Here is a 72,089-nt window from a genome sequence, read left to right as displayed (position 1 = left end):
TTACGAAGAAATTAAAAGTTGATTTTGAGTAGGAAATTCATGTTATTATTCAGTTCAAAATCTCTTGTCGTCGCGAATTCTGTCTAGGACTTTGAAGCTTAAATATATATAGAACGATAATTATGCCTGTTGCTCTGTATGGTTGCGAAACGTGATCGCTTACTCTGAAGGAAGAACGTAGACTGAAAGTATTTGAGAACAAGATCCTGAGACGTCGGACCTAAGAGGAACGAGAATGGGAAATGGCGGAAACTTCATAACGAGGAACAACTTATACGATTTATCAAACATTGTTAGAGTCATCAAATCTAGGAGGTTCTGGTGGGCAGGTCATGTAGCCAGGATGGAAGAAAGTAGGAACGGCTTCAAAGTCTTAACTGGAAGACCAATCGGAAAACGACCAGGCGCACATGGGAGGACAATATTAAGATGGATCTCGCAGAAATAGGAATAGAGAGTAGAAATTGGATCCAGTTGGCTAAGGATAGAAGTCAGTGGAGAGCGTTTGTGAATGCGACATTGAACCTTCAGGTTCCATAGGCAATAGAGTTAGTTAGTTAGTTAGGTTGTGCCAGTTGTCACTTAACTAAATTTTTATACTTGATGTTGGTTCGCCAGTTACTTTCCCTTTGGTCCTTTGTTACTATGTTCACAACTTCATAATTGATTTATTATACTGAGGTCTGAATTATGAGTGTATTTCACCTATGAAAACAGAGATTAACTTCTGAAACTGAAGTAAGGACTTCAAAGCTTAAGTCCTCATTTTGAATATTCTAGACTAAAACCAACTGATGCTTAATAGTCTGGGGACAAATGGTGTTCCGTAGGATATATTATGAAACAAGTGTGAAAGATATCTCATTCTCTTCGTCTTTATGTACAGAATAAGAATTTACATGGTGATAACCTTGCATTTTGTGCAGAGAGTAGATATTCAATAGAAACAAAATGGTGGAAAGTAACTTTCCGATGCTCCTGCGTCTAAATTTAAACCATAATATCTCACTCACTTATTCCTCTTTTCATGTTGTTTTCTTGGGACTAAGTAAAGTGGTAGTGTCCCAGGTCCTTCCACCTAGCGGTGAAATATACATAGAAGACATTCTGTCCATACCTGTTTTTGTCCACATCTGAGCCTTGCCGATGTCAATCATCTTCAGCCTTAGTAGAGCTGATGCCCATTACCGTAATATGTCTCTTCGTCTGACCTCTATCCCTAAAGACCTATCCGGCATGGAAAGCCCGAAGATAAATAAGAAGAAAACCAAATTGTTAATGTACACAAGAGCAGGGCATGAAGAGCCAAACGTATGGCTAGATGGAGAGAAAATCGAAGACGTTAAGACGTTCCCCTATTTAGGAGGTTTAATATTCTCGGACGGAAGAAGTGAAAAAGACGTAATTTCCAGAATAGTGCAGGCTAAACAAGCATTCAAGAGGAAGAGAGGACTACTAGCATCAAGAAATGTATCGTTGGACGTTCGTAAACGATTTATTAAGACCATGGTATGGATCATGGCGTTTTACGAATCAGAGACGTGGATATTGAGAAAAGCTGAAATATCCAAGCTGGAAGCATTTGAAATGTGGTGTTGGTTCGGAATGCCGACAACATCACATCATGTACCGAAAGGAAAAGGAATGAAGACCTACTAAAAGAAGCTAACGAAGAACAACAGATCATGAAAATAATAGGAAAAATAAGAAACACCATGCTTGGTCATCTTATTCGGCACTTCGATTGAATCACCGTGCTGATAGAGAGAAAGGCAGAAGGAAAACCAGGAAGACCAAGGACAAAATATTTAGATGCCTTATAAAAAGGCCTTATGAAAACATAAAATATCTCTTCCAAGGGAAGAAAAGTTTTAAAATTTCCATGTTGTCCACCAACCTATAGTTGAGATGAACAAGATCTCACTACCTAATTAAGCTATGAAGATATTTTTTATGTTGATGTATTTCTGAACGATGTAGCTCTTCAGTGATGTGCATTTCGCTTATGTCGGGGGTTTTGAGGGGGGAGGGGGAGGGTAAATTTGTATTTTCCCCCTGTTTTTGCCCTTTCCGCATTTAAAGTTGGTACTATAACCGCAAAAGGTATGGAAGAGTACAAACTAGTATAAAAATGGAAACCTGTGTTGTATTAGCTTTCCAACGATGTGTAATTCTTGATGCTGGAATAATTAGAGGCAGTGCTACGGGCAGCAATATGAAGGTCTGCGATTTTTTTGATTTCTTTGGCGTATATATGTTAAAGGTATAAAGGGACAAATAAATATGTCAATCACTATCTGGTCATTCTCACATCTACTGTTCATTAATAAAGTAAATGATGCATCGAACCGTAATTTTTAATGTGATTAAAGTAAGAACTGCTTTATAATGCTAACCACACGTATTACTTAAAGAAAATGTTCTAAGAAAAGAAAATTGTTAGAAAGAAACTAGAACATAATTGTAATTAATAACATAGCATATTCATTTGTTTCCCTTAATGACCATGTTAAGTTCTAGTTTCAAAATTCAAAATAGGGAAGTATTTTTCCTACCTCAGGGGCACTGTCTCCATCAACCTCTCTTCTGTTATTACATACTGTTTCATTACCTCTGCACTCACATCATTTTGTACACCTTAATTCATGTCTTTTACAAGAACAACCATTAGAATATCTTCTTTGTTTACAGCTACACATAATAAGTTCAAGTATACAGTAGTTTCAGGCACTGAAGGCATTCTACACTAAAGGAAGATAGTTAAATCGGTTCATATTTATCTTCTACTTTTTTCCATGTTCAGTTGTATCTGGGATTGCAGGATGCTGTTGAAAGTCCTGTTGGCATTCATGAGTTTGAAAATTGGCCCAAATTTCCTCTTGCATTGCAGGTCAAAATTTCCTCTTGTTGGGGGAGGTTCTCATCTTCTAGAAGTCTCTTAGTGTATGATCATCATCTTGCTTCAGCTATATCGGTATTTTTTGTGTTTCGTATTGGCGACGCATTTTTCAGTTCAGATCGTTATTGTAAGAACATGCAATGTTTTTCCTAATTTGCCAGAGCTACCAAAACGTCTTCCGTTGTATTTCGAAGGCTTTCCAGCAAATTATCTTTCCTTTGTTGACAAAAGATCCAGTAGTATCACATCCTGAAAGTGCATGAAGTCCAGGAAGTACTACAACTTTCATAGCTCCAAGTTTGTCATATAAGAGTTTTAGAAGTACAATCATTTCATTCCTTCACCAAGATTGATACCTGTGTTAACGGGGAGAATAGGATATTTTCTTAGCACAAGTACAAGGACGTCTGTATCAGGCGAATGTATATGAACTCCATTAGCTCCTTGCTTTCTTAAAAAATGCTACATAAAGAATTATTTTTTGTATCTGCTTCTTCTTGTGTTGTTTCTAACTCTTTCACATCCTTATGAGTTGCTGCTGCCTTATTTTGCCAACTCACTACAATATTCATCTTTTGTTCTTCACCGAGTTCAAAAAGTGTAATTGCAAACAAATTAATAAGTTAATTCTTGTTTCGGTCGTGAGACAAGAGTTTGTCTTTAATGTCGTTGATTTCAGTGGACTTACTTGCTTTTTAACCTTATCTTCGTGTCGCTTCTTTGCTACTCGAGTAAACTCAGGATCTGCTTTAAAAAATCTGGTTCTTGCTGTTTCATTTTGAAAAATTCCAGTGAGAACATCTTGCATTTTTATTCTTCTGTTTATATGTTCCAAAGTCTCATCTGCTCCAAGGCATATAAAAACAATACAGCTTTTATTTACCACTCAACTACTCTTTTTTAATTTATCATATGTAAATTTATCAGTTTTCTTTAAGTAATCAATTTCAAACAAGAACAGTGACATCATAATTTTATAGTTATGTCGATCCATACAAAAAAAAAAAAAAAAAAGTTATTTTGTGATGCAAGTGCTAAAATGCAATTTCCAGATCTTCCTGCTTTCATAAAGTGTAACATCGTTTGAAACATATCCATATATATGCGTGCAAACTTAAACGTTTGTGAAGGTGTTTCTCTATTTTCTGAAAAGGCTTTGAGCTTTTTCTGGAATTTTCTTTTCTTTTAAAATTGCGATAACATTGTAAATTTTCAGTTTATTGTCTATCTCTGAGGAAACTAGCAATTCATTGACAGATTGATTAACTTCTTCAACCACACAAGGATATTCATTTCCAACTCGTTCAGAAACAATATTGATAGTTCCAACAATGTGTTTCTATATGATTTCCTTGAAGGATCTGTTTTGTGGTTGCAGGTCCATATAAATCCCTTTCCACTCAAAGTTCTAGAATTCCACAGTATGTTCCTATGGTTCGCAGTTGAGCAGTAATTGTATGTAGTTCTCCAGGTTTTAAAAGCTACTTTCCAATTTCAACATCGTTAGCCATTTCAAGCTGCTTAAGTGGCTTTTATATAAAGTCATGTCAACAGTTACCACAACTTTCATATTTACATCATCGTTCACAAATTTGGTAAGCTTTTCAAAACGTTTCATGAATGTTAGTTGTACTGACCGGTCTGTTGGTGCTATAGGAATTAACGACAAGTAAGAGACCTTTGTAATGGGTTTTGTCTCTCCTATGCTGGACATGAACCCCGCCCAAGTAGGAGAAGGCACTGAATTTGAAATATCTGTATCAGTAGCCAAGCAAAATCACAAAGCTCTGATTCATAGATAAATAAATGGCCGTCGCTATCTACAATGTAACCCTGATTTTTTTTCCTGGATTGCTTATAATCCAGTTTGTAGGTTTAGAACACGACATAATATCAAAAATGGCTTCCTTTGCATGTTTCAAAGATTTGTCAGTACAGAGTGTTAGAGCAAGCGACTCAATACTATCATTTTCTTCTTGTTTTTGATATACAACCATCATTCCTCCATGCAAAGTATTTTTCCATCGATGGTATCTTCCAAGAAATCAACGTTATCAGTAGCACAGTGAATGAAACGTTTTAGAACATTATTATTATTATTATTATTATTATTATTATTATTATTATTATTATTATTATTATTATTATTATTATTGATGTTGTTGTTATTGTTATTTCATCGATACAATACACACTGTGAAAAAGTCCATAATCGATACTATCTTGAATCATCTCTTAAGATGCTTCTCCAGTGCAAGAAATGACATTCCTAACACTACATCTAATTATTCCAGCATCATGAATGATATATCGTTTGAAAGTTAATGCAACACAAATATTCATTTTTTATACCTATTTGTATCTTTCAATACCTTTTGGGGTTTATAGCGCACCTTTGAATGTGGAAAGGTCAAAAATAGGGAAAAAGACAAATTTACCCTCCCTCTTTCCCCTCAAAACCTCCGATATAAGTAAAATGCTCATCTCTGGAAAGTTACATCCTTCAAAAATACATAACAAAAAAATTATCTTCCTCGTTTAATTACGTAGTGAGATATAAGAGTTTAAATGTTGCACGCAGGGACGTCGGCGGTTACTTTCCGCCATTTTGTTTTCATTGAATATCTGCTCTCTGCACAGAGTGCCTGGTTATCACCATGCAACTTATTATTCTGTAGATCTCTACATAAAGACGAAGACATTGAGACATCTCTCACACTTGTTCCATAAAATATCTCACTGGACATCTTACTTTGACCATTCTCTCCAGACTATAACTCGGAGATGGCTAAAAGTAGACGTCTATCTGGATTTGAACTAATGTGCTTTTAACTCTTAAATCTTCCTTGACTTTGAAAATTTCCTCTAACTTTAGTACGAGAAGTTTTTACACATAATTCAATGTTAAGCCTCTAACTTACATTTACAACAATTTAGACATTCAACGTGATCTGTACAGACTTTCCAGGTTACGAAATCTTGGTATGTGGAAAGATTAAAATGTCCACATGCTTATTTATGTAAAGATGTAATTTCGTTACATAAAGTTGCAATATTAACATCTACTACCTCATCCTCACACATGTTATATACAGTAAATGTTATTATTTTACAAAACTGACACAGAATAAAATTTAGTTTACAGACTGCCTTTGGTGCATGATATTCAAGTGAGAAAACATTAAAATTTGAACACATTATGGGATTCCATTATAAACTGTGGGTATACGACTCATATAGCCTCGACCCTGAAAAGAGTTGCTAAACTTCGACGACCAAGGCTAAGGGAGCCAATAATAATGATGGTAATTAACAAAACGGTTGAAGGAAGAAAGTGGGAGGAAACGGGCTAATCCCTTGAAAACTCACACACACCATGTTTATCCACCACAATACCCACTTGGTGAGAGATGGGATCGAACTAGGGACCTCATGCACCAGAGGTGAGTATTCAATGAGCCACCGAATATGATGATAACCATTATTATTATTATTATTATTATTATTATTATTATTATTATTATTATTATTATTATTATTATTATTATTATTATTATTATTATTATTATTATTATTAACTAGTCCTCTTCTTCCCTTTATTTCACACAGTCCTCGTTTAGTAAAATGCTGCTTATTGGCATCGCTTTGTCCTGATAGAAAATTGTTGATGGTAGAAATTACTTTGTAACGAAATTCGAACAACACTCGGTCTTCCCTTCCCCTAAACATATAGCTACAACAAATGATAGAAAGCGGGCGATGAAGTATTACCACTCCCGTATATTACCTCTTCAAAAGCAACCCTGGGTAGATTTCAGAGGCAAACAAGTAATAGAGAAAGGAAGCCGATGAAAAAGGTGCTTTGCAGGAGGTCGATGCGGAGTCTCTGCTGTACTCAAAAAGGATGAGAGCAGAGGAGGGAGCGTAGACAAAAATATCACATGCGGCTCACTGTATCAAGTATTAGTGTTTATGAAACTCTGTAACTTTGAAAAGAGAGACCCGATAATTGATAATGATAGGGCCTGCGGTTCCCCCTGTGTAATAGCATAGGCGTTTGTCCTGTTAGATTGGCACGTGGGGGTTAATGTACGCATTTACAAGGCACCCTGTGTCGATTTCACAATGCAGAACTGTCGCCATCTTGGAAGTCAAGCAACCAATGACGACAGTCGGTAGCAAATTAGATCAAGGTCTAGTGTTGTTTCTCCCTTTTTTCTTTCTTTTTCGATGGAGACTAACTTCGCTTCTGTTTTCTGACTCCCTGCTGTCAATGCATAATCCGAGTGGACTTTTGAACCAGCTTCTCTGAGAGGGATGATCCCATCTGCCTCTCATGATCTATGCTGTAGCTACCTACCTACCTAAGCTCTTTTTTTTTTTTTTTATCTCTCTCTCTTCTGTCAACAATCATGTAGGATCCTCACACAACAGCATATGAAGTGCACTCGACCGAAGTCAAGTTTTAAATCCCCTTCCGAAATACACGTGAAAGAGGAGAAAGAGAGATGTAGTCGAAATTGACGAACAGTTTCTCACAATCGCATGTTACATCAGCTTCCTTTTTTTACCACGTTACAACAATAGTTACCAGATATCTTCTACCATTAGTTGGAATGAAGGAGAGAGGAAGTGGTGAATGGAAATGAGATAATGCAATTAATGTATAGGAAATAAGAGAGCACTTACACTGTTTTCAATAATACAAGAGGTTTTTGTCATGGAAACAATGTAGTTAAAAAAAAAAAAAGGTTTGGATTGAAAAGCGGAAACAGATCGAACGATCACGTTTTCTGTGACCAAATAACTGTTGACTGTCAGTTTATCTATTGCTCTCTCTCTCTCTCTCTCTCTCTCTCTCTATATATATATATATATATATATATATATATATATATATATATATATATACTTATTTTCTCTTTTTTAATTAGGTATATCCACACGTGTCTTCAAGGAGTACGACAAGTTATCATTCACGACGAAATTTTTGAAGTATTTCACTAATAATATGAAATACATCAATGATATCTTCAGCAAAAACAATATCAACTTCATTATCTCTTGCTGTGATATTCCTACCGAAAAAAATCGAGAAATTGAGTTGATTAGATCTCAAATCTGCTATATTTACTTTACAGGCTACACATTATTATTATTATTATTATTTTGTTTAGTTTATCGTCCTACGATTATGCACTGAGGCTAAGGGAGGAAGTAACGATGGTAATGAATACAAACGGTGGAAAGAAATAGAACTCCGAGAAAACTCTCACACATGGTGTTTGTCTATCACAAACCCATTTGGTACAAGCTGGAATCAAACAAATAACCTCACGCACCAGAGGTAAGCATTGTAGTCTACCACAGAATTATACCTTTGCGTATACAATTCTGTGGGATATTTAGATACCGATATTTACATACAGTATATCTCAATACTGATATCAAAACCTGATACTCTTCTATTGTGTTATATATCGATCTTTTATATATTTCGATATTTCGATATCCGCTATTTCAAATGTTCTTCCTGACGTTGCAATAGGCCTATTCAATATTTCGATAATTTTTCGATATTTTCGAAATTTCCATATATTGATATCCAAAGTTCAATATTTCGGTATTTAACACTTTTCAATTATTTGAATATTAGTTGCTTCTCGATCTTTCACTATGTTATATTTAAAAAGTAGTATCTTGATATTTCGACATTCGTTATTCAATACTTTTCAATCTTTCGACAACCATTACTTTCTTTTATATAAAAAAATCAATATTTTGATTTTTCGAAATTTTGATTTTTTTAATATTCAAATTTCTATAGTTTGGTATTTAATATTTTTCAATATTCTGGTATTCGATATTTCGATATCCGATATTTAGAAGGCCAATATTTTGATGTTACCTATACTGATATTTTTTATTTTGTATTTCGATATTTTTATATTCAATATTTCCATATTCTCTGGTCAATATGTTTCAATATCATAATTTGATATTCATTATTTTAGGAATGTCAAAATTTTTCGAAACTTCTATAATTTGATGACTAATATTTTGATATATTTTGATATTTAATATTCAATGTTTTTAATATTTCGATATTCGATATTTTGATATCCGAAATTGAAAACATTGTTATTTTGTTGTTTGGTTTTTAAAAATTTCAGTATATTGATGTTCAGTAATTTGATATATATTTTAATATTTTGATATTCAATATTTTGATATTTGATATTTTGATATTTTGGTACTTTGATATTCACATTTTGGATATTTTTAAATATATGGAGATATTTTCTATATATCAGTATTTGATGTTTCTATATTTTCGATATTTTAATATATCGATCAAATTTGGATATGTTTTCAATATTGAATTTCGAAATCCAAATTCTAATAACGCACGGTTGTAATTACAATTTATAATAGCACCCATGTGGTAGTAGTAATAGCAATCATGTGTATTTTTACTGCACATGATTCCTGGCTCAATTCTTCACAGGTGAAAGATTTTTCGGTGTTGAATCATCATCGTGAGGATATTAGGATTCTACCTCGTAGAAGAAGAAGATGCGAACAAACGTAGAAGATGCGAATATAGAAAGTGAGAAATAATAGAGCGGGAAGTCGATATGTTGAATATGGATCACACAGTAGAACATATGCCACTTGACTTCCCATAACTTCTGGTGATGCGTAGTGTCAGGGAGGTTAATTTATCAATATTATAGCATATATAACTAACTAACTAATTAACTCTATGGCCTATGGAACCCGGAGGTTCAATGCTGCGTTCACAAAAGCTCTCCACTGACTTCTATCCTTAGCTAACTGCATCCAGTTTCTACTTTGTATTCCAATCTCTGCGAGATCCATCTTAATATTGTCCTCCCATCTGCGCCTAGATCTTCCTAATGGTCGTTTTCCGATTGGTCTTCCAGTCAAGACTTTGAAAGCGTTTCTACTTTCTTCCATTCTAGCTACATGACACGCCCACCTAAGCCTCCTAGACTTGACGACCCTAACAATGTTGGGTAAACCATATAAATTATGTAGTTCCTCGTTATGAAGTTTCCGCCATTCCCCATTCCCGTTCCTCTTGGATCCGAATATTCGTCTCAGGATCTTGTTCTCAAATATTTTCAGTCTATGTTCTTCCCTCAAAGTAAGTGACCATGTTTCGCAGCCATACAGAACAACAGGCATGATTATCGTTTTATATATTTTAAGCTTCAAATTCCTCGACAGACATACATACATATAGTATACATATAGTAAAGAGATTTAATCAAATAATAGCTGGCTTACTTCCGAGTTTGATTCCCAACGGGAGCATTTATCCGAGTTGACCTATCATTATTAGATAATTGGAGAATTCGCTTGAATCAACAAGCAGTGAACTCAGGTTTAAATAAATAATAATTTTGGAAGTTGATACGCTGACTACAATTCAAACCTTTAAACAAGTGCTATCTAGTTGCAGCAATAATGAACTGTACTACCTAAGAGTTTGAGTTAAGTTAAAAATTGAAAGTTAACTAAAACTTAGAAACAACAGTTGTCCTAAAAGCTTGTATCAACGATAGGCGTGGTTTGTAGAATGAACAACTTTTGACAGACTGTAGTTAAATCACTACACAAGGTGAGCAAATGTAAAAACGGAAGAGGTAACAGAGTTAAGTTTTTCATTTTCTGAGCGGAGAAATCGTCTCCAAGCAGACGCGCATCCAGAATTTTTGTTGTTGGGAGGGGTTCAATATTACAAGCCACTAAGTCGGGATATTATTGTGCACCCGAAAAGACGACAAGTAATTGTAAAATACTTCCATCTATATTTTCAGAAAAAAAAAGATAGAATTAAATTGTTTTTTTAAAAAGAAAAATGGTACAGATAAAGTATAATATCAAATTTTCATACTACATTAATAATTTACTTGTTAAACAAGTATAGTGTTATTAAGAAAGTATACAAACGTATGTTGAGGTAATGAATGAAGTTTATGGGTAGTCTGGACTTGGTGGTCTTCCCACGTGGGTGAGCCTCTGTCTCCTAGTATGGTCTGATTTTATCTTGGTCTACAAGGCATTATAAATTGGTCATTACTGCCCTAAATTATCCAATATTTCAACGAATGCAAAGCTACAAACACTGTATTTCAAAAGCACCACTACACAACACAAAACTTTTGTTTCCGTGAATATAGTGAACACTTAATATTTCATAACAATTTATGAAATAAGAATTGTATAAGGCTTTCATCACTAATCTACTGGATTGAGGGTATTCTTTTGCTGCACATAGTTCCGGGTTAGATTTCCAGTTGGAGAGCACTGGGCCATTATAATCATGTAGATTCTACCTTGAACTATATACCCATTGTAGACTCCTCGTGAATAAGAACTTGAACATACAATAACAACAAGAATTGCTAAAATTAATTTAATTTTGGTAATTAAGCACGCCAATTATAAGCGCATTCCAAAGTAAAATAAATAAAATACAAATTTCTCAGTTCAAATATGTACTCAATTCTAACTGAAATGTAATCAGTCTGCATAGAAATGAAACCTTCCAATGGGAATTATTGCAATACATGAACAAATGATTATTTCTTTCAACGCTAGATATCTCTGCTATATTTCTTTCAGTACCTCTACTACATTGTCCCTGCTATTGTATTTGATTCCACCGGTGTCATTGGTGATATTGTCGCTACCTCGACTAGCAATATAGTGGTTTTCAAAACTTAAGGACGAGATAAATAAAGTAACATAAAACATTGTGTAGTCGATGGAAGTGAATGCCGAGTATTGACTCGGCAGCATGTTGTCAGAGGACTCACATATATACACAGAGTAAAAGACGTTGTGTAGCGTGATGTCAACGTGACCGTAGCACCAAATGGAGTACGCTTCCCCAACATCAAGCATTTGAATGAAAGGGACGGGACAGTGTGTGTCAAGTCAGAGAGCTGTTATGGTGAATTGTGGTGGTATTACTCACAACATGGCTTGGAAACAACATTTGGGTGATTTCACTCGGGGAAAAATCGTCAGGAAACCGGAATAAAGACAAAGTGTGACGAATTTGGCCCTGGAGTTTATACTGCCCACAGCATTGCTTCACGTGTATGAGTAGTATCCCGAACCACAGACTATGCTGTGCGAAGGAGAGGTGGTCAACCACGTTCAACTACAGCGTAAAACGACAGTTACATTGTGAAGTAGCAAGAAGGAATCGACGTCAAATAGTGGACACAAAATTGCAAATACATCTAATAGGTCACCAAGTCGCCCAATTGCACCCTCTATAATGGTAAGTTGACTGCATGGGGGTGGTCTCTTTGCCCGACGGCTATTACATTGTATTCCGTTTACACCCACACATATGCAGCACCATTTGCGGTATTTGAATCGCGTTCTCTTCTCCGATGAGAGCAGATTCAGTCTGATTAGTGATTCTGGAGGTGCACTCATCTACTGAGAGGTGGCAACACACAATATACTTAGGAACATTGTCGAACATGAGCTTTACAGGGCTGGTTTTCTTGTATTTGGAGACATAACATTACATGAGCGTATTGACTTCCGAATTGTTGAACGCAGTATACTCATCACTCAATGTTATTGTGACACTGTACGCCCTCTTCATGTGGGTCTCTTCTGAATTACAGTCTTTCCAATTTATTTTTTATGGATGATAATGCGCGACTACATCGAACATCACAGGTTGCGGAGCTCTTGGAAAGAGAAAATATTTGATGAATGAACAGGCCTGCCTGTTACTCCTGGCTTAAATTCCAACGAATATATTTGGTATGGTATGGGAGAGTCTTACACCAAGCAAAATCCGGCAGTTGCCAATAGCGCCGCTGGAAACTTTATACCACACCAGTCCAACCACAACCGATAAGCATGGAACAATAATTCATAGTCCAGCTGCTGCTCGTCTCTGACAAAGGTGCAGGATGATATGAGGTATTGTGGTGAGTTCGTTAGTTGCGAAAGGGCATAACATACCGATCCTACCTAGATGTGGTCAGACTTAAGTCTTTAGTGGATCAAGAGCTTGATAAGGCGTGTGGTCCATTTATTTCAACATGGAGTGACTATCACACTTGAGTGCCTCACATGCCTGGATATTGCACGATTTAACCAGTCATCATACGCTGACCCACAATGAGGCCCCTTTGAAAATGTGTAAGGTGCTGTAACGATGTCTCCGGAATCATTCCGAAGCTCATAAGATTTGTCCTTGCAGCGGGGAGAGAACCGATGAAGTCTGCCTTTCTAGTTACAAAATGAACTTCCTGTCACTGTTGCCAAATGAGGGCATGTTTTAAATAGCTTTCAAACGGAACAAACTAAATTTTTATTAGTACATTCCAATATTGCTCTAGCAAGAAAAACTAAAAGTGAACATATAGTGTTAATAATAACACAAATCTAGAAGAATTTTAAAATGTTTAACCCTGCACGTACACACTTATTTTCTTACTCACAAAGTACATACTGGGGTTTGTAGGACTCCAGTCATATTTCTCCAAATTATGAGTTTCTTTTTATTTAATGAACTCATACATTTTTACACAATATCTATCAACAATGCTCCAACATTTTACTGAAAATAGTATTTTTAATGCCATTCTTGTAATTACTGTATTATTTTGAAAAAAAATGAGGGAAATTTATAAAATAATTCTTCCTTTAAAATACATACTGGGGTCTGTGGGACCCCAACAGCAGTAAATGTTATGACCTTTCTGACAATTATTAAACTAAACTTTGTGATACTTTGTTGTAAGTAATATATGTAAATAGAACATTTTAGACACAACTAGAGTTTCTAAACTGTTTCCAAACCCATTTTATCAAAATGTTTTTCAAAAAAAGTTACTCACTTAAAGTACACACTGGGGTATGCTGGACCCCAATCAACGCAAGAGCAAAAATAACGTCTATTTCCAACAATGAGTCTCACTAAACTAGCTAGACTGCTATTAATCCGCAAAGAGAGTGTTGCAAACTTAATTTACATTGATGACCCAAATTGCAAAAATAAATAGAATTGTTATAGTACTAAAATAAATATGCCTTGGGGTCCCACAGACCCCAGTGTGTACGTGTAGGGTTAAAATAAATTGTTTTAATAAAACTTTCAAAAGACTATATCATATGGCAAGAAAGGAACGAGTTTAGTTCTAATGTAAATAATGCTATGGAGTTTTCTTTAAAAACGCAAAGAAAATTGAATAACGCAAGACACGACGTTGCAGTTGAAACTCTTCTCCCTGCTAAAAGAATACCAATGGGGGCTGTCAAAGCACCCGAGCTGTCCCCAAAACACTCAAAAACTTTTGATTCCCCGTCAAAAATGTTTGAGATAAAGGTTTCAATGTTATTTTAGATAAAGCATAGCAGCAATTAAATTATCGAAAAAGCTGAAGCTTCATAAACACCGAACGAACATATAAAATGAAGTTATAGACATCGCGTAAATATACTCGTCGTGAAATAATGATGGCTCATGATTGCTAGTTTAGTTTCAGGGACACTGAAACGAATTTCTGTTTTGCCTAAAGATAAGATGAAATCAAAGTGTTGGAGAGTCATTAGGCAGAACATGAAGGAATCGCTATAGCAATGGACAACGAGAAGAGATGGCTCCGCAAATCAAACTCTGATACCATTTGCATGTATCAGTTCAATGGGGGTCGTTGTTATGGCTTCTTTCAACAGGATCAAGCTGAAACTGTTACATCTCGAAATTACTGATTTGAGGATCCTATAAATATTCTGATGCACCAGGAACCCGAAAAGATCTGTTACGGCACTGTATACGTCTCGCCTTGGACATCTTCTTGAAAATGCAAATCATATTGTACAATTAACTATTTTTTAAAAAGTCAGAAGCGTAGCAGGTAAGAAACCTGTGGTTGGGTCAGCGTTGTCAGACTCACAAAACGCGAAAACCGTACGCAAGATAAGAATGGACCGTTTTATGGTTCGGAGGGCCGTACAGTAACAAAAAAAAAAAAAAAAAAAAAAAAAAAAAAAAACGATTTTTTTTAAACAAATAATTTCTATCTTTTGTTCACCCAGACGTGTTTATTGTTTAACTTTAAAATTATGTAGGAAAAAATAAAAGTAATTGAGCATTATAATAATTATTTTAAAATATAATACTAATGTTACTTCTCTTCATGACAATAACAGAAATAAGAAAACACTGATTTGTTAATTACCAAAATTGAGGTATCGATTTTCATCTTCCAACTTGACGTCGTCACTTTTCATTAAATGCTACTTTCTATTTGAACTATATAGAAGACAACTTGTCATGCAATTTAACTTAGTTTGTGATTGTGAGAAACTGATACATATGGGTCCATTATATTTCACATTGACTGACAAAAATGTATGTATTCACTGTTGATAATAAGTTTATTTCGGGTTTTGACTTTGATTACATTAATTTGACCGAACGACGAAAGGAGAAACACTGCGCCGAAAACGTTACTACAACGGGTTGTAGCGATTTATTGGCCAATAGTTATTGAGAAATAAAAAAAAACATGATAGGTAATAACTTTTTGCGTAACAATAAAATATTTTTATAAAATTTCAGTAAGACTATACATGACGCGGATGGTTAAGGGGACGGACCGTACACAGTGCTAGAAGGGCAAATTACCGTACTTGTACGGCCAAGATCGTACGTCTAACAACGGTTAGTTGGACTTGAAAGAAGATGAAATTGGAATACACGGTTGTTTTGACCAAAAAAGAATTATTTTATCGTCGATAAACTATATGGGTCCCTTCAACTGATTCTGCTGAAATATTTCGTTTAGTTCACTAGTTACACCTGTTTGCCAGGAGGTTTGTATTGAATAATGATCCAATCTTACTGATGACTTTAAAACTAATTATCAAGTATTAAATTATCCATTTTTTTATTTTTATTTTCCTTTCTTTCTTTAATGAAGAATAATTTTACCACATAATCTTATTATGCATGTAAATTGTTTATCATCACTGGGTGTCTTCAATGAAACAATACTATTATTTGACTTACATAAAGTATTTTACAGGTCTCTCGGAACAATAACAGGATTGTAACAGTTCTCGAGTGACGTCATTTTAACAGCAACATGGCGGAAGCTAATTTTGGTGACAGTTCGGTAATGCGTTCTCCGTGAATATCCTGAGGAGACTGTGAAAAGGTGCGGAAAACTAGGGGGAGGGAAGAGAAGTAGAGTTTTAAGAGCAGAGGGGAAAGAGGAGGGGAGAAACAAGAGAGGGGAGAGATTATGCAGCCTGTAATTGTCTTCCGTCAGATGTCGGATTAGCGATCTAACACGACAAAATGGGCTTTGTTCGGCAACTCCATCAAATACTTGTATAATAAGGCAAGATGAAATTGAGGGTTACACGTGAGTTAGATGTTAAACAATCTCTAAATCATCACGTGTTACAGCCTTCAGATTGAAATACAAAACTTTCGAATTATTATAGGATTAACTTCCCCTACAAGTGTTTCCAAACTGTGCTTCAGATAAAATGCAACAGAAACTTCTCTTCTGTTTCGTTGTTGTCTTAGTTACATGAGTTTAATAGGTGAACATTCACTGCCAGGGACAACTAAACTAACTGTTAAAATTACACAAAACAAAGATTATAACATACGACACACAAATGCAGAGGAAAAAAATATTATGCAGGTTACTCACTAGTCACAGTTTTATTTTGAATTATGCATGTCGAGATATTTTGAAGACCTATCAAACTATAAATTGATATTACTACAAACAATAGAGTATGAGCCTCATTCCACGTCTGTCCTCACAAAATTTGCGGATTTTAATGGAATATAATGATACAACAAGTAATGTCGATTGGCTTGCGAACTGCTACTGAACAAGACCTTATGGATCAACAACACAAACTTTCTTGTCTCTCCGCTGCAATTGACTATTAGTTATGCATTAACCCCTACATGAAATTTATGGACTACAAAAAATGTATTTTTCTACATTTTCCTAATATAAATGATAACGACATGTATTAAAAAAAAAAGTCTTGTTATTTTCTCAAGTACGTTCTTTTTCAAGGCCAGAAAATATGGAACATTTCCTCAAGTACCTTATCTTGATATTAATCATGAATTAATAATCCATGGCAAGGGTAAAAATCTTGGCTAATTTATTTATTTATGACTTCTTTTACGTGGCGAAGTTAAGGCTCTGCAGCCTTCTCCGAGCACTTAACCACGTGCATATATTTTTTTTAAAGAAAAAAAGCACCAATACATAGAAAATATTAACAATTACAGAAGAAAAGTATTGAACCACATAAAAAAAGAATGTACTACTTAAGTAAAACAAAATAGTTAAACACTTCAAAAACAAAAATTGAAAATAATATACAATAAAGGAAACAAAATAACATGGAGAAACCTAGAAGTATGAACATATAAGCAGTAGAAATTAACATAGGTTACCTATTGGTCAGAATGAGGTAACATAGGTTACCTAATAGTCAGATTGAGGGGATATGATTTTCAGGTGTGATAAAATAAATGCAGTATTGCCTCTGGTTAGGTAAACAATTACTACAGAATTTCAAGAATGAAAGTCATTTATGTCCAAGAGGCTCTAAATATTCCCAAGCTAAGAAAATACTATTTTGTGGGACCTTGAATAAAGAGTTGAGAAAAAGACTCATAAAATGCATCGTATTGTACTATGTGGATCAGAAAAATGGACGTACGCAAAAATGATGACAAACGACTGAAAGTTTTCGAAATGTGGGTGTGAAGAAGAATGGAAAGAATTAGCTGTTTCGAGTGAGAAACGAATGAGAGGGTGTTAGGGAAGAGAGAACAATTTTAAATATTATTAAAAAGAGAAAGGGAAACTGGTTGGGACATTGTCTAAGAAGGAATTGTATCATGATGGACGTGCTAGAGAGAATAGTGGCAGGGAAGAGAGGGCGAAGAAGACTACAATTAATGGACGATACCAAAGCAGAAAAATCCTATGTGAAGACGAAGAGGTTAGCAGAAGACCGTGGAGCATGGAAGCTTCTTAGTTGCACCAAGCGATCTGCCAATAATGGCAGAATACCTATGATAATGATGATGATGATGATATACATACACTTTCAATTTAGGATTCAATGATAGCAGTTACCACGTTCTCAGTATCCGCTTTTTGGAATAAGAAGGTAAAACTCTGTATCTGAGCCATTCAAGATAAAAATTAAACTTCTTGAAATATTTAAAAGACTTATGAAAAAGAGAATAAACATTACAGGCGATATTGTATTAAAATAAATTGTCCTTTTGTACGCACGATTGCTTGTAAGTTTCTTATAGATTATGTGTCGTGTACTTCAAATCAGCTGTGCTGAAGGAAATCATAGTAAACTCTCCATTGTTGAAAACAAAACAATATGGTAGTTGGAATCTTGACAGAACTGAGTAACAATATTATTTTTAGAATTATTTATCATTGTTTCGATTATAGTCAAATTTAAATAATGTACATGCAACAGAAGAAAACTTTTCGGTCTTGTTGACAGAATTAAATAAATAAAAACCAAGGATTACTACCGTAATCGTAGTGGGCTTATAGGCCTATAGCAAATTCCAGCTTATTGTCACTTTAGTGTAATTTTAAGATGTGTTTAAGCAGTAGGAAAAGGTAAGCATACGAAATACATGTCAAATAAATCTTTAAACATTCTATTTAAAATTAATACAGAATTTATTGGTATTGTTGGGTGAAATTACTACAATACAATATTATGGAGCTAGACTTGGCTTCGTTTGTTTCATTGAGCCTGCCTTACTAAAAATAATACAAAATTTACAATTTTTCTTTTGCTTGTTTATTCATAAGTGAAAGGAGATAATAAAATGCAACTTACCACAATCATAGATAATTCCATTCTACAACAGAAAATATGAACCTGAAGAATGTTCGGTGTTGCTGTCCATAGAAATTACAATGTTGCCAGAATAACAATTCCCCTAAAATCTAAGTCAAGGCAGCGACTAGAAAAACGAACTCAACTGCATTTGATTACGTATAATGTAGTTTAGGTTTGCTGTGAACTACTTTTTAAATAATAGTTGTATTTGGTTTGTAATAAACAAAATAGTTTTAACATACAGTTATTAAAAATAAATAATAATGCTATTTAAAAAGTAGTTAACAGCAAATCAAAACAACATGATGCATAATCAAATGCAGCTGAGTTTGTTCTTCTAATCGCTGCCTTAACTTAGATTTTAGGGGAAATGTTATTCTAGCAACACTGTAATTTCTATGGATGGCAACACTGAACATTCTTCAGGTTCATATTTTCTGTTGTAGAATGGAATTATCTATGATTGTGGTAAGTTGCATTTTTATTATCTCCTTTCACTTATGAATAAACAAGCAAAAGAAAAATGGTAAACTTTGTATTATTTTTTAGTAAGGCAGGCTCTTAAGAAGCTACTCCAATTCCAACTTGGCTTAGGATTAAAAGCGTTAACGTGATTCATTTGAAAGTTATAACATATTTTGGACTAAAGTATATTTTATGTCGCTATTTCGAAAGATTTAGTGTTCCTCTGCTGTCACTCAGAAATCTTGTTATCTTACCCATTATTGGTAAAACAAACAATGAAAAAGAACTTTTATATCGGTCTCTTAGAATGAAAATTGTCAGTTCGCAAGACATGTGACTTCAACAAGAAACAGATAACTTCATATGTAGAATTTGATCTTTCGAAGTGTCTGTCAAGAAAAAAGTACGTACGAGTAAATGCTACATTAGGCTCATAGGCTCAAGTTAAGAATATTCAATATGTTAACTGGGAGAGGACTTCAAATTTGTTTTGAGGGAGTACTCTGTAAAAACTTGGTAACATCATTGAGGGAACACGAAGTAAAATCAAACTGAAAGTTTTACCTAAAAGTGCTAATTGTACAGTAGAAATACCTTAGGTGTGAGAATATAATAAGATAAAGTTTAATGAAAATAAAATGTTCTGCGGACTTCCTATCAATGTCTCGCGGTATCCCAGGAGACTCCGGACCACAGATTGGGAAATACTGGTTTAGAGTACAAGTACCACGAAATAAAGTAATTTTCAAAACCTGATTTAGACTTGAGTCTTATGCTCCCGGACTTAGAACTAGAAACTATTTATTTATTTATTTATTTTGATAGTCAGAAACACGCTCAACTCAAACTTAGCGACACCATGGATTTAGCTGCGCTTGCTATTAAGCACGAGTTCATCAGAAAAGTATATTAAATATTCCGGAAAAATCTGCAGCTGGTTAGAATTTGCTACTCCTAATCACAACTTAACTTATGCAAGCTTCTCAAAGACTGCTCAACAGAAATTGTTTTATTTTAATAATAGTCTTAAATAAAGTACTTAATACAAACATATTCTATGATGCCTTACTGAATTTCGAAAGGAGGGGCGCAATATATTATCTCCTATAGGCGCATAAATTGGAAATTCAGCCGGTGCAATGTGATGGTTCATTATCTGGAATTTCTAGCATTCTCTGGCAACCAAATCCTACAACAAATGAACCTGCTGTTATACACTTTTAGTCGAACGTTGAAGAACGCAGAAAAGGGATATACTACCACGGAAATTGAATTACTTGCTGTACGTTTTTCGCTACAGAAATTCGCTCCATACCTTAGTGGTTGTCATTTTACCGTTGTAACGGATCATAATATTACACATAGTGCATTTAATAAATGAACATAGTATTATTCTATTTAATGTGTTTTCGTTTCATATGTGAATGATATTTTTGTGTGTCGTGATCTGAGCGATCATCTGGATGTCCGTGAGGATTTCAAGAGGAGACATCCGAACCTCTCGTGCTTGATGCTCATCTCATTGTTGAGACCTGAAGGCGTTCCGGGAAAAGTTCTGTAATCCTTCTTTGGAAATGTTCTTTAATGTCTTAACCAGGTAAGTTCAGATCTCCTGAAAGTAGTCGTTGGTGGGACAGCAGGGGATCAGATCCGGAAAGCGATTATACTGCAATTAGTTAATAAAGAGGGTGCAAACGGGACAAGGAATCGAAAAATTGTAACTTCTCGCTTACTAAAGTCGACGGCTTTATATGTGTCACAAATATATTCGTTTGATAAAATGCCACATTTTTGTGATTTCTGTTCACGATCTTGGTTTGTTTCATTAAAACGCAAGGCAGGACATCCGTAATTCATATCTACGCCATCTGTTAAGAATAGTAAGTCTTATAAAATGAAGGGTTATTTTTCTCTTGAAAATATTCCACAACAAGAACTGATCTCCCGCTTCTGGATGAGGCTATCTAAATTTGATAAATAACACATCTATCTGTTTTAGTTTATACTGATTTCACTATGCAAGTCTTATTCTTCTTTTCGGCGACGAAAAGACTTATGCAAAACAGAAATGCAAATATAAATTTGGCACTTTTTGTTTTCTAACAAGTGTTTATGTTCAAGTTCCTTAAACTGAAACATTCTAAAAACTACATTCTGAGTACACGCAAAAAACAAGTATAGTTAGAAAAGCCAGAAAATGGGTGACAGTTACAATACTGCATGGTTAAAAAAGTGACAACCATGCTTCTAGGCTACTGATACAATAAAATATTGTTGAAATGATATAGCTAGATTTACAATAAAATTGGGGTAAAGGAACTATATTATTGTTCAATGAACAACGGTTTTAGCTGGTATTTCCAACTATATAGACAAGATGTAGCTGGAAGTACAATACAGTATAGTTGCAAAAACCACATCTCAAAAGTAGACAATACACGTAACAATACTATATAGTTGAAAATGCAATGCTGTATTGCTGTGAGGACGATAAAATATTGTAAGACGAACAGTACTGCATTGCTAGAGATACGATATTATTGGAGCGACGATTGTAGCTTCCACCATATTGTATTGTTGCTACTACAATACATTGTTGTTGTCGTGACCATAGAGTGTGGTACACCTGACAATATCTTCGCTGTTTATATCGTGTCTGCAACCATACAGCATGGCAACTGTAACAATACTACATTGTTGGCAATACAATATCCGTGGTGTCCATATTGTATCGTGCACTATACTATATTGCTGCTGGAACGATGTTGGATTGTACTGCCAACTATGTTTGATGGTTGTTCGTACGATCTGTTGAGAGTCCATATTGTACCAGATACTATAATATATAGTTGGTCGAACCATGTCGTGAAAGCCAATATTGTACCCCCTACTAGACTGTATAGTTGTTCGTAAAATCTTTGTAGAGTCTATATTGTACAGTAAGGGACACCTCTGGATGGTACACTTTTGACGTAAATTTCCATATGGGTGTACCATCCTGAAGTGTCCCTTACTGTACCTGTGTCTTATTGTACCTATTACCATGCTATGTGGCTGTTCGTACGATGGCTTGAAAGTCTACATAGCATTGATAGTGCATACGACACGCTTTCGATAGCGCTTTTTCTAGCTTCCATAACGCAGTTTGGTCCTGAGAAACGGAGGCGTGTCTTACAAGATTACGTTACGTATTACCTTGCCCCTGTATAAGAACTATTTTGCTCTATTGTATCCTACCCTTGAATAGCAAATTTTTTAAAATTTGTACCACACAAATTTTGTTTTCACAATGATACACTGCTATTTGTATCTACAAGGGCAAAAGTATAAGTTTTAGCTAAAAATAAAAAAAAAAAATAAAAACTGCACTACGGATGCTTGAATTAGCGCCGTAATTATTACCAATATAATATAAACCTTTATTACATCGTACGAAAACATAGTATAGTAACAGGTACAATATAGCCTCTGAAAAAAAAAAAAACTCTGGAAACTTGAAAAATGCGTTGCTTATACCAGCAATGCAATATACACTTTCATTATATCGTATGAAGACACTATAGTAACAAATACAATACAGACTCAGGACATGCATTCCATTCAAAATAAATTTCAGGTGGGAAAGCAGTGAATGTTCTCCAATTCTATGCATGTAATACCTCGCACTAATTTCCTCTCTTGTATGTGTTCAACAGCGATCTCGGTCCCTAGACGGTATATTTCTTGATCACTTCTTTATTACAGAATCGAATAAGTGAAGTGTAAATGAATGGTTTACGACAAACGATAGGACCATGGTAAAAAAAAATGTACAGGGCGTCTCATAAACAATATTAAAAACTCAGACCAGAGATTCCTCGCATGAAACCAAAGCCTATTTAAGAAAGAACTTCAGAAGTGGGAAGCGGCATAGCTATACACCTCCGAAAGTGTGGGGAAAAATGAATTTCACATCTGCCTACCAGATGACGACAGAAGCTACCATAAACTTGAACAAAGCGTTTTTAAAGCAAAAGACCATAATTAAACTTTATTTACAAACTTATTTTCCACACAGGAAAAGTTTTATTATCGAGTGACGGATCAACCGGGAATTCTACTTGATTGCCTTTACAAACTCTGTCCTCCGTAAACCTTGATTTACAATAATGAGGGAAGACTGTAGAGCAGTAAAGAAGATTATGAGGTGGAACCCCCACGTACCCCGAATAAGCAAGGTTAGACGTAATAGAAAGACTCATTTGAGTAACATGTTTTTATGAAAAAATATATACAGAATTTGTTTAGAACTTCCTTCAAAAGAAAAGTGACAATTACGTAACTTTACAAAGACATATTTTACTTTCACTTTACTACCGAAACGTTATAAATGAAACTTATTCTCACAATTAAGTGAATTAACTGAAATATTTATTAAACCCTACTAAATACTACACTTTTGTGTTTTCGTATCAAATACTATACTATTAGCACACAACATCGAAATCAAAAGAAGAGTATTTTTTCTAGATGCTAAATATAAAAACTAAATTTACATTTACCATATAAGTATTTAAAAGGAATGTTTCTCATTGAATATTTACTATACAAACATGAACATTAGCAATCAAACTTTCTGATTACACTCTACTAGAGACTGTTTTACACACTGTACTTTTACCAGACATTTATAGACTTTACTTAGTCAAGAACACATTGTACAGAAACAAAAGCAGAGCATTTTTCCAGATGCTCACAACGAATAATACATTTACATTTACCATATAAACATTTGCATTAAAAAAATAAATTTTTACTTAGTATTTAACATACAAACATGGACGTGTTAATTACATAATGTTTATTACAACCTACTGGGGACTTCCAGTTATTAAAGAATATAACAGACCTCATACACAATTTGATAGACTTTATTAAGAACACATCTGTTGTGTAAAATGTTTCACCAGCTAGTATTATGCAACAGTACAAAAGAATTTGACAATATCTTTAATGTGCTTAAATCACTACCGTCATGGTCGTCCACTAAATTGCACACCACTTGATAATAAACTACAGGATGGCCCAAAAGTAGGTATATAGACCAATATCGATCAACTTTGACATTTTAACTTATTAAGATAATACATTTATTTCCTTCGGTCTGTTCCGAGCTTTAGGTATAAGTGAAAAGAAATTAAGAACAAATAACGAAGAAACTAAGTTAAACATGTATGGATAATAATAAGTAAATGATATAAAATGTCATGAGCCGATCAGTACGGGACTGTATACTTATTTTTGGGCCACTCTGTATACGTAATAAAACTTTCAAATACAAACTAAACATTTATTTGAGACTAGTCAATTTTATATGTAACTGTACCAGTATTATGTGGCTTTTAACTAGATTTCAAATAAGAAACAACAGACGACAAGGAAAAGGTTTAACATCGCAGCGGCATGCTTATAAAAGTATTTGCAGGCAATATCCTGAGCTACAGAAACTTCAATAGAAGCCCACCTTCTCCCCATGGTTTACTAATTACATCGCTCTGAGACAGCTTTTGTTGGCATTTTACTTACAAGAATGATCGTATACACTTTGACGCTACAAAAAAATCTTCCATAAGCCACCCAAATCTAACTCACAGCCCCAAAATTACTTGTGAGGGATGGACAGAAGATGTCTGGGCGAAACGTGCAGTGTAACACTAGTAGAAATTACTTAACTGTTTCCACAAGAATTTTATGATAGACGAGACCGTACTAGAAACTTGAATGGTATGACAGTAACGTTAAATCTTTAATTTATTACCAACTGTTCATTAAATTACTATATTGTAACTTGTATGCAATCAACCTTTGTATATAAAATCGTAATTGTAAGACATTACAATCTATCTACATACGTTGCAAAATAACACTTTGCAGAACATCATTGTGCTTTAATGAGTATTAGTTAGTGTTTAAACAGCAACATGGGAACGCGTATATAGGTAGGAAGGTTGAATAAAGAACTGAGAAAGTATAGAATGCAGAAAGCCTTCATTAGTGATTACAGTAGATAATGGAAAAACACAAGGATAAATTGTTACATTCTGAGAATTGTTAGCAGGGTTCTAATTTTTTCACGATGGAGAATTCTCTGACTTTTCCAGGTTCACAATTACAAATTCCAAGATTTATATATAATGTAAAAGAAACAATACCAACCAACTAGAGTTTCTTAATCTACACATGTAGACACGGCTCCAAAAGAGCACCTCCAATCACATACGGACAATTTTAGTTTCTTTTTTATTAATAGGGATACCCATTTAATAATATTTATAAAAAGAGAACTAAAATCGTCCACGTCTAGTTTGTTGTCTAAGTTTGAAGAATGTGCCGAATAAAGGTGGTATTCTCTTTCCAAGCTGTGTGTACATGTGTATATTTTTTGTGTGATTGAAGATACGAAAGATTTGCAAACCAAATTACTTTCTTTTGTAATATATCACCTACCAAATAGCCAGGTGAGGCACAAATAAACGCAGCAGACCTGTAAAATCCTCATATATATAAAGCCTCATATTTCCAGTTTTTGTAGTTTCAAGAATTCCCTGACTTTCTAAGGATTTCCAAGTCAGTGGAAACCATAGTGTGGCTGAAAACGAACACGTTAGTGTAACCATGTTTACATCTTTGCGCCCCCTTTACTGTAATATTAACTTGTGCCTTTCTGTATTTCATACTTCACTTCTTTATGCTTCATAAGCCCTACCTAATTTATCCGTGCCAATGTTGTTTTCTAAACAATAACTAATACCCTTTAAGGCCTAATATCAGTTAGTATTGTCACAGTATTAGTTGTCAAAATCTTTCATGTTGCTGAATAACAAAATACATTACAAACAAACAGAAACGTATAAGGCTCCATTACTCATCTCTTTAAAATAAGTAGGGGGTCCTGAAAGAAAATTATTAATGTCGATACAGTTCCACTGGTCGGTGAAACTTATTTCATAAGCACAATAATGTTCACTGTATCCCACTGTTTTTAAGCATTTACACAGAAGGAAAATGTTGGAATATTCATCCGACAAAATTTGATGTATACAGTAAAAAACTGGACCGTCTTCTTCAATTTCGAAGACAACCATCTGTACGTGAAACACATACCCTTTATATCTACACCAACTTACACTAAGGCATTCTTTATGCAAAGAAAGAGGCAGAGACGTTGAATAGTCGAGAAACTGATTACTTCTCATTAGAAACACCCTTGATTCACGTCCTAATTCGTGATCTGAATGTAATCCGTGGTTTTGACGAAATCGATAACAGAGATGTAACTGATGTTTTAGGCTCAGTGTTTTCAGAATATTTTTTCGGGAGCAGGAAACTCGGGCTACCATTTTAGATTGATGATGTTTCGATTCATAGCGCATACTCCAGGTGTTAACAAGTGGACCTATTTCACGAATTATACGTGCATAATGTATCATGTGATGATGTTTGGGCTTTAGTGTCTCTCCAAATAGCGATACGTAAAGTTCATGGTGCTCCTGAATTTGAACAGCAAGCAATTCTGAACAATTTACGTTAAGGACTCTTGCAGTAGCAATGATTACGATTTCTCTTAGCAATATGTATAAATGCCAAACAGAATTATCTGAAGGAACCAAATCTCCCATCATCAAACCAAAATATCGTACAAGATATAACATTTCTGAAGCAGATACATGCAATTTTTTATTTTGAAGGTGGTCTGAAGATATAGGTGGCGGCTTGTTAACATTACTTGGTGTACTTCGGAAGGTTCCGATTCTGCTGTTCAACATTTCTAAGGTGAAAATTCGTACTTCGTTTACAAAATAGTTTAAGATAAGGCTCATATCGTAATTACATACGCCTTCTAACAGATCGTGCATGATATCTACGCTATAGTTTTCTGTAACGTGAAAATTTGATAATACATGCCACACACACTCTTCAAAATACAAACAAACAAAATACGCACTATTGATTTCTACAGCAGTTCCTCTAACATAAATTCATTTACAGCTGTATATTTGTCCAACTGCAAAAACATTATTCAAGGCTGCTGCAGTTTATTTGCGTTATTAAACTACTTACAGCTGTGAACTTCTTGTCCCACTGGGTAAAAATTTCGTAGATATGTTGTTGGATGAATATCCAAGCTTGTTCACTTTCCTTCGGGTACTGCAAGTGTAATACATGGAAACACTTGAAGCAGATATCCATGGCCTTCAAAATTGTTTCCATCCTGTATAACTGAGTTTCGATGCACACGAAATATGCTTCTAGATTTTTTATATCCTTCGCTATAACTACAGGCAAAGGTTGAACACCACAGCCGAATCTTTTCATCTTCTCATGATGTGCTTCTAAATTTGCCTGGAGGTCAGATGCTTCCTGCAAAACACAAATATTTGATAAGATTATGTTCAAAAGCTGGAATAAATATCATGCATTTGAAATAAAACCTACTGTAGGGACAATCTTAATGTATGTATTTATGCGGACCCTCTGCTCAATGAATGAGGAAATACTGCAGACAATGGATGTATGAGCATTAGCCCAATGAAAGTGAGTCTTCGCCTTGGAAGTTTCGTTTAGCGAAAAGTATTGGTTCGAGGTGCTAGCTAAGTGATGGTGATTTATTGGCTTTCCATTCTTCATTATAGAAGTCCTGGGGGCATTTCTTATGTTTGCATGTGAGGTTACCGCTATTTTTATGCGCATCAATATGATTCGTGATTCTTGAGTTTTGGACGTTCCAACCAATAATAAAAGAATGTACAAATTACCATGTGGACATGATAATGAAACCTTTCCAATGGGTTCGATTTCGGAATTACATTTATGTAATTATTCACTACTGCGGAGGAAAAAGTTAACTAGCTACTAGGAGTATTTGATCCTTTCGGTCTTTCTTTAGGTCTCATCTAAAATTCGCTTCCTACTACACCAAGAAAAGTCTGACAATTTGTCGCGTGAAAAAATCTTCCTCATATGCTCATATAGTTGAATTTATGTCTGGAAAAGGTAAATTGAAGTTCAACGTATCAAAATGAACTCTTATTTTTTCTTCACTTTTGGTATTGTAACGCAACACGGGAGTGCGTTTAAGGTGATATAGCACTTGACGCAGTTGTTTACTTTCTGAGACAATATAAACACGGTATTAAGATGAAAACTGTGCCTTCCTTTATCTAGGACGAACCAGGGGCGGATCCAAGGGGGGGGGCAATTGCCCCCCCCCCAGAAGAGGAAACTTTCTTATTTTATATATATAAATAAAACCCATCCCAAAGTTTGGAGCCCTTAAAGTAACAGTATGGCAACCCACCGTCCCCGCCAGAAGTCGGTCCTGCATTCGCCCCTGGGATGAACTTAAAGGGAAATTGGAAAGAGTAAGAAAAAAAACGATGGTCCTTAAATTCATGCATTTTCTGTAAATTTTCAAAGCCATGAAAGATAATAAGGGTACATTTTACCTAGTAAAATTACAGTCCTTAAACATTACTTATAATTCGAAAATAAAAAGGCATATTGCGTGATTTAGTTGCATTATAGACGGGTTTTAGATTGAGTACAAATATCACAATTCAGTAAAGTAAATGGGTAAATAGTACCAATACAATGATTTTCGTTTAGAACCACATATTCGCTATAAGCAGCATTCAATGGAACTGTGCCACTAAACAAAAAGATAAAATCGCAATTCTAATTTAAGAATTAGAAAAAAAAACTGTTCGTTGATAAAAATTACACACACACAAAACACGATTTTCTTCCCCTGCTTTTGGGGCTTTATGTGTAAATTCATATAAAATTATGTTGCGCAATGAGTGATAAGAATACGGTACGAAGTGGGGCGCCAAGCTGTATAAAACTTATGGTGGCGGAGGACGTGACCAACTGATTCAGTGTAGGGGAGTTTCATTTTTCGCAGCCCCTTATCAAGGGCGAAATTTGGAGGTTGCAAGTGATGTAATGTAACAAACGCACAAGAGCCACCTAGTATCAATGCATGTGAAGTGTATTTGTAGCCGACTTGGAAGTGAGTACGGAACGCTTTCAATTTGGCCACAACGACACATTTTATACCAAATTGATATTTGGTAGCTATAATGCGTTTGGACATAAGTAACATCATTTTCTACCTGAAGGTCTCACTATGACTAAGAGATTGCGAAAAATTAGACTCCGTACACTGAACCAGTTTGAGACGCGTTATCCAGCTGTATAAGTTTTATACAAGAAAGCACCGTCCAACTTTATATCGAACTTGTGAGTTTTGACATTACACTGATTTTTCTGCTACGTTCGCTTTAGCTGCAATATGGAAATGATCTTAAAACTTGAGAATCAATTTTCCCCTTTCTGCAGCGTCGATAACGAAACTCACGTTCGGCTGTGCAAAAGTACATGTGAATAATTAAATAGTGCCAACAAATGTAATGTGTCCCCTCAAACTTTCGATGAAACGTAACCATAAAAATTAATTTCACATACATTTAAATTTTGCTGGTTGCTGCTAGGTTACATTGTAAACTATCTGAAACAAGAAATGCGAAGAGTTGAAAAAGAAAGTGACGTCAGACTCAATACTAAAGTGTCATATATATATTTCCTCTGTTCTGACAGAGAGAATGAGTGTTAGTAATTTCTTTCTCTCTAAACCTTCGCATTTCTTCTTTCAGAAAATTTGAAATATAACTTACAGCAATATATATATATATATATATATATATATATATATATATATATATATATATATATATATATATATATATATATATATATATATATATATATATATATATATATATATCAGGGGTGCCCACCCCCTCATGTTCATGACGCGCCCCCTCCCAATTGTCTATCCGTAGGTGTTCTTCCATGAAAAAAATTACTTTTCGATTAATTTTTACACCCTCTCAAACATATTTATATAGATTTTTGCCCCCCCCCCAAATATTTCAATGACGCAGTTTGCGTCATAGCCCCCCCTTGTGGGCACCCCTGTATATATATATATATATATATAACTGAATATTTATGGGATTTCGAAAATTTATTATGAAACTTGAAGAAACAGTTACTCGATTTAGACCACCTTTTTGAATCATTTAACAATGTATCTCGGATAAACAATCTTTCGATTGATCTGACGCAAACATCCACTCTTCCTTTGCACTTTTTCATTTTATTTCTTCCTCAGGTTTTATTTGATCCATATACTTCTCTATTTCTACTATACGGTATTTAACTTAAAAAGCAACATACCTTAACATGAAAAAGGAATCCCTGCTGCGCTTCTAACTTTGTTGGCTTCCAGTATCCTCCGCTATCTTTCCTCTTTACCGACGAAGTAACAGGAGGAAAATGTCTACCTAAAAGTAGCAGCAGAATTACATTTCTGGCTCCTGTAAGTATAAAAAATGTAAATGTAATTAGTACAATTGCTTTAAACTGTAACGTCTTAAAAGAATATGCCTATATAACATGAATAATATCACATTACGAAACCTAATGGATACAATGTATTGAATACCAAATACCATATCCTAATTGCATTGGTTTCTAACTACGCATACGTTGGATTAGTTTTGATACAGATCCAATGAGTAGTTTCCATTTTTACTACGATTTTACACTATACGAATGTGACTAAAAAGTGAGGTTGACATTCGGTGTACTTTCAGTTTCTATAGGGTGAAAAGAGAAGTAGACTGACATTTAAATCCATTCAAGTACGATGTACAATTCAAGTACGATCATATTAATTGTTTAATTCACAGAAAATAGCCACAATTTAATCATTAATTTTTACAAAATTTATTGCTGGTATTAAAATGTGGTCGCGTCGAAATTTATAACATATTTGCTGTCATGAGGAAACTATAGACACACGAGTTTAGATATAAATAAAATGTTTACTCCTAGAAGTACATAAAGCTAAGCTAAGCTAAGCTAAAAAAAAATCTGGGTTAAATTAAGTAAAGAACAAGTTTTAAGGTTTCGTTAAATGTCTACCGTATGTTAAAACAAAGTGCTGGTTTTCGACAAGTTGGAACGGAGGGCTGACTTCAACAATTCATAACTTGAATTACTCTCATTTGTTCGAAACCAAACTATGATAGCTTTTAAAGAAGTTTATTGTTAATACGTATATCAAGTTTTAAATTGATCTGATGTTGTTCAGAAGAGTTCTTGTATATTTTGTAAGATAACGTTTCTTCAGAACTGAGAAAGCGTATCAATAGAGAGATTTAGCTCGTTTTGAAGTTCAGTGAAATGTCAAGCTAAACCTAAAACTGTTTAGTGTAGATTATGATTTTCATATAAATGTACATTTAATCATGTACATATGTTCGGCGAGCGTATTAAAGCAGGCGTGTGATATTGCCAAGTTGACTGACGAACGATCCCAGGATGGCACATATCATTTAAAAAAAAAAAAAATTCGCAACACTTGCTCGCTTCACATAAAGTACTGGAAAACCATTCCTGTATTACCAAATGAAACTTATTTGCACTACTCACACACTCAAATACTTAATTATATTTAACATACTACGTGAGTCTTACAATTAGTGTTGTAAAAAAACGTTTTTTTACTGTGAAGTTTTTTTAAATAAAAAGCCGTTCTTTTTCATTTTTTTTTCAAATGTGTTTTTTTTCTGAGAACTATTATTTATTGATTTATGTTGCAGATACGTGAAATAATCAGCAGAACTTGAGTCGAAGCCCTCGTAACTTACATATCGTTCATTTCTTTGTACCTATACGAAAAAAATTGTCTGATTATCCCTTTCGGACCCAGGTCATTTTTGGCGTTTCCCTACATTTTCAGTTAGTGAGTTATTGCTCAAAAACCATTAATCCGATTGATTTGGTTAAGGCCTAGTTTGTTAGAAAAGGGATGTTGCTATTTTTCATGTAGGTTACGTTGCACTGTTGCCAATGGGAGGGAAATATTGAGGGAAATGTAGGGTGAAAATTTACAAAAACTTCCCTAACCGATTTTCAAGATTCTTTGTATTCAGCACCACTGTTGCTACATCGGTCCAAATCACCTAAAAATATTTTTGGTCTGTTGATAAGGTACAGTGAAAACCTGAAGTCGCTGGCTTAGATGCAAGGAGAGAAAGAAAAAAAATCTGTCATCATACACATGAAATTTCCACAGTTTTTACGCCTCAGGAGCAAAAATCAAGATATATCGGAGCTACAGCTTCCCTAATAAATTATCTTATTGAAACTTTTATGGTGCATCCTCTAGGTCAAAGAAGAGGCTTTCAGATAGTGGTACGTTTCTTCCAATGTAGCCAGCAAGAGGGAAATAATAAAGACAAAAGGGAGATTTTCCAAAATTTTCCCTAAAATCGGAAAATAAAATTTTCTGTTAGCTGGCACCACTGCTACCAGACACACAAAAACTATCTTAAAATAAACTTTGGCATCCCTCTAATATATCCTACAAGTATCGTGACGGTATCTAATAAAGTAAGCATGCCATTTAAAAATATCTCATTCTACCTATAAAAGTATGAGTTATCTTCCCACTTAGAGAACAAGGTCTACTGTAAACCTCAACTATACTTCCCCCAATTATTCTATTGAAACTTCCTATACTGTTGTTGTATAGAGCAAAAACGATTCTTTGATACGCTGGTACGTTCGTCCCGATGTAGCCAACAGGAAGGAAACAATGGAGACAAAACGGATTTTGTTTTCAAAATTTTCCTCTAAAATCGGGAATTAAATTTTTCTATAGCTGGCAACACTGCTACCAGACAGACGCAAACTATCTTAAAATGAACATTGGTACACCACTAATATGGCCTACAAGTATCATGGCGATATTTAAGAAACAAAGCTTCTAATTACAAAAAAATAGATTACGGTCAACAGAAAAGTAGAGAAAATCTAAAAAAAAAAAATCAAGGGTTAGAACCTAATACGAATTGTTAGTGCGCCCCCTAATTACTCCACTGGAACGGTCTGTACCCGCTTTTGTTCAGTAAGGACCAATGTTCGACTGCCGTAAGTTGACTTGCGCTCGGACATATAAGTACGGATTTATAAACAAAATTCTCGAAGTTTTTTCCAAATTTAGGGAAACTTTAATATCCATAGTTGGTAACGCTGCGCGTAGGCTATTTGAAAAAAAAACGAAATTCAGAAAAAAACGAGAGGCAATGTTTTGTTTTGTAAAAAAAAATGTTCATTTCTGAAAAAATACGAACGTTTTTTTTTTTTTTTTTCTGTTAACAACACTCCCTACAATACTGATAATAATTGAGCTTTCCTGTTACAGTTCACAACAGTTAAACATGCGCTGAGTGAATGTGCTACTTACCTACATCTAACTCATTCTGTTCAAGAAGTCTTGCATAGATCGCTGCGTCTGGTGCACTTTGCTTGGTTTTCAAGAAAATGTGTTTCAACTTTTCACTCTCTGTGTTCCATTTTGCATATAAAGACACTTCCTTATCAGGAAACCTTTTGGTAAAATCACTTTCGATCTAAAACAAGAACAATAAGTAACATAAGATCACTTTTATTCGAAAATTGTAAGAAGTTATTTAGCTTTCAAAACCTATTTTGACCATATTTTAAACTTATGACTTAAACTTAAACGTATGATATATTTTGACCATCCGTGTTCTAAGACTTGTGGGAAACATCAGTGAAAGACAGAAAACCAGATATGTTTTAAATGGGAGTATTAAGCTTGATGTAATCGTAAAAGCGGTTTCTTCCGGTGCTGGCTGTTTAACCAGCTGTGAATAATCTTCATACAGATGTATCTAAGTAGTTTTATTTTGCAATTAAAAGTGGATGCATCCGGAGAGAAGTTTCTTGAGGGCTGACCCCACTTCAGCACACTCGGTATACATGATTTTGAAATACAAAAAATATGCAACTTTATACAGTTTAATCATAGATTTAATTACATATCTATCACTTACCAATGTATATCCCAACGGTTGTTTTAAAACTGGAAATTCCGAAAAATACTCTGCAACTGGTTTACTGCTGTTACGCAGATCAGCTACTCGTTTGGATGAAGTTTTCTTCCAATATTCACAGACCTTCTCCCAAGGTTCCATGGAATTTTTTAACCAAAGAATGCATTCCTCAAGGTCTTCCTCGTCATTCTCTAAAATTATCAGGATTTCGAATATTAGTAGTGTGAATTATGTACATGGATCAATAATATCCATTATACATACTATCTGCTCAGTGAAGAAAATAATATAAAATGTCATCACCAATTGGAGACCAAATTCCAACGGACAGCAGATTGCTCAACGTGTAAGTTAGAAATCAGGGGTTTTCGATTGAACAACACTGTCTTCTTCGGTCGTAACAATAAAAGGAGACTAAAAGGTAAAAACGGTAAAAGACGACTGATAGTTCAAAATCTAAATATCACATTAAGTAAAACTAAAGCACTGACGCACTGCTTGATTTACTAACGTGATTTTTTAGGATTTGAACGTCGGTCATCGTTTACCATCTATACTTTTTAAGTTTCCTTTTAACTTTAAACCGAAGAAGATTGTGTTGTACAATCGAAAGCTCTTGATTTGTAGTTTAAGCTTCGAGGAATCTGCTGTCCATTGGAATTCAACACTCAATATAGTCTAAAGACTTAATAATAATGAATAACCATATCAAGCAACTAATTGTACGTTTAAAGATTCTCTAATATTTATCGATCACTTCATACATTGCAAAAACTTGGAAAATAGAAGACTGGTTTTCGATCTACATAAGTGAATGCGCTCTTGTGAATGTTTTTTCGTTACGCAGACACCAACGAAGTCAGGTCCATAAAACACCGGTACTCTGTAATGCCCTACGTGCTTCTAACTATTCAGATATCTTGTTTCTACCACTTGCCATTTAACACGTAACTGTGCTTTAATATTGATCGAACTGAAGTGATACTCTAAATAAAGAACTTATTTAAACTAACACTTAAATTTTGATTTTCTTAGGTATCCACTTAAATGTAAATATTATAATTCGAAAATTTATCATAATACCCCGATAACTCACGAAAATGAGAACTGGCTCCTGAAACCCTATAACTGTAGATATACTAACACAGTTCAAATCTACGGATGGATGCAACCGTGACCTCGCGAGGCGATTTTCTCTTGATTCACAAGGCTCTAAAAATGACAGACGACACGATGGGAGAAATGTATAAAAGGTTGATTACTCGGTTTGTAAGCACCTGGAACGTTCTATCGCACGTTCTACAATATTTGTGGGATTCATAATTTAACATATCTACATTTATATCAAACTCTTTACCTTCGGGAGTAATTGGACTGCTTGGAGTAGTATCTTTTTTTCCTTTAATCGGAAGAACTCCACTGTGTCTAAGATGTCGCTTTCGATTATTGTATTTATCCCATAATTTTCCTCTTGCTAACACCTTCTTTCCTTGAAATGCACTATATGGTACATAGTAGGTATGCTATTTGAGAGAAAATTAAAATTAGGTGTGACTCACAAAACAAAACAAAAGATAAATAAACAAAACAAATTAATTTAACTTAAAGTTCACATAGTATATTTAACTGTGTTCACTATATCTGCGCAGTAAGCAAAAGATTGTAAAATGTATTCACCAAGGGATACCAAATTCCAAATTTCTCGAAGCTAAAAACACTAGATGAGAGCTTTCGACTCTGCAAGACAATCTGCACATCACGCATAAACGTAAAAGGAAAAGGTAAATATGATTAGAGAAACGTGAGTATTAAAAATTAAGGGGACTCCTATGGTTCGTCTATGGTGTTCGACCAGTGTCCTCGTGGTCCTGCGTTCAATTTCCGGCTGGAGAATACCACTTTTAGGGCCCATCCAGCGTCAGGCGGCGAACTGGGGAGGCACCTAGATACAGACTTGATAACAACTTAGTCTAGAAAGTTCCTGATACGCCTGTTGGCGGGCAGTGACGCAAGCGGGTGACCCCCACCTAGTTACTCAGGCGGATGTAGTTTCACCAATCGTTAACAGATGTCGTTGGGACGGTCCCAACGCCATAAGGCCTCACACATGAATTTTTATTATTTGTTTTATTACAAATCTAAAGATCACATAAATTAACGTGAATCACTAACGTAAAAGAACGTGAATGATTCAGCTTTACGTATTAGATTTTTAAGTTTCTAGTACTCGGATGTCATCCTTGTGAGTACATTTTACTATGTTTACTTTTAATTTTGTCTTGAAAATGAGAATAGAAGTTAAAAAAACCAGCAGAGTCATCTTTTACAATAATAAATTACCAACAAACTGCTTTTGGTTACATTGTCCTAGGACAATATGTTTTGTTTTTAGCAATTAATGTTTTTGACAATTCTTTCAACAGTGAAAATAGGCGAGTGCAATAATATGGCTGCCAAAGACAAATCGCTTAATAAAAAAACATGACCAAAGTTCGTAATTTATGAGGCGAAGAGTAGAGTAAGCTTGAGATATTTTACGAATCAACAAGCAACCAGTTCTTGGATTACTTGAAAGAAACTGACCCATATGTGAACGTACTAACCTTGTTTTCTGTAGGGAAGACTTGAACAATGGAGTCAGTAATTGTTGAAAACGTTTGACTAGTGATTCTGGAATGAAAAATACAAACACATCATAACTGTACGATATATGCCATGTGGATATTACTGTTACGAGTGTTTTCAGCAAACCAGAAGACACTGATTCATGCATGAACATCATAAATAAATAAATAAATAAATAATGCTCTCTCTCTCTCTCTCACACACACACACACACACACACACACACATATATATATATATATATATATATATATATATATATATATATATAATTGAAAATCATTATGTTTGTGACTCTAAAACTCCTGAACCGCCCGACCGATGCCGATCAAATTTATAACATGGATGAGGTTCGAGGCTGGGCTAGTTTTAGACTATTCACTTTGATGGTAGAAAGGTGGTGTAAAAATAAATAACATTTAATAACTCCTGAACCACTCGACCGATCTTGAACAAATTTTCAACATAGATGAGGTTCAGGTCTGGGGTCGTTTTTATGATTTTAATTTGATGGAGAAACGTAGGGGTGGAGAAGGAGGGGGAGATATATAAAAATCAATTTATATAAGACTGAAAGTGACTATTTTTGTAACTTAATAACTCTTGAACTATCCGACCGATCTCAATCAAATTTTCAAGATACATGAGGTTCGGATCTGAAAACATATTTGCAATTTCACTTTAATGGTAGATCCTAGCGGAGGGGGAGGGACGTATAAATAAAAACTAATAAAACCTAATAACTTTTGAAGCACATAACCAATCTCGATCAAATTTTCAACATATACGAGGGTCGGGCCTTGGGTGTTTTCTATCGTTTCACTTTGACAAGCCAACTTAGCGGAGGGGAGGGGGGAGATATACGAAACACAATCGAAATAAAAATAACTGCCTCTGTGACTTCATTACTCTTGAACCACCCGACCGATCTCAATCAAAGTTTCAACATACATGAGTTTAGGGGCAGGGATTACTTTAGGCTATTCAGTTTGACGATGCAGCGTAGGGGAGGGGGAGAGACATTTCAAAATGATCAAAAATGACCGGTATTAGTGTTGAATCCATAGTTTTCAGGGTCGATGAGAGAAACAGTGACACTTCTGATGCTGTTTCAATCCAAGTTCAGCCCAGATAGTTGGGTTAAAAATGATCGAAAATGACTAATATTAGTGTCGAATCCATAGTTTTAGGAGTAGCTGAGATTAACAGTGACAATTCTGATGCCCCTGTGCCGCAGCAAGGAGGGGGAGCTATATATAATAATGATCGAAAATGACCTATATTAGTGTCTAATCCATAGTTTTCGGGATCACTCAGATGAACAGTGACATTTCCGATATATATAAATGATCGAGGTGTATTTTACAGTGTAGTATGTTTCAGCTGATATTAATTCAGCATCTTGCACCTCGCAAGATTTGGATCTATATCACGCAAACTGGCTGTGAGTGAGAATGATAGACAGGAGTTACGGAACCACTTCTCTATTTTCTTTTAATGAGAGCGCCGAATAATGTTAATATAGGGTATCACAACAAAGCCCACAGTGCTCTATCGGTAAGACTGAATCAAGGAAAATTCCTTTTAGTGCCAGGAATTGACGGTCATGAGAAAGTCTTTGGGAATTACCATTTAAAAACAAGATGGTGCAAAAGCAATGAAGCAAAAGCCTCTTGTGAAGAAGTTTGGAAAACACACGCAAAAGATATTAAGCCAAAGAGACAAAGTACATTCTTAACTATCTTCAAATTTACCGGCCATTCTTCATCCAAAAAAACAGGAAGAGAACATTTTTTGTGGTGGTTGTGGAGTTTTTTTTTATTTTCGTTGGCTTTAACGTGGGATGTGTAAAGAGTGATGGCACGAGGAGTCTTCGAATTACAACACACATGGACCATATGTATGATACTTTTTAACACTCTCAGCCCCAACCCTGTTTGAGTAAATTTCATCCCGGGACCAGACTACAGTTTGCTATGAACACCGTCAGCCCATGTGTATCTATTTGATACGCGTGGTCCATCAGTAAACCCTCACTGTGTATCAAAAAGATACACATGGGGCTGAAAGTGTTAATGCGTACCCTTGCTCGTTATTACTCTATATAAAATAGAAACAGCTGCAAAGATTTCATATTTACCCAAACAACAGTCGTACAGAATATCTATTATATATATATATATATATATATATATATATATATATATATATAATGAGTATCACTTTCTTCTACTGAAATTTAAGTCGAAACTACTATTCCTCCACGGTAAATCAACTATTTTGAAAGTCAATTCTCAGCGATCACTTTGACAGTTTCTAAAATTTTTTTTCTATCTGAATTACGTTCATTGTTTGCTGAATCGAATGGACTTTTAATCATTTTGATATCTCCAAAAATAATAGTTATGAAGTTTTCCGTCGAACATAAATTTCTCCAAAAACAGCTCGTGTCATCACTTAAAAATAGTAACAAAAAAAAAAAAAAAAAAAAAACACGAAAGAAATAAAACAAGAGTTCAGAATGTTTAAAACCCTCGTCTTGAATTTTCAATATACTGCCACATTAACTGTAAAAAATTCAAGCAAATCTAAACTTTGAGCAACACGGACTGGATGATTTCACATGAACTGATCCTACTTCGAATACTTGACTCACTCACTGTACGCAAGATTTAAGATTCTTCAAGGTTAGTCATTACGTTATTACTAATTTGCCACACAGATATATTACATGTTAGCCCTTTCAGGTTTTTCTTAAAAAACAAAAAACTTTAATTACCACTTAACCTCTTTCACGTCACTACACGCTCTATATCATGATTACACTTCAATCACACTTTGAAACAAATCAAAATATAAAACAAATTTAGAGCTACAATAAGAATGCAATTAAAAATACTTTAATAAATAAATCTTACGTATAACAAAACAAAAACAGAAAATACTGCTCTTTTATTCAAGTATTTTACTGAACAAACCTTTTGTCGGCGCCAATGTGACGTATGATTACTTCAGTTAGTAAATTTCTCGTCCTGGAGCTCAAACAATTATGTATCTTGTACTCACTTAAAACTTCTCTTCCATCTAAAGAATTTTCCAAAATGGTTAACAGATCCTACAAGAAAACATTACATTATTGTTTACAGTAACTCAAGGATACAATATTGAGCACAGTAGTATAAGGGAAATTTGTAAGTAAAATACAACTTCTATGACGAAAATCAATATCTGCATTATATTGAGAAATCCTAGTGATATGCAGCAATTGATTTTATCACAATCAGTTCCACAAATATTGGTGATGGCAAACGAAAATTGACCAAAATATATTACTATTATTTGAAGATTATTTGAAGCGGTTCCCTCTGTCAATACTTAGCTTCAGAATCACCCGATTATGTTTCTGCCAGTAAGTTTCAAAACACCTTGCTCTTACAAATGGCAACCTAAAGAGTCGAAAGTTTCAGAGAAGGAAGTCTAACCCTTTAACGTCTTATAACTGTGCCTAATTCTGATTCTTTATTTCTGCTTTTTGAAATACTTTCATTTCTAAAGATCATTCTACCTTCTGATAAAATCAAATGATTATATCCAAATAAAATGTGGTTCATTCTTAAGAGCAAGAGTTGACTGCAATATCATTTGGGAGAAACATAAATAACTGTTTCTAAAATAAATCGCCTCTGCTATGCAATAAGAACTATCAGGGAAAAAACAAATCTACCAACAGAATAAACCATATATTACGATACCTTTCATGCAGTATTAAAATACATTATCATATTTTGCGGTAATAGTAGTAAGAGTGACATTACTTTTAAATTGAAAGGAAAGTGGTTAGAATTTTATGCCTAAAATGTAGACTTTTCGTCGACAGCTGTTTAAAAGATTTAAGTATTTTACCACTATAAAGTTTACATATGTATCAGGTAATAGTATATACAAATGTCTGAACTTCAATACAATTTACATGCTTATAATACGCGTTGAAGAAATTTATTTTCACGTCCTATCTAAATTTGAACATAGACCAACCTACGAGGATTTAACTATAGTAACACCGCAAAATGATGCAGTGGGTCACAGTCTGAATACTTACAAAGTTCTGTAGTACACATTGTGCCTGGAAACTGGTTTCTCCTATTACATTGACCGGTACTACAGCTTGAGCCGTCTTAATTCCTCCTCTTGCTAGAAGCATATTGCAAAGAAAATGGTTATTTTATCCATGTATCTACATATATATGTGTACAGGAACGTATACTATCTTCACTCATAATTGCAATGTGAGGTACAGTATGTCAGTATGGGGTCAAGTAAAACAGTACATGGCACAGAACATTTTATTACAGAGGTAAAAAAAACATCATTAAAAAACATCTAATTTTACACAAACGTACACTTACGTATTTTACATACACATACTACATGCAAGATTGATAAAGGAATCTTTTGATACAAAATGGCGGGTCTTGCCTAATGACAGTAAGAAGACAGGTGTTAACATGATGATAGCTGCTTGTTGATCAAGCTTTATATTACAGGAACATGTAATTGTTAAAAGTGGATCCTGTATATTGGTGAGTAGTATATGTTATCTAACCAGCGTGTGCAATATCTTCATACAAAGCAGGAATTGAATTGATGTTGATATTTGAAGACATACGTTAAGCACAGACGATCTCTAACTTCAGTAACGATTTTTTTTCTTTCCTTTGGATGCACGTTTTTGGGAGCTACGTTGGACGATGAACGCCATCTTAATTCTTCATGCATACCATTACAAAGAAAAAGTGGAGAAAACTGAAGGAGATTCTCCCGTATACTCTTATCTAACAGTATTGCCAAGATGGAGGGAACACGAAGAATATCATTCGTAACCCAAGAAAATGTAATATCTCAGAATCTGGACGTTAAGAACGCAAAGATATGAAAAAATAGGCGTCTGAACATTCAATTAAGAAGGGACAGCGACGAAGAAAAGTACATAGAAGGGTCCTAACTAAACTGCAAGAACAATGTGAATTTCAATATCCATAAGTAACGCCTAACAATCATTTACAGATACCAACAATGATACATTAAGTCAGGGTAACCACTCTTTCGTGATTTCAAAATTCCGTGACATTTTCCCGGTTTCGAGAAAATCTTTTTCCTTAAGTGATCTGCAAAACGTACTTCCTAGTTCACCTCAGATCTGATCCTTCTTAATATTGGAAGTTGTGGGAAGCACTTTATCAATTGTGCTTTCTAAGCTCCCATGCAATAAATGGGCTGGAAAGTAGATGATTATTTGTAAACCACTTATAACTTATTTAACAATTTTCCAGCTCGTCGAACAAACTACAAAAGATTCGCAGAATTTCTGTTTCCGAAACAAATTTCCAGCTTAGCATGAACATAAACATTTAGATGTTACTTCTCGGGCCATGGAAATAATGCTGAACAAAGAACAAGTGCTGCTGGCAAGAAGAAAGTACCACAATGTGGAAGTTTTGATACTGTACGACATTTCACAAATGACAAGCTTCTTGTTGCAAAGCTACGTTCTTTAACATTACCAAAGACTGATGAACCTTTTCTTCGCGAGTTTCAGGGAAAGCTGGCTTAGAAAATTATAAATGAAATGGAATATTTAAGTTTAACGACCCACGGTTATGTCGGTTAGGCTAAAGGAGACGGTGATAATGAGTGAAATGAAGAAAGTGGGAGGAAACGGGAGAACCCCAAGAAAACCCATGAGCACGGTTTTTGTCCATTACAAAGTCCACACGGCGCGAGCTGGGATCGAAGCAGGGATCCTAAGCACCGGAGGTGAACGCTCGACCACTGAGATCCCGCACCCTCGAAAGCTGGCTTAGCTCTTTCCGATTGCAATTCCCTCCAGGCCAGTATATTGTCTGCTGCTGGTTGTTTTGTAAAAGATAGCGTTTTGAAGAGCCAGCGATTAGTTATGATTGATTTCAAGGAAAGTGAAAACGTAAAGTAAGCTAAGTTTGTAAACATGACTAACTTATACACCGAAAGATGTTTTACGAAAAGCCAAGACTATCGGAAAAAGACATTCTTGAATTTCGAAAAGATTGTCGCGTAGGATGTCAGAAATCTGTATTGAAAGTAATGGAGAGGTCACCTCTGGAAACCAAACTGACAAGAGCAATTTGGAGAGTATTCTATTTACAGGTTTCTGTAATTCTTGAAGTTTTAAATTTCCAAGTTTTCAACTCTCCCCTGGAGTCTTGGTCATGAAGGTTAAAAGCAGGAAGAAAAAGAACAGAAACATCAAGGAACAGAAAGGAACGGACTTACAAAGAGGACAAGATATGTGGAAAACACATTGTCAAGTGCGTCAGCTATCTGCAGATGGTCTTGAAACAAACTGAAATATGGCAGTCAGTTTGTGCGCCTTTTCTATTTCTGTTGGAAGTTTGCTAACTCATGTTATTTTTATTATAATGCCAATACTGTGAAAATTTTGTGATAACAGCCTCCCATTCGTCACTCAGTCATCCCTTGTCTAGATTTACTTTTGGTTTCGTTAAATGAATAAATAAAATTTCAAAAAAGTCTCTCTACTTCATTTCTGGCTCCAAATAAAATTTTTGAATCTTCTACCCTGCACTGCGTTTCTTTTAAATGTTTCGATAAACCTGACACCGGATTTTCGCTTTCGAATCTCTAATGTGTTCCTTCACTCTCTTGGCAACTGCATTTTATTTCGCAAATACCATATTTGTCATTGGCATCTGTGTAATAACTCTTAAATTGGGTGATGTGCTTTTCTAGCGTTTTAGGTGGTTTTAAACCTATACGTAAATCGTATTGTGTGTAGATACTATTTCCAGAGCTCCTACTGATCTGGAGAAATTTATTTCCCTGACTTCTCCCTGACCTTTGATAGGAAATTCCATGACTTTTTCATGACGTATGTCGGATGACGCTGACATATAAATAAAGAATAGATAACGGTGAATATTTATATATATGAGAACATTTATTCTATAGAGACAAATAGTAATCAACTGCTCATCGTGCATTCCACTTACCTCCCATAAAAATCTGAGCTACGTCTCATACTGTGACCATTAATGGTTGGCTAAACTGAAATTGGGGACAATTAATGTTAGAAAAAAATATATTTTATAAGACATCCCTGACTTTCCCTGATTTTCAGCCTTTTTCTCTGAGTTTCCTCACCTGCACCATTTTCACTGAGTTTTCCCTGACCATTAAGAACCCTGATTTAATGTAGTTGTCAGTCTAGGAAAAATAGGCAATCCTATCCATCTTTATCCTTCATGTCTGTTTCAGGTTTATCGGAACTTAAATTCCTTTTAACCCGATTATACCAATTATTTAATAAGGAATAACAGTTAGTTCACCATTGGATGAAGATGCCGGATTTATGCGCATACTCAACACGAGGGGTGATGTGAAATTGTTCCTGTGACACTAGAAACGATAAAATTAACTTATACATTCGTGAAAGGAGAGAACAATCCAATTTGTTTATGCACCACGTCATCTGTAGGTGCGAATTCAATAACACAGAAACAGTGAAAAAATGAATGACTGGACCAAAGATGTTCTCAATACATGAATACTGGATTATTCAAGCACAAGAGCTAGGCCGTAGTACAAGATTGTAGTCTGAGTGGAGATCACAGACTTCAGGAGTGAACGTGTGTGTGTGTGTGTGGCTGTTCTGAGTAGGGTAGTGGTTAATGTATCGGCACGGTATGCCAAAGGTCCCCGTTTAGTCATTCACTTTTCACGTGACGTGTAATATTGTTTATTCACTTAAACTTACCTTGTTTATTCACAGTCAATTCTGAAATCACCACTATTTTCTTACAGGCACCTCTTCAGTGGGAAAAGAAGGTGATTTGAACAGCAGTACTAACCATTTGAAACCTTTCCTCTCATAAACATCTGAGAACGTAGGTTTTAACTTCATATTAATAACACTAGCAATATCTCTGAGGTCAATCTGAAACTTTCAAATGATAACTTTTATAAGAAGTAATAAATTTGGATTCTAGAGAAAAAATGTTACTCGTAGAGAGTAGGGGCGGTGTAACAATCGAGAGAAAGCATGGGGTCTGGAAAAAAAAACCCATAGAGCTAAAACGTGGTTTGGAGAAAAGTTCCTAACGGGGAAAAATGGGGTCTCGGGCGAATTCCAGAGCGGTGTTCATACGGAAAAATGAAATGAAATCTTTAAGTTTTACGTCCCACGTTTATGACGGTTAGGCTAAAGGAGACGGTGATGATGAGTAATGAATGAAATGGTGGAATGAAGAAAGTGGGAGGAAACGGGAGAACCCCGAGAAAACCCACGAGCACGGTGTTCATACTGAGTCTCCAGCGAACGAAGCTACTGTGTTTATTACAAAATTGTTTAGCACTCGCTCTAGCTCAATTCACATGCAGTATTCAATGACCTTTTAGTATACTATAAAACCCATGAATACTGACTGACTGACAACAGTGCATGCCAAACTATGCAGTTCAAACCGGTATAGCTACAAGACGAAACTTCGCATCAATAGTAATCATTAAGTGTTGAATAGATGTCTGCGGGCAGAATCCAAGAGACAAGGGTGATTTTGTTATAGGAACAGCACAAATCAACGGCTATCTTTGGAAGATAGTATCTTATATTTGCATCTAAACAGAAATACCCTGTTTCGAAACGACATAAAATTACAAATCTTCACAAAATTAAAGATTCTAAACAGAATTTCCTGATTTTTCCGGTTTTCTTGGTTGACTGGTCACCGTGTAAATCGCGAGTTTCGATCATTCAGGGAAAGAAACTATCCGGAAAGCATGTAAATACGTTTATTAGGGTGGATCGAAGAAAGAAATGCAGTTTTAAAGCTCTCACCACTAAAACGATGAAATATATACAGTATGTTATAGCAGCTTTAAAATATAGGATCCAGACAGCTGTAAAACGTTGTTAAAGTAGCCAAAATTTCAACAACAATGGCCATATCCGCTGCTGTAACAATACTTCACATTAACGGTTGAAATACATACTTTGCGACGTCTTTCTCATAGATAATCAAATCCTTTCAATAATAGATATTTAGCTTTTCTGAGGCCTAAAGATACCTACTTTTGTCTCATTAATAAGGGTCATCGTTTGAGTACGGTAAAGTTACAAACTCTTCCATTTACCCTAAAATTTATCACAGAGATGATAATTTGCCATAACCATACCATTCATGTGCACAATGTAGGTTTGAAGTTGAACTGTAATCAAAGTTAAACTTACGTGGCTCCGGTGAGTTATTAACCGCTGAATCCAACACGTCTTCACAGTTTAAACTTTCGTACAAATACGTTTCAGCGCTTTCACCAGCAGCAGCGGTAATAACAGTAAAGTCACACACCTGAAACTGAAATTATATGCAGTACTTACTGAAAATAGATTCATTCGTTGTACAAAGGATACATGCCAGTTTCTGGTGATATTTCAGTTACATGTGTAATCTTTTAAAGAGATAATAGCTGTATATTTTAGCATTAAAAAGACTCGTTAATATGTTTGTTAGGTTTTGAATTAATTTCTTGGTACCAATAAATTTAGAACGTATTTTCATCTCGTGAAGCTTTTTTTTTTCTTTCGGAAAATCTACCATTTTCGGCATGAAGCATCCTATAATGACTTGAATGTTATTACAAATTCAATCTTCAATACAAAGAAACGCATTGTATAATGTTTAAAGACATAGTTTCATTGAGGCTAAAAAACAAAACGAATCCACTACAAAACAAACAAACAAACAAACATACACACACACAAAAAAGTAGATCCTGTAGCACAGAAACTGATCTTAACATTTCGCAGAAATCAACGCCATGCGTCTATCTAAATATATATCATGTTAGCCATAGCTTCGTCGTCACAGCATTCTTTTGGACTAGAAAGTCGAGAATACAAAGAGGCCACTGAATAATCCACTCTTTCCTCACAGTAGAAATACTCGGTCAGTGTTATGTGTCACAAAGTGAATTAAGGCCCTCACCAAGACAATAACTACATAAATAAGTTTTGGAGAAGCGAAAAGAATGCATCTTGAAAGATAGCTATACGTTGGATAAATAGCATCTTGAACCATAGCTACACGTTGGATAAATATTTTCTTCAACTCCGTATCGTATTGTAGAGAATATTTTCTTCCAATTGATCGCTCTATCAAACAAGTAGAACTAGAAGCGTAATGTCGATAGGCGTATTTTACAAATGACAAAAAAAGATGATATTTTTCCAAAAAGTCTACCTGTAGCATGGTATTTTTTCTAAACGACGATGCGTGGCTGATGGACCAATATCTTCCAACAAGATAGAAATAGCCTATAGGCAATTCTGTCATACTGAGATATGGTCCTTTCAACATGTTAAGGAACACCGTCCCGAAGATGTTGCTCACAAAGAAAAAAAAAGTTTTAGGTAAGTAGATCAAAAACCAAACAACTAGTATGTTGCACTGTGGACTGATTTAAATCAGGGAGATATACAGGAAAAAAATATCACGGAAGTCATTTCACCTTGATATCTAATACTAAAATTCATGTATTTGCAATACTGTCCTTCCTATAAAGATCAGTATTTCAGATATAGTTCCGACAATAAGATAATGTGCAAAGCTTAGTGGGTTTTAATAACGTGCTTTTTTCCAGAATGGCGCAGCCTGAAAAAAAGAAATTGTCGCAAAACCTGTCACGTATAATCATATGCAGTTTTAAAGTTATGAATATTTATCTGAAAGTAGATCCTATCATAATCACTTCTGAGATATGTGTCCGGAGTTCTACTTTTAACATTCACTTGAAGATGCTACTGAGATACAAGATCAAACGCTCATCCATATTGCAGTCATTCCATGTCAAATCAACACTAAGCTTGAACCTTTCAGATTCACTTAACTTTTAGTACACGGTGAGACAGAAGTCCATTTTTTTTTTTTTTTTTTTTTTTTTACTTTTAAACATATTTTTGAAAATTGCCCAACCCCACAAAAAATTCCGCAGTTTTATATACATAAGTTGTCATAAGTCCGTAACCCTCAGTCATATAAAACTAATTTCCGGCCCATTTTAAAGTTGTTGCAATGCCCTTCAGTTGATATGCAACACAAGAGAGTCTGTAAATAAAAACAAAATTACAGGAACAATTATGAACTGATTGGAGCTAAACTTAGTACAAAAATGAGTACATATTGTACCTTACTTGATTGTCATCAGTGTGATCCAACAGTTATGAATATTAACAAATGAATTAGATATTTTCGCTTTTAGGAAATGCGCTGTATTAAAATTAGTGTATTGATAAAGTATCTGTTATTACTAATTGGGGAAGCTCGAACAAATACCCTAAAAAACGTACTTAGTTAATTAACTGTATTTCTGCTGAATTTCGTACCTCATTAACAGAAGAACTACTACTTTCCGTTGTTTCTGACACTGGAGTGGAACAAGATATCGGCTGGTGTAATTTCATATCCTCCTTATACTTCTCGTAGCTCTTCATAAATCTAATTCGTGGACCCACCTTTGGGATTAACTCCTTTATAAGATCCGGAGTGAGATGTTGGAACGTGTCGTCGTCAATTTCTTCATCTGTAAATACGAATTCAGTGATGATTTTTAAGGTATTAAAACTGGCCCTTGAATCAAAGTAATGATAAGAACAGACTTACGGTGGGCACAAAAAATGTTCATACATTTATCTCAAATTGTTCAACCGTTTCCTTCTGATGTGATCAGAAACAACAGGCAGCATTGCTATCAACATGAAGAAATCATAGGAAATGCCCTCTTCTTTCCCTTAAAATGAGAATTCTCAAAACCACTGGGACACGCGTCCACTTATATTTAATATGCAATTAATCTTTCAAGTTTCATCTTCGTAGCTTGAAAAGATCGTGAGATAGTCAACTTTTCGTACCAATTTTGACTTTCCAGCTCCCACTTAGAATACGCACTTTAATCAAAGTAACATCATAAATATCCTGGTCGAAATGTTAATTTCAAATGATCTAATCGTTTTCCGCCATGCAACTAAAATAAGATCCTACTATAAAACGCAGGGTTGGCAAAAACCATGGTTTTTATTAAAAAAAACCAAAAAAACCGGTTTTTTTGGTTTAAACCAGGTTTTTTTGGTTTAAACCAGGTTTATATGGTTTAAATGATTTGCTCTATATATTCATATCATATATGGACAAAAATAAGTTTGTTTCGCCTTGATGTTATTATGCAACAACCGGGTTATGCTGGAAGGGGTCACATAAGCTTAAAGCGGAATAAAAACCGCTTCTCGAGTTACATCCGAGAGAAATTGTCCTCCATTTGAACTCGGAACCAGGACTAATTGGCCACAAATGCGATACGTCTGCCGACTCACTCACGAAGGAATCCTGATAAAAAAAAAAATACGTTGTACTGATCTTTACATGCTTCTTAATATAACTGTCAAGAGTCATTTCAGAAGGACAAAAAGATAAACAGTTGCACAAGTGAAACCATTACACAGAATTAATTACATATGAACAATTTCAAAGTACGACGGAGTACAGAAGAACTAATCTAGTTCAAGTTAGTTAACAACGACTTTTATTCGTACAAATTAAAGAAATAATCAGTAAGAAAAGTGATTAAAGATACGAATTATTTGAGTCCACTTTGGCTCAGACTCATTTATACATAAATAGATACCAAAGATACTTCTCATTTCACTAAATGCCTCTCGTGGGGTCTGTATGACGCCCCCCCCCACACACACACAAAGTACGGCATTTTCGATGTATTTTATCAATAGTAAACATTGAAACGAAACAATATTTAGAATTTTTCTTCGATTACAATTACATAACAATAATAATAACTACAAAAAATCACAAAATAAACATTTATAAACTTGTAAAAAAAAAGTTGCTTTTGTAGTATAATCTTTTTGAGTAATGAATGGGGAATTTAGGTCTGAATATAATACGAATAATATACGGGAGTGAAACGTGGTAACCCACAAATGTGTGTTCATCAAGATTTTACAAACACTTACACTTTTACGAACATTTTTTTGTTTTTTGGTTTAAACCAGTTGGTTTTTTTTTTTTTGAAAAAACCAGCTGTTTAAACCTTGGTTTAAACCATGGTTTAAACCACCTTGGTTTAAACCAGCCAACCCTGATAAAACGTACACTGATTCCCACGTTAGTTCAGCCACTAAGAAGCTATGGGTGCTAAATGAACACTAAAAGCCTTCCTGTTTCAACTGACATCCTAATCACTACTCGCTTTGCAAATGAGATAATTTATAGGGCCCCACCGGGAATCGATACCTGGACCCCTTGATTACAAGGTGAAAAACAGATCTAATCTAACCTATTGATATTTTTAGGTAACGCTGTACAAACAAAGTGGCGGAACAAGTTTACTTTATTGGGTATCTCAAAAGTGCTTCAAAAATTACTTCAAATGTAATGACGGGCAAATATGTAAAGCGGAGGCAGATTTGCGGGCTGAAAGCCAAAAGGGGAGGAGTATTTTTATCGTTGGGTCCTCAGGGTAGCCGCTTTCACTTTCTTCAGCATCGCCATGTGACTAAAACGAAACAAAAAATAATAATTTTGCCATTACTACTACACACGACTGTATTAAATATACGTAAATAGGATTACTGTTTTCGCAAACTATGTTGTCGATTGGCCTACTTAGAGTAGATTTGGTTACGTCCAGGTAGGCCCCAGATACCTAAACAAACACTTTCTGTTACCAGAAATAATTGTCAGAAAGCACAAAGCAACCTATGCTAGGTGGCCGATAAAAAGCATGAATTTTACTTAACTCGGGCAGAGCAGGGCGAAAGTGGTAGGCAGGCGGGTTAGCGCGGGGCTGCATCCGTAGGGGGCAATCATATCAGCGATGGTGGGTATACGCATGAACTCCTATTTATTATCTGTAAATTAACTTTTACATACTGTTGATTGTCAGGAAAAACGTACATATTCATTTTAATTTTTTCACCATCAAAATTTAATATCGTATTTTACCTGTAATGTTCCGTTTGGTAAAACAGTCTGTAGCAGTCCGTAAATAATTAATGTCCTAAATTAATCAATGTTTCAGATATTCAATGTTTAAAATAATAAAAGGAAATACTACACCAGGAACAACGAAATTTTCCAACTCCAGCAAGTTCTAGAACAAAACTCATAAAAACACAAGGCATTACTGCTGTATGCCAGACCACACGAAAATAAATAAATAAAAAAAGATTATTACTCAATATCTCCCCCAAAATACTAGGTTGTGACCCTGGCTTACTTAGTAGTGCTTACTGTTCGAAATACAGTGTGGACGTATGACATACAAACCAACTTGTGCAAGGTGGACTCTAAAAGCACGAATGTCATCTAACCGCGTTGGGCAGAATTGCGGCAGGTGGGCGCCAGCGATAGCGATCGGGTGCGTACACAGGAGCAGGCGCTTCAGCGATGGTGAGTATACATATAAATGAGGATAGAGGAAAACACACACTATACGTCATACAATGCATGACTTGTGTGCAGAATAGGCGAGGGGGGGGGACTAAATGCGATTCAAAAAAGTACAAAATTAAATGTTAGATATTGCTCTTTCCTGTGGTTTGAATTCGTTTCCACACATAAACTGTTCGACTGTTAAGTATACTATGCCCATCACACAACTTTAAGAATTTCCACTCCTTATTTCCGTATAACCTGATAAAACTCAAACACGATATGTTACACTTCTGATTTACACACCTTTTTCACACTGCCTTTCCCATAATCATAACAAGTGTACCTCTCCGCTAAATAGTCCCTTTCGCCTCAATAGACACTGCCCCTTACAACATCAAAAACAACTAACAAGAACAAGTATTTTGTTAACTTCAACTATTCCCCTCACCTTACTTTCAATCACCCTTCCACATAAAGCAAAATAAATTCTAGAATTCATCTGGTAAAATTTCTAAGATTGGTCCGCCGATACAGCAGTTAACTCAAAACTAACTATTATATCGGAATTCTTGTAGCAAAAACAAGTTAAATAATACATTAGTTTTTATGAGCTTGAGGTAAAAAGCTCTCCTAAACTCCAACAGTATAAATTACACACACACACACACACACATACACACACATACATATATATATATATATATATATATATATATATATATATATATATATATATATATATATATATATATGACCATAACTACATACCCATAAAACTCACATAGATAAATACAATAAATACAATTCAGCTGCATCTCTCATACATATTACTTACTTCTCACTAAAGTACAAAATTGCAAACTGCATAACCAATCTTATCCACAAAATTGAAAACGTACTAGAAAACTGCAAGGGTTACTAATACCACAAACTTATTTTCTAACATCCCACCATCGAACCGATTTTTATTATTTATAATGTTTGTGTTGACCCTGGCTTAACTTGGATATCATACACCCCTGAGGGCGGGGGAGGGGTATAATCGAAGTAAAAATACCAAAATCGACCAATAGATAAAACATATACTCCAAATGAACACAAATTTGTGTGGCCAGGCTCGTGCACGTTCACTAGAGAGTCTGAACTTACGCGATCATTATCCTTACCATCCCTTTAATTATTATCGGGTGCGTTCACAGGAGCAGGCGCGTCCGCGGTGGCGAGTATACGTATAAATGAGGATAGAGGAAAGCACACTTTATACGTCATATAATGCATGACGTATACGTCATATTAGTTTGGTGTTGTTAAATATAGTAGTATCAAATTGAAAATAACAAGACAGAGATGTAACGTCAACAGCTAAACGTATACGCGAGTTAGCAAGAGATCGCAATAATCGAGGAAAAGATGGCTCTGGCAGTCTTTTGAAATGGTTAATTATTTCAGAAATATAGGTTTTCTGAAGCTTAACTTTTGTTCAATTGTTTTCCGTATGAGGAAATTAAGTAGCAACCTCTGCGATCGAGTGCTGAAATATAAAAATTCCTGTAATATTCATCTTGTAAATGAGACTGCCAGAGCCACCCGGTGCTCGATACCACAATGCGCATGAGTTCTGACTCTCTAGTGAGTGTGCACGAGCCTGGCCACACAAATTTTTGTTATTTGGAGTAATATATGTTTTATTTTCTGGTCGTTTCTGATATTTTTATTTCATGATTATACTCCCCAACCCGAGGGGTGTAAGGTATCCAATTTTAACCAGTGTCAACTCAAGTATCATAAATAATGAATCGATTCCAGGATCGGGTGTTAGAAAATAAGATTGTGGTACTAGCAACCCTTGCACTATTGTGGATGGCCTTGATCGTTTCGAATTTTGTGCTTAAAATGGACAAGCTGCATAAGCATGTATGCCACCTAAATTAGAGACATTACTCAGAAAATAACACCAAATATAACATTAGCTATTAAAAATATTCATTTAATCTCAAACATTGCATTCAATTGCGCTCCTTTGGGGGGCGCGGTGGCTTAGTGGTAGAGTCCCGGGTTCGATCCCAGCCTCCGCCAAGTGAACTTTGTGGTGGACAAACACCGCGTGCGTGGGTTTTCTCGGGGTTCTCCCGTTTCCTCCCACTTTCTTTATTCTAGCATTTCATTCATTACTCATCATCACCGTCTCCTTTAGCCTAACCGGCATAATCGTGGGACGTAAAACTCAAAGATTTCATTTCATTTTCATTTTCTGTTCTAAACGTTGCGTAAGATTGACATGTATAGCAAGGAATGTGGAGCGGAATTGAAATGAAATCTGTAAGTTTTACGTCCCACGTTTATGCCGGTTAGGCTAAAGGAGACGGTGATGATGAGAGATGAGTAAAATCGTGAAATGAAGAAAGTGGGAGGAAACGGGAGAACCCCGAGAAAACCCACGCACGCGGTGTTTGTCCACCACAAAGTTCACTTGGCGGAGGCTGGGATCGAACCCGGGACCCCAAGCACCAGAGGTGAACGCTCTACCACTCAGCCACCGCGGCCCCAATACAACTAGAAGAGATTAGTTATATATATATATATTATATATATATATATATATATATATATATATATATATATATATATATATATATATATATACGAACCAAAGGAATAGATTCACTGAATCGAAAAAAATGAATGAATTGCTAAAAGAAAGTATGGGAATTGTTCAGTTTTGGGGACGGGGGCAACTTTTCAACCGAATTTTTGCGATATTCTATTCACATTCGGTTAGGTTAGGTTAATAACATTTCATTCCGAGGTAACGTTAGCAAGTGAAGGCGGGTTAGAGCCCCGCAGTACATATTGTTTTCTAACTTTGTTAGTGTTGGCCCCATCGCTAAACAATTACCGAAAATACATGCCCAGATGTATTTTAGGCTTACTAGTGCAAAATAATTTCAAGTGCTTTACGACGGATAAAATAAGGGAGGGCATACGAAGGATGACTCCCTTAGTTACCCTTTCCCACTGATGTATATTCACCATCGTTCACGCGCCTCATCCCTGAGAACGTAGCTTCGGCCTGCCCTGACTCGGTTACATAGGGTAAACATTTAGGCTTTTTAGTGGCCGCGTAGCACAAGCTCGTTTGTTTTTTGGAACTGTAATTTTTATGCAATACACGCGCAAGCCGTATTTATACACAAATCGTAAAAGATGTATAATTTTTCAACAGTTACTTCTGGTGGCCCAATTGAATTTTATCTGTGCGAAGTAGCTTTTCGTGTCGCCCAACGCAAATGTTTTAGGCTATAATAAGAAGGAAATTTGTGGGATATAGTATACGACAGTGCCTCATCATTTAGCGAGGACTCACGAAGTGCAGTCTTTTAAGGATTATTCATTGAGGATATAGGAACTTGAAAATGAGGTAACAAGGCGACTTTCATTTAATTACTGAGTAATATAAAATAAAATGTACGTCGGTTTGCGTTGTGTTATGGTATGCGAAGAATAATAATGTGCCCTTGTACGTAGTGTATGAGTATATGTGGGGGATTTGAAGCACATATCGCATGTCACGTGCACGTGGATGCTTCTTACTACTTCTAAATGTAATAAAATCATTTTTATACGTAGTGCAACAGTAGGAAGTATCCACGCGCATACATCATGAGGTACTGTTGTATACCATTACCAATTTGTGAAAGAATTATATTTTCCCAACAATTATTTCGGATGGTCTACCGAAAGTAAACGTACACGATCCTAAGTACGGGATATACAGTTTAAGGACAGTAATGCTCTTTTTTCCGTAAAAATTATACTTGCTAAGATGACCCGAGTAATTTGCTAAGTGAACAGTTGTTAAGATTGAATAACTTGACCATTTCTTTAATAACATCTACTTTAACATATATTAAAAACTCAAAACAAATAAAGCCCTACCTTTGAATATCTTGATGTATGTGCTGAGATTATTTCTTTCTAAGAATGCCTCCATACTCCTTTCGTCAAGGGTCGAAGCAACATCCCAATACAACAAAAACAAACTCTTCCGCGCCAGGTCAGCCTGGTTGCCTGGTTGGTTCAACTCACAGTATTGCCAGAGTAGCACACTCGCATTTCATGTTGTGTTCAAAGGACAAAATATGAACAATACACATTGTGCACGCAACTATAAAATGATTAACTATATTTTATAATTCTCACAACAAAACCGCTATGATTATTAGAACACAGCACCAGGTTGTTTCACAAATTTTCTCAGTTGGAGCAGCAATTTACTTTGACTATACCGTTTAACTATAATTTTATTGTACACGTAACCCATTTTGTTTTTTGAGTGTAGTTACTTAGTTTAGTATTCACTATGAACCTGAGTCTGAATTATCACCATTAGTGAAATTCAGTGCAAAAGGGAATCAAGTCACATTACCAAAGTTATGAGGAAATCAGACATAAACTTAATTAGAAAGAAATGTTTAGACATTTTTCCTTTCTTAACCTTATAAGAATTATTTACAATATCTGGACATGAATATTTCAAGCTTTAAAAGGAATTTTAGATAGCAAAATGTAATATTTATTTAGGGTCCCTCGATTCTGCTTCTCATGCTAAAGGAGATGATGATTACTGCAAATGAGTGATGATAGAATAATTAGTGGAATGAGAAAGTAGGAGGAAATGGGAGTACCCCCAGAAAACCCACTGACGCGATGTTGTTCACTTGACCGGGAATCGAACTAGAGACCCCGTGCACCGAAGGTAAGTGTCCTACCACTAAGCCACTGTGATCACAAGGTGCAGGTGGAAATCTAAATAATGAAATACAGGCTGCTGAATAATAACACTACCAAACTCTGGAGGATGATTCTTAATATCAAATGAAAGAAAACGCGAGTCGTAAAACGCTTCCTTTGAAAGTTTTAAACCGCAGGAAATACGAAAAATTACGTTTTAAAGAGCCCTAACTTGAAAATTATATAATCTATTGGAAAAAGGTTCAAGAAGTTGCACATAAACTAGCAAATATGCGATCTAACAAATTATTCATGTTTCACAATCCTCTACGAATTGTATAAAGGAAACTGAAGTATGGGAATACACTTTGAAGTATTAATTAAACACTCGATACTAGTGGAGGATTCAGAAACATGGATAGTTAAATAAAGTGTGTACTACTTTCTGTGTAATTCATTGAACAGTGTGCGATAGGTCTCAAAGTATTATTGAACGTGTTATTTTAAAACGTGTTATTCGGTGGTTTAACACTGAGAGAAGGCGTTTCTCGACCCATGTTCATTTTAATTCTTTTCCCTTTCGTTTAGTATCAGTGTTCATAGTTTGGGGGAAATTTCCCTAATCTAGGAAAATTTTCTGGTAAATTTGTCAAAAAAAAAAAAAAGGAAAAAAATAATTTTACTATAAAACGTGAAAATCCAGAGAAATTTTCACGTTGTCTGATTGATCAATATTAATGCTTAATTTTTTGTTGTCCTTCAGAAGTAAACCAATACAACAGCAATAGTTTCGGTGTGCATTCCAAATAGCATAATTTGTGGCCATTGTTGCCTGGTTGTATTTTTTGTTAAAAAAAAAAAGTAAAATTGAAAAGAATAGTACAATGGTTGGTACTTTCTTTAATATAGCTAAATTAATCTTATCACATAACTTCTGTTAAAGGAATTGGAAACTGAACAAACTAGAGAAAATTTGAAAAGAAAAGGGAAAATTTTAAATCAGTTGAGGGAAATTTTCAATGGTATAAGGAATCACCTTATGGAATTTGGTGGTGTTATATTCCGCAGCTTGTATTTCCAAAATTATGAGAAATTGACTTGACTCCCTTGTGCATTGAACACCCCACGTTTATTAGTGTATACCTGCTAAAAAAAAGTCCTAAGATGACATCGTGTGTGTGTATATATAGGGGCGGATCCAAGGGGGATATAGGCGTTAAACCCCCCTTCACCCTAAGGTGTACACTGGATAAAATGGGATTCAATCATGCTTTACACTGGATAAAGCTGCAAACTATGGTTTCGCCCTTTCCTTGATCATATCTTGGATCCGCCACTGTATATATATATATATAGCAAACGATAGACCTCATTAAGCTAACAAAATGTTATGAGTGAACATGAATCTTTATGCGTAGTTTTTGAGAAAATTGGAAAAAATAACTTTACATTAACTTTTACACAGTATGTCGTTCGTCGCCAAAAACAATTATTACAAAGGTGATTCAGAAAGTAATGCCTCCAAGCTCATTGGCCAATAGTATTGCGAACATTCAGTACTGTTTAGCATTAATGCACTTAGGTTTAAGCTATAGTATGTCACTTGTTTCACCTTCCTTTCTCTTCTTGTTCCAGACTAATGGAAAAAATGAAATCTTTGAGTTTTACGTCCCACGGTTATGCCGGAGGGACTAAAGGATATGGTGATGATGAGTAATGAATGAAATGGTGGAATGAAGAAAGTGGGAGGAAACGGGAGATCCCCGAGGAAACCCACGCACACGGTGTTTGTCCACCACAAATTTCACTTGGCGGGGGCCCAGAGTAATGGAGTAACCCATAACATCCAGTGGTGACGTCCGATTGAAACAGCGGGCTGTCATTGCAGAATCATGTGAACATAGGAACATTCCTCGCCGGCGACGAGTCATGGATACACCATTATGACCCGGAAACGAAGCGTCAGTTGATGGAGCACCGCTACACGTTCTATCCTCTGACAAAAATATTCAAAGTTGTCCTATCTGCTGGCAAAGTGTTGTTGACAGCCCATTCTGCTGCGTCCTGCTTATAGTCTGGATCTTGCGCCCTATGACTTTTGGCTCTTCCCAAAACTTAAAGAACACTTACAATTGTGACGTGGAGATGGAAGCAACAGTTCGGCAATAGTGTCGCCAGCAGCCAGCACAATTCTTCGCTGACGGTATGAAAGTCCTTGTTTCACGTTGGAACAAGTGTGTTGCCCATGATGGGAATTATGTTGGAAACCGTTGCCGCAATTTGTAGCAGACATTGTAAACTTTCCACTGATACCTCTATCGGTGCTATCTACCAAATACAAATAAATATATCATTTTAGAGGCATTACTTTCTGAATGACTCTCGTAATTTGTATTTGTAAAATCTTTATTGAAATGTTTTCAAAGCATTTATTTTGTCTAAGAAGAAAGTAAGTACATCGTGTGCGTGGGTTTTCTCAGAGTTCTTCCATTTCCTCGCACTTTCTTCATTCCACCATTTCATTCATTATCATCATCACCTTTCCTTAGCCTCAGTGCATAATCGTAGTACATTAAACTCAAAAAAAACGAAAGAAAGAAAAAGAAAGAAAGAAAGAAAAGAAATGTAGTTTTAAAAAATGTTTCACGAAAATAGTAAACTTTCTGCTACATGTTTTACATTTTTTTTAAAATAACAAATCTCACATTATGCAATGAAGGAGGGCTTCTGAAAAAAAATTAAGTACAAATATTGCTTTAAGTTGATGAAATGGTTTTACTACACAAATTATATTTAATTAATTCAATATTATAGTTACGACGGCCACATTACATGCATTTGAGCACTGCAGATGATTTGGAATATATATATGTGTGTGCAAAGGCTATACATAAATACTACTGTAACATAGAATGTGGATGTCTGAACTCTGAGCTGAAATGTAAACATTCATATTATGCTTGATTTCCCCTGGAATTGGATGCGGGAAACATGCCAAGTTGTTTTATATAAAGTCACAAATTTAGTTATCGCTAATGACATTAACACAACGCTCGAATTGAACATCGCACTGCACTCGCACCGTCAGCGGTTAATTCCTACGATTTGTTATCCCACAAACACTGACAGTTCTTGATTACTGCCATTAATAGAGGCAGATGACAAATAATCCCTCCCCAATTCATAACCAATGCATTAAAACCAGGTGATCGGTTAATTTAGCAATGACGTGCAAACGCACCAAAACTATTATCGTGTGGCGAGCACCGCTTCACATGCAAAATAGGATTGAATTACTGCATTTGGCAGGGGGGGGAGGACGTAAAAGGAAAGGAGGGGGGCAATAACGAATTTGGATTTTCCCCCTTTTTCCTCGTTTCTCTGTTTACCCTTCTCACTCTAGCTTTGGGTTATTTTGCCATAAAATATTACATAATAGATATAATGGCGATTGTTTGTGAATGGTTTAATATTACCGTCTATAAAATTCAACTCATACCAGCTTTATCCTATCATAAACAATCCGGTGAATTGCCTGGATTTTAAAAACTTAGGTTACTTTACGTAGGCATTGTTTGTATTTTCATAAGCTTATATTATTCAGCAAACAACTAGATACATAAGCCATCCTTATATAAAACATACTGTAGTGTAAACCAAGTAACCTCTATTCTCATTCTTACGAGATAAATGCCGAGAATGTATCTTATACAGGGGTAAAAGTGGATCTGAAAAGGTAGGGGGACGAATGACGTCACTCCGTACCCATGCTTATCTTTGCCATAGATAGTTTTTTGAAATGGGGGAACGGCGTCCTCTCACTTTTATCCTCTGATCTTAAATAAAATAAAGCATTAAAATTATCAATTTTCAACCAAATTTTCCTCTCAATTCACTCCACAGATTTTAGGCAGCCGAAGCTGTATATCTCTTCATACCTTTTAAATTAGTGATTCATTATTTGAAATTTAAAGTTCCTCCTCATTTATTGTTTATAAAAGGACATCTATGGTTGACCACGAGGCGAGATATGAGATGCAAAAAAGCTCTTCACATAGAAACAGATACATTTTTGGAGACGAGAAGTTACTTTCACGGTACTCTATTCGAGATAAGACATCCTTAAGGTTTGTCTTGCAAGCAAACTTAACGGAAGCTATTACTTAAAGTAGGATTTGAATTAACATTTCGAGGCTTAGCCCTAGCTGGAATTTAAAGTGGGACTACATGTATAGAAAGCACTTGCGTAAGTCATTTGTCCAGTTGGAGTACAAATTGGAAATATGAAAATCGATAAGGAAACTCACAACGACCAGTTCACCGTCTCCATATGAAATCTAGTTTGTGCTTTAATTTTCGAAGAAATAATAAATATAAAATTCATGCAGTTATAGTATACTAGTACAATGAAGTGCTGGGTAGTTGCAGTACTAATATAGGATTTCAGTTATCTTCACTTTGATACATAACTGTTATTGTAAAGCATAATGTCCATATACTTTATTTTATAATACTTGAAAAAGTTTGTTCTGCATTTTTTACTGTATGAACCACAGGAAACATCTCTGTGTTATGTTCAGGTCTCAGAAGATAGTATTCGAAATAGGTTTTTCGTCAAACTTACTTCAACGAATTTAAACAGTAACAATACCGCAGATTCAGCTCGAAACATTAATAAAGTGCCAGGTAAAGTGTGAACGTGTGCACTCCGCCACATTGGTTCCGATGATTATGTTGTACATCGACTTATGGACATCGTTCTGCTGTTAGCAACTACAAATTGAAAGATATCCGTGAAGCAGATCCACGGAGAACGACATGAAGGGTGAACTCAAAGTTAATCAATCAATGCCACCACGGTAGTTGAAGAATATTTGAAAAGGTGAAAATCATGGACAATGGATGCCACATGAAGTGACCGACAAGCAAAGAAATCGGGGTTATGAATTCTGCTCTACGATGCTTCTTCGCAACAAGAAAAAACTATTCTCAACAACATTGAAACATCTGATAAGAAATTGAACTTGTACGACAATTAACACTTTCCACCAATAATGGTTGGATCGCATTTCCTAGAAACGTTTGACAGCGATGGTGGCTAAAATTTGGTGGCTAAACAGACATTTATGGTGACTTCTCAATTAGGGAGAATTGTTCACAGGCGACAAGTATTACCAAAAAATCGACAGAACAATAATAACAATATAAAATACAAAAAAAAAAAAAAAAAAAATAGGAAAATGATGCTACAGAAGTTACACAGATTGTAATACGAAAATCTGTCGCAGATGGTTTGAATGAAAATCCTCATAGCCAGATCCTCGTGGATCAAAATCTACCCTGACAAAAACCTTACCGTCCGAAATTTCGCAGCCAAAACTTCACCTGATCAGAACCGCGGCCATCCAGAATCTCGGAGGACGAAATCTCGCCTGACCAGAACGTTTTGGATCGAAATCTCATCTAGCACAAATCCCAGCCAGAAAAAAAAAATCTCTCCATAATAATTTCTTCAGTGTAGAGTGCTCAACGTATTGCTAAGAGTATAACGATATTGTGTATTTTACATGTAATCTTAAATATCATTTCTTGTATCTACGGGCAATATGTGCTATTGAAATATGCACAAGCTAGTTAGAAGAAGAAGAAGAAAATATGAAAGGAAGTATTAATTAATTATTTTCTCATATTATTATTGATATTTTGTTAACATGGTAACCTGATGGTATGTGATATTGGTCGTCATAGAAACGAGAAACAATATATAACAGAAGATCCATCTTGTAGAATCAAGATGTATGTTATTTAAAAGGTGTAAATGTTTAATTCATTACGAGTTGTAATAAAAAGGTAATATCAAGATGGTGTGTTCAAGTGAATTTCAGAAAAAGGTAGTAGACTAGATTATATTTATTCGAACTGTGGGCTGAAGTGAAACCTTGAAAATACAAAACAAATATATTGGTCGTTACATTTTATGTGGTGGTTCCGCCCAAGATTATATTTTATGTGGTTTGTGCCGAAAATTAACAGAGACTAGTCTACTGAACAGGAAAACCTTTAGATTGATTTTAAGATTACATGACAGTTTTAGCAAATCCAGCAACACGGAGTATACTTTGTTAAGGAGTAAGAGAAAAATTTACAGAAACAATAAAATGAGTTACCGGAAGTGAAAGTATACACGAAGAAAGTGGTAATATAGAAATGAACACATCCACGAACATAGCTGACCTTATCAGAGAAGTTGGGGAGCAAACGAAGCAACAGATTGAACACTCAAATCAACAGTAGTCAAAGATGGACATTAAATAGGATACCCGAATAGAGCAAATGAATCAACAGTTACATTTGAAATTAGAGTAGAGTGATCGTAAAATGGAGCAGATTTTATATAACTTCACCGAAGTTCAAAATTCTGTAGAAGTTGTGGAAACTGTAATTAATGAACATGCTAGTCGAATAAGTGAACATACTAGTAACATCAGGGAGTTACAGGAGGAAGTAACTTTCATTAAAGAAAGACTTCTTATTGCAAATGGTGATCATGACGATGCTCGTGCAAATGGTGACTGAGCTCTTACTACCAACATAGAACCGATACAGTATCAACCCAGAGTGACTGTGGAAGAGAGTGACTCATCAGGATACTCGATAAAAGGTGATAATGAAATTAGTTTGGGGAGACATCGGAGAACAAATCGTTCCTCTCGCCGTGGGAGAAACAATCATGTAAATCCCCGACATATGAAGAATATTAGCAGAGGTAATTTTTTTCGTGTTTGTGAAATTAAATCTCTTACAAATTTAGCCAAAATTAAATCTCTTACAAGATCTGATTATATATTAGCCAGTACATTTCTAGAAAAGTTCGAAGGTGAATGTTACCTAATGGGGGTGGATTAATCCAATTTTTTTAAAAAAAAATTACCACACGTTTTATTACCTCCCTGTTCCACATGGTTTAAAGGTATCAAAGTCAATTTGCGTAACTATTCAGATTTTAAGAATGTCTTATTATCTAATTTTGAGAATGACTTCATGTTAGCCAATCGGGATGCAATAGGCATTATTATCCTAAATTGGACGGGAGTATTACTGACTTTGTGATGTCATACAATCAATCGAAGTCAATTAATTCTTTTCAACCTGAATCAAGAATAATAGCATCCATTCGTATTTTGTTACCTTTTAAGCTACAACAAATGTTAATTTCAGCTCAGTTTACTAACTTTAACCATCTTATTATGATAGTACAAAATTTTGAAAGTCAACCTATGATATATAACAATAATCGAGGTCAAGTCAATCCTAATCGTAGCCAAGTTAATTATGCATCTGTTCGTAATATGAATGTTAAAGATGAAGATGTGTCAAATATGCGAAGTAATGATAGATTTCCTTTCAATGGCAGAAAAAATGAACTAAATTTTACCGGTAACAGAACCGAATCTAATTGCAGGAATAACAACAGGAATAATAATCGTAACACGTTTAGGAATCAAACAAATAATGGCTTATATTTTCACGAAATGGATTTCCTAATAGATTTCTAGGTGGCAAAAATTCACAAAATAAAATACGGAATACTATTGAAGTACATAATAGGCATGAAAATACACAAGACTGTGGTGTACAATGTAATATAACTGAGTTGTTTGATAGCCGTAATTTAAACTAGATTTGGCTGGCGTGGAGTGGGTAGAAACCACGTCAGCGGTAGATACGCCAGAATCTTTTCCTGAAAATGAAACCTTTTCCTTAAGATTTTAGATACTAACGATAATTATCAATATATTCCTATTGCTAATTGTCATTGGATGTTTGATGATGAAATAGAAGATATATGTACATCTGAATATGATTTTGTTTTTTTGAAAACGTTTAGTACTGCCAAAATAGATATTAAAATTAATGGAATTCCTGTTCAAGCTTTGATTGACACTAGAGCTACTGTATCACTTTTGACTTATTGATTTTGGCGTGAACTTACAAAAGATTATTTTAATCCTAGATTACAAAAAATAGATAACTTAAATCGGTTGATTGTACTGGCAAACAAAAAGGACTGTGGGTAAAACACAAGTAGTCATACCGATACAAGATCATGAGATTACAATTCCTATTTTCCTTATTAGTGAATTGAATGAGAATGTGTTGATAGATTAGATTTCTTAACTCAGTTACGTGCAATTTTAGATTTTGAAAACAAAACATTCTCAATACGTACACTTAATGTAAAATTGTTCAGAATTTAATACCTGTTAGCGATAACATTGGCTGCCAGTGCCAATCATTTAAAAATAATGTTTTAGGTATCAACTAAGATGATCATGAGGAGACCAATGTTAAGAAGATTGAAAATGAAGAATTTATTAAATGTGTGGACCAAATTACAAGTCACATAAATATCACTGATAAGAATTTCATATTACAATTCAGGGACATTCTTTGTAAACATAGAAAGGTATTTTCGCTTTGACCTGGATGTTGCAAAGACTTCGTCTATGATATTGAAGTCGATACAAAAAGCCCCATAGTAACGAATCTATACATTGTACCTTATAGATTTAGAGAAAATGTGAGAAAACAAATTTCGGAAATGCTACAAGATGGGATAATAAGACCTTCCCAAAGTATTTATTTGAATCCGTTACATGTGGTACGAAAAAAGGATGGTAAACACCTGAGAATAGTACTAGATTTGAGAAAGTTAAATACCCATATAAAATTACAAGTGAGGTACCCACCAGTAGACGAAATTCTTAGCTCATTACAGGGAAATACAATATTTTGAAATCTTGATCTTGTAATGGCGTACAAACAAATTTTGTTGGGAGAAACTTCAAGACCATATACTGCCTTTTCATTTGAGGGACAATTATATGAATATAATCGAGTTATTTTTGGACATATTAATGGTAATGCTGATTTAGCATCATGCTTGAATAAAGTAATAGGCAAGATCTACGTACTAATGTATTCTTTTATGCTGATGATATTTTAATTATGGGGAAGAATCCTAAAGATTATTTGGAAAGCTTGGACACTGTTCTGGAACGCTTAAAAAAATCAGGCTTAACTGTAAATATTAAAAAATCCAAAATTTTCAGAAAATCTATTGAATTTTTAGGCTATTTTATAGACGCACGTGGAATGTGATTTAGTAAATCCAAGGTGCAGGCTATAATTTAAAAGAAACACGACAGATTTTGGGATTCTTTAATTGGTTTCGAAGATCAATACCTCGATTTGCCGAAATTGCACAACACCTATTCTCAATAACTAAGAAAGTACTACCGTGGCAATGGGGTACTTTACAAGAACACAGTTTTTATAAATTAAAGAAGTGCATTATGGATAACATTCGTCTAAATCATCCTAAGTATGATTATCCTTTTTATGTGCAATGTGATGGTACATTATCTGGAATTTCTGGCATTCTCTGGCAACCAAATCCTACAACAAATCAACCTACTATTATACACTGTGTTAGTCGAACGTTGAAGAACGCAGAAAAGGGATATACTACCACGGAAATTGAATTACTTGCTCTACGTTTTTCGCTACAGAAATTCGCTCCATGCCTTAGTGGTTGTCATTTTACCGTTGTAACGGATCATAATTCTTTACGACAGTAACGGATCATAATTCAAGAAAGTACAGGGATATAATAGTCGATTATCAAGATGATCCTTAGAACTTCAATCTTTTGATTCGAAGTACAACATATTTAAGGAGTTGATAATGTTCCAGTGGATACACTATCCAGATTGTTTCCGAATGAAAACCATCAAGTATTGTCAATAAATGAATTTAAAAGTTTACAAGATGAAATATGTAAAATTTCCCTGGATGAATTCAAAGAGCATCAAAAAAGTTATGAAGAATATGCAAAAATCGTATATCATTAAACATCTTGTTCTGGGAATTGTAATTGTCCTCGCAATTGGAATACTTTATATCAAATGTCTAATGGTGTATTAGTAATCAACGATTTTAAATATAAGCATAGAAGTAAAATTTGTATTCCGCCGATATTGGTGCCTCGTATATTAAAGACTTATTATGATGATTTTGGACATTTCGAGTACTTGAAGGTATATTCTTTGATTAGTAAATCTTTATATTGGAAATCTCTAAGAACACAAATAAAAAACTACATTAATGACTGTGAGGAATGCATGAGAATTAAGCACAACTATCATTCTATATGTAGACCTATGATGTCAGCAATGCCTGAAAATCCTCATTCCGTTATTTCGGTAGATTTGTATGGACCTCGTCCTAAAGCAGCTACAGGTGAAACTTTTCTTTTTACTGTTATGGATATTTTTAATAGATATTTAGTGGCTTATGCTTTGCCTAAAGCAACTTCTTCAGCAATTGTAAACCGAATTTCGAACGTATACATACCTCATTGTGATCCAATAGAACATATACCGTACTTTGTGACAATGATGAACAGCTTCGTAGCAATCTATTCATTCGTGCGATGAACAATGCTAACATTAAGGTGCATTTTGTTACTGCATACCATCTCAGTAGTTCTATTGTGGAAAACTCATCGAAATCTCGGTATGTTATTTAGACACTGTTGTCCTAACAAACATACTGATTGGATTAAGTATGTTACTGAAATTACTTACTTTTTGAATTATTCGGTGTCAGATACATTGGGTGTAGCGCGAGCGAATATTCATAATGGAACAGATTTCATAAAACCGATTGAACAACATTTTGGCATTAAACTTAGTGAAAGTGATGAAATGGATTATTCACATCTTGTAAGTATGGTGCATCTCCGCAGGACACAGAAATCAGAAAATAAAACAGCAACAAATAGGTCAAGCTAAAGCTCAAACAAATGATTTAGTCTTTGTAAGATTACACCTCAAAGTGATACATTCTTAAAAAGTGTCTATATTTTGCGATTCATACGCAGGACCACATTTATGTATCAAACAAATTAATCCTAATGTTTTCGAACTAATGGATGTGAAAACTGGTAAACTTTTGGGTTTACGCAATATTGATGAACTAAAATTATGGCGTCCCTCAAAACATACTAAAAGTAAATGGATACAGCTAGTTAAGACATTAGTTCCTTCTGAAGTTGTATCCAAGATTAACATAAATGTCATTTAATTTTTAGATTAATACTTAATATGATAATTTCTTTGTGTTAGTTTCTGTTATGATGTTGATTATCTTGTTTCATTTTAAACATTGTTGATATTTCGTTTGTAGTTTGAATATATATATATATATATATATATATATATATATATATATATATATATATATATATATATATATATATATGTATGTAATTATGTATTTGATCCTTTCTCGTTCAAAAGACTATTATATGAATGTCATAATATCTTTTTCAAAACCTTCTTAATTATGACCGAGAGAATAATATAGATTTTGTTGACTTTCAATTTACAATAAGTGTTAATGGCATCGAAATGAAGAATTTAATTAGGACCCAAAAATAAATAACTAGTATACCGCATTTTGAATGTTCCTTCTTTTATCGTCAATGAATTTTATGAATAATTAAAATAAAATTAAATATGAAAATTAAAATAAATATGAAGATGATATTAATATAAAATGAATATGATATATAGTTATATGAATTGTAATTTTTATATATAGGAGGGTTATTCAAAAACTTAGGTAATTAGTATGGAATATCTAACGGTCCAGGATTCTTTTTTTAATTGTAAAGAAAAGAGTTATATTGTTCGAGCGTCATTATATAACGATATTGTGTAATTTAGATATAATCTTAAATATCATTTCTTGTATTTATGGGCAAAATGTGCTATTGAAATATGCACAAGCTAGTTAGAAGAAGAAGAAAATGTGAAAAGAAGTATTAATTAATTATTTTCTCATATTATTATTGATATTTTGTTAACATGGTAATCTGACGATATGTGTTATTGGTCATCATAGAAATGAGAAACATAATATATAACAGAAGATCCATCTTATAGAATCAAAATGTATGTTATTTAAAAGGTGTAAATGTTTAATTCATTACGAGTTATAATAAAAAGGTAATATCAAGATGGTGTGTTCAAGTGAATTTCAGAAAAAGATATTAGACTAGATTATATTTATTCGAACTGTGGGCTGAAGTGTAACCTTGAAAATACGAAATAAATATATTGGTCGTTACAAGAGAACATATAATTCGTTTAAAATAATGGTAGAAGATACGCGCTTAATCTAAATAATATGGTCTCCAAAGCACTCGGGACGTGGGAAAACTTTTCGTCCGGTTGTTGGGAAAACTGTTGTGTTGTTGTTTCCCCCAGTCCCAAACAAGCCTGGACATATCTCTGCACAGTCTTGGCTTGACAGCCGTATGCAATCGATCTCCCGCTTGGTGCTACCACGAATTTGGCCCAGTTTTTGGTTTCTAAATGCAAAAGGTGCTAAAGGTGTGGTTTGAATTTTATCGCCAAATGATGGAAGTGTATAGCACGTCTATGTGGATCTCATAAACGTCTACAAGTAGTGTAAGAAAATGTCCATCTGATTGTGTTGAAATTAACGACGAACAGAAAAGCGAGAGATATAATTTTTTGTAAAGGACACAACCATCCACCCACCTTATAGTTCGGACTTGGTAACCAGTGACTGCTATCTTCTTCCGAAGTTGAAAGAACATTTGACCGGAACGCACTTCAGCAACGACGGCGAGGTGAAAGATGAGATTCAACGCTTTGTCAAACACATGGCGGCGAGCTGACGTGACATGGACATGTAAAACCTGCTGCAGCGTCTACATATATGAGTCAGTTGACATAGCAATTATGTAGAAAAATAGAAAAACGTATAAGGTTTAAAGTGGTGTACACAATTTTGAAATTAAATGTTGTATTTCTAGCAAAATAGAAGTCTCTACTTTTTGGATTACCTTTATAATTTTCAACATACGCTTGAATAATAATGGTAACTAGTTGAACTTCCTATTTTCCGCACGGGAAGAAAAGGCTTATGGAAAATATTTTAACTCTCTTCCCTTTATGATACTCATTGCAATAAAAGTGTAATTATAAAAGCTCACAAGATACTTTATTTTTGACAAAAATAAATAAATAAAATAAAGAAAGAAAGAAAGAAAGAAAATTTAACTCCCAAACCTTCTTAGGGTACTCCTATTAATTATTGTGACATGATTTTAAAAAGCTTTCGGAACTGACCGTTATACGATTCATTTTAAACAAGTGATCCGCTTGCTATGAATGATAACAAACAACAGACAACTGCGACTATTCTAATGTGACGAAAAAATATTTAAAAAAATACATGTTCTCCCGCTTAAAAGCGGAATTTCGGAAAATGCTGGGTCATGTTTCAGCTTATTTGTAACGAGGAGTTTATAAACAGATTTTCATCTTCTTAACTTGAACTATAATTAAAAAAAATAATAAAAATAACATTCAGATACATAACTCTAAAGAACAATAAACCAAGACGGAATCCTTCAATAAATAATTCACTTATTTCCTGTAGTGAATTATTAACCTCATCATTATATTATACAGAGTGGTTGTAAATGATTCATTGAGTTTGAAAGATACACAAGATAAAGAATGACACATTAAAATATACCGAAATTCTCCAAGTCTCATACATACTGTTACAAATGTTCGACTTCCTTTTTTTCGTCATACGGTACACATCTATGCGATTCTTTATAACGTAACTCATTATACACAGGTCCTCAATTATAATTATAGCTAGATTATATTAATTAAATCACTTAAAACAGTTTATGTTGCGTTTAGCTTTCCTGGTCTTTATTGTGCCACACACTTATTGAAATAAATACACACCTTCATGATTATGCGTATATCCCTTTTATGATGGTTCCAGAATTATATCGTTTATTTACAAAACGTTGCTATGACAACGTAAAGACAAAAACTCATCACAAATCATCAGATTAGAATCAATTTTGATTCTCTTTCCTTTTTCGTATTTTCTTCTTCTTCTTCAAACTGGTTAGTGCATATTTTAAAATCATACATTGCCCAGAAATATAAGAAAACATATTTAAAATTACACTGAAAATACAAGATGTCGTTGCATCGTTTCACACATGCTCTAGTATATTCCTACTAATAGTTGCAAATGCAGCTATAACGTCATCCTGGAGCTCATCTCAAAGAGGTTGGTAGTACGGGCTCATAAAATGTGTCTTCCACATTCCTACAAAGGAAAATAATCTAAACTGTCAGATTGGGAGATCTTTCACAAGAACCGTTTACCATTACACAGGCAGTGTCCTTAAACTGTCGACACCATCTCAGAATAATCAGGCGACCTTGTGGTCCAGTTGCAAACTGTCTACGAAATACACACTTTACAACTACACTGGAAGGAGCATTTCTCATAATCCAAAACATGTAATGCTTTCTGCTGCATAGACGTGTTGATAGGAGTTGTGGGATTTTAGTACGTCATTTAAATAATCTTTACCAACATCTATATCAAATTTCAACTTGTTAATAATTATAAATACTTCCTAAGTTCAATAAAATTTAGAAATCAGTTTAACAGTAGTTTTCGGAATTTTAGAATTTAGAGCTAAATATTTCTAAAAGTATGCGTTTTATGAAAAATTGTTTCTCTAAGAAAAAAAAAATTGTGTTATCTATGTTCTATAAAACGGCACTAAATTTCTCTCTTTATGTTCAACCATTACGAAGATATTGCAATTTTATTGTTAATTTGACACTTCCAGTGGACATTTTCCAATATGGCGAGTGAAGGTCAGGTGGGTTTAGGTGACTTTTAGTGTGTTATTTAGAACATCATTCCCAACATCTCTACCAATTTTCAGATTGTTACTAATTTGTTCCTTTCTTCATTAAGTTACTGCTCTAAATCTGGAAGTGGTTGAAAACTGGAAGTGGTGCACCTTCTGTTTCGATGTTACTTTTCGTAGAGTAAAAACTAAAAGGGTTACCGAGAAACAATTTTCAAAATGGTTTCAGCGTTCCAATAACAGTTGTTTTTAGCTCTCTATTGAAACCGGAAGTGCTGAATGTACCACTGCCGGTTTTAATATTGATCCTCTTAAATTCGGAAATCTGCCGTAGTTTCACATTGCGAATCGAACCCCACTACTTCTATTTCTCTAGTGTATTTCGTAGAATTCACAGTTTGAAATTTAGTGTTCATCTGCCACCGTAAGCTGGGTGGTATGAGTAGTCACTATTCACAGAAATTTTCCACCGAGATGGTGAGTAGGGATGCGAACAAGACGAGATTTGTGGCTGTCTTGTCTCGAAAATGTGCTGTAAAAGTAATATCTCGACTCGAAAAATGTATATTTTTCTATTGGAAGAACCGTGTCTCGACTCGAAGTTTGTCAGAAAAATCCTGTCTCGACTCGTCTCATGCGCATCCCTAATGGTGAGATTTAATCCCATTCTGATATATATATATATATTTTTTTTATAGATCATAATTTAACATTCTAATGCTGATCGATCTTCCATGAATATAAAATAAATAACTCCTGCCAGAATGAATTTTCTGAAAGAAATCTTGAAAGTATCCACCTTTTAAACTTGACTTCTAAACCATCTATCAGTGAAAGTGTCGCCGAAATGTATTTAAGATTCCAGCTTGTTAAGTACAATGCAATTTGCTAGAGCATCAGGCATTTTTTTTTTAAATCTTAATATAAGTCGAAAATAACAAACCTGAATATATTTTGAAAACAGCATGAAATGTTTGGTGTCCGCATAAACAGTCTTCTTACCAATGAAATCAACAACACCGATAAATGTGATACAACCACGTTACAGATTTTCTCATGGCTAGCTTGTAATATACTATTTTTGTGTTTAGTTGTAAGGCGCCAAATTACAATGTTAACAGTGTACACAATACCCCAAAATATGTATTAGTCAATGCAAG

The 72,089-nt window shown here is 34.8% G+C and overlaps 1 protein-coding gene across 6 annotated transcripts; it reads right to left on the bottom strand.

Moving 5' to 3' along the window:
• Window positions 1-23,694: 23,694 nt before the first annotated feature.
• Window positions 23,695-55,700, bottom strand: LOC145666705 (uncharacterized). Of its 6 annotated transcripts, none has more exons than XM_081734204.1 (11): window positions 55,338-55,700; window positions 48,338-48,534; window positions 46,187-46,310; window positions 41,003-41,094; window positions 39,882-40,018; window positions 36,882-36,948; window positions 35,636-35,801; window positions 34,279-34,469; window positions 33,666-33,831; window positions 30,587-30,726; window positions 23,695-27,706 (listed from the first exon to the last, which is right to left on the bottom strand). In XM_081734204.1, the coding sequence occupies exons 1-11, from the start codon at window positions 55,390-55,392 to the stop codon at window positions 27,362-27,364; spliced, it is 1,680 nt and encodes a 559-aa protein (XP_081590330.1). In that variant the 5' UTR covers window positions 55,393-55,700; the 3' UTR covers window positions 23,695-27,361. The 6 variants fall into 6 exon arrangements, with proteins under 6 accessions (XP_081590330.1, XP_081590331.1, XP_081590333.1 ...); XM_081734205.1 differs by having other exon boundaries at window positions 46,187-46,304; XM_081734207.1 differs by lacking the exon at window positions 55,338-55,700 and adding an exon at window positions 52,237-52,415.
• Between the last annotated feature and the right edge of the window lie 16,389 nt (window positions 55,701-72,089).

Source organism: Thermobia domestica, chromosome 12 (genome assembly GCF_964235325.1).
Source record: "Thermobia domestica chromosome 12, izTheDome1.hap1.1, whole genome shotgun sequence".
Lineage (NCBI taxonomy): Eukaryota > Metazoa > Arthropoda > Insecta > Zygentoma > Lepismatidae > Thermobia > Thermobia domestica.
The sequence above is the reverse complement of the archived record's forward strand: the minus strand, read 5'-3'. Positions and strand labels throughout refer to the sequence as shown.

Coding starts and splice junctions, on each gene's coding strand:
- LOC145666705 (XM_081734204.1), bottom strand. CDS start 55,392: ATGGAGGCATTCTTAGAAAGAAATAATCTCAGCACATACATCAAGATA. Junction 41,095..46,186: donor TAATAACTCACCGGAGCCAC/GTAAGTTTAACT, acceptor ATATGCTTCTAG/CAAGAGGAGGAATTAAGACG. Junction 30,727..33,665: donor ACAGAATGAGTTAGATGTAG/GTAAGTAGCACA, acceptor TTATACTTACAG/GAGCCAGAAATGTAATTCTG.